The 72,089-nt window shown below is 34.3% G+C and overlaps 1 protein-coding gene across 1 annotated transcript; it reads left to right on the plus strand.

Annotated features, from left to right (window-relative positions):
- Positions 1-1,222: 1,222 nt before the first annotated feature.
- On the plus strand, positions 1,223-16,650 carry LOC126965085 (uncharacterized). The gene is made up of 2 exons (XM_050808549.1): positions 1,223-1,555; positions 16,492-16,650. Exons 1-2 carry the CDS (start codon positions 1,223-1,225, stop codon positions 16,648-16,650), a joined length of 492 nt encoding a protein of 163 aa, XP_050664506.1.
- The last annotated feature ends 55,439 nt before the right edge of the window (positions 16,651-72,089 follow it).

Genomic DNA, 72,089 nt, shown 5'->3' on the forward strand with positions numbered 1-72,089 from the left:
ATTAAAACGATGAAAATGTAAATCTTGATTTAAAAGAGTGGCAATGCGTTTCTTGCTACTTCTTCTCATTAGTATTTACGAAGTAGCAGTAGATTCAATATTTTTTTTTTTTACATTCATACGTGTTATTTGTGATTTGTGGCCTACATGAATAGAGTGATTTTTATTTGGTTAATCGTTAATTATCTCAAAAAACAACTTATTGCCCTCCAGGAATCCCGGCAGAAGTGAAAAGTTGATCATTAACGTTGTGCTTTTTTTATATTATTGGAATGGTTCGGTAATAATTTCGCACGAATTGCTATATTTATCAGCATAAAACCTTGATGTTGGTTAAATACAATATTCATTTATTGCGCTATTGTACACAATAATATTAACAATGACAATTAATATTAAGTATATAAAAAATTTAACACTTCAGAACTATTACAATTATTATACATTAGAAAGTATATCTCTCAGAAAAATTTATATTATCCATAATTTCAACGACTTTCGTTCGAAATTGCGACCAGGTTACGTGTCCTGATGCGCGTTTAACATTTTATACCCATCCTTAGAAAAGTGCTCAAGAAATTTGCACTTCAAAAATGTTTACACAGCAATCTACTATTTTTATAAGGTATTGCTAAAATAAAATCATCATATAACAGAAAGAATATGCCATTGACAAGCTGTGAAAGTTATGATCACTCAATTTTAAATCATTAGCGCCTAATAATAAGTTATGATTGTCTGATTTTATGAGTGTATGAAATAATTTTTTATTTATACAAATTTCGGTATCACTTTATTATTTACAATAGCTAAAGTGATTGTTAACCTAGAAACTCCTCAATAATTTCCCGCGCTTTTTAATTCGTGTGTGAAGTTGCGGAGTTTGTTCTACTCATCACTACTCCAGTACTGGCCGTGTTAGTTCCGTACGAACATCACAGATGGCGTTGATAAGCAAAGTTGTATAGTTGGTATTATTTAATAATAACTGTCCATTGTCAATTTTCCGTAAAGGCAGTGTGATAATAAATGATAAATATATTTTTATTTCTTATAAAATATTACTGTCACGATGTACCTGTTTTCGTCGAGTTGAAATAATTTCTCTAATAGTGAATTTTGTGTTGTAGGTATAACATTAAATTATTATATTTACTGTTAGAATTATAAATAAATCATACTTGAATATATATTCTTTCACTTGACAGATTGGCGTGGCCCGATGTCGGAGGGTGAGGAGGCGGCGCGGCGGGGCCGAGGGCCGCCGGCGCCTCCGCCCCGCCCGAGCGTGCGCCCCGACCCCAAGCCCCGCTGCGCGCCGCCCCGGCTCATCCGGCCGTCGGAGCACCTGGCCATAGTCGAGAAGGCGATGGCTGACCGAACGAGAGCTGCGCAGCAACGGCCTCCGCCCCTGGTGCCGTCGGTGACGGTGCTGCCAGGGCCCAGACCAGTGCCGCCCCCGCCAGTGCCCAGGCCTTTCATGCAGCCGTCTAGGATGCCAGTGCCCACGTCTCATCCTGTCAGGAGATTGCCGCAGCCACCTAGAATGCCTCAGGTAAGCTGCCATGTTAAATACTTACTCCCTTATTCATAGTGGTCCGCTAACTTTAAACAGCCGCTAAGGAGTGTTTTTTCTTATTCTGACTTAGGTCAATAGAAGAAGACTGAGTGAGAATTAGCAATGCTTTAAGTTAGCAGACTATTATAAATAAGGGGGTTATTATTAATAAGATATATGTGGCACCCTCTGGGACCCTAGTTTCCTTTATATAATATACCGATGCTTACAATTGTTTGTTTCTCTACAGATATTGTTTCTTTGTTGTATAAGTTTAAAACTAAAGCCGACATCGTTCGGTTTAGTTTATGTCAAATTGAAATATGGTCAAGTTCCAGTTAATGTACCAGTACTGTTCAAAATATTGCAATTAAAAACAAGCAGTCTTGGTCTATGTACTAAGTGGATATAAGCATTTAAGATTTCGTGTACCTACATAAAAATTTGCTTTTCCCATGTTTCCCATACTAATATTTGCTTAAAGACTACAATAAAACAGCAGGCATATAAGATTTCTTCATATGTTTACTACTCCTGCTAAGTAACTTCCGCTCATACAAAGATCAAAAAACAATCTTCAACCAACATTACTTGTACCGCGAGTATTTGTATATAGAATGTGCAGTACTAATTCCTCTATGTCAAGTATGCTGTTCCCAACATTCCTCAATAAGCTTGCTCATGCATACCTGAAGCAGTACAATTAACAGTGCCACAGCGGGGAGCCGCCGTAGAGGTAGCATCGTAACAGTTTTTCCTGTACTGCATCCTGGGAGCTGGAATTTTCTCATATAAATTGAGGCTTGTTTAAGCCGCAAGTATTATAGAAACTCGAGGTTTTGCACTATGACAATTTCTGATTCTGATCTCGCGTTTAACAAACAAACTATGGGAAACTTTGTTTCTAAACCGGGTGTTGAGTATTAATTTTATTTTCGCTAACGTTAAGATATATAAGATATATCTTCGTAATCTATTTGAAATTAAATGCGATACTTAGTTTTTATTTATTTACTGTGCTTGCTCAAGGTGTAAGATAAACCTTATCTTGCAAAATAATCAGTCACTTTCTTTGCTTGGGCTGATGTCTAAAATGACGGTTATTATTTTTGCGGGACTTTCTGTGGCAGGTGCTTAGTGCTGCAAGAAGTAATTTAAGCTAACTTTCATTTATGTACATAAATGAAATAGAGTTTTGCGTGAAATAGAAATATTCTGATTTAAATCCGATACATTTGATACAGATTTAAGAATTACAAATAAGTATATCTGTAGCGCTAACACGACTGGCACATTAATCAGTGCCAAAAAAACCCGAAGAAAAACCTTACTAATCGAATTTCGTTCTCGACTATTTCCTCTCCTAAAACTTAAATACATAATTGTTAGTTAAGAAATGGAGGGAACTGTAATTTTTCCGCATATTGTTGTTGGATTGTATGCAGAACCTAGTATGCATTTGTATTCTGTTTTGGCCTATTTTTAAGCATTGAAGTAATCTAACACTTTCAAATCAAATTCAAATATGCCAAAGAGAGGAGACACAGATAATTATTATACATATTGGTGTTAGTTGAAAATCGTGGAGAACGTTTGTAAGGAAATATGACCGATTGTGTTTCGTCTTAGCGAAGTTTCCGCGAGCAAAGTTGTGGACGAAAGTTTTTAATATAATTATATAAGGGTTTACATAATTTTGTAAAACAGCTTATATATAAATTATTTTTTCGGTGAAAGGCAATCCAAATTAAGGTTCACAGTCAAACATGTCATTGTTTTTGCCATTTCGGCGGCGCGTGGGCGAACTTTCAACCGAACTTGTTACTGCTAATCGGAACGATGATGCAGCGTTTCGATACGAAAGTGATAGCCTCGTGAGTCATTGCCAATCGTGTATCATATTGTGTCGTGGCGCCAAATCCTTGACAGCACTTACATATTATGTGCGAGTACCGGATTGGCTCATTGGCGCACACTAAAGTATTTAAGAGTTTACGTCAGATCCTTGGGCTATTCAATCATTAGAGAAATGGTAATGCTTAAATTACTCAATATAGTTTAAATTTTAAAACTAGCGTACTGTAGTACGCGATTTCGTCCGCAGATTGACGTTCCATACGCGAAGTGTAATAAACAGGAACTCTATCTACTCTTATCCAAGAGAATTCGCCGATAAATTTTTACTATTAACATAGGTACTGACAATCTTATATCTCTACTCTGGGTTTTCTTCGTGGCATAGGCGTCCTATAACTCCTTCCAATGACTTGTCTCCTGTCACTCTACACCAGTATGGTCCCGCTGTCATCTTTATTTCGTATTCGCACTTACAGAGTTGCCCTCTCTACTTGTTGATATTCTTAGAAAGTATCAAGACTGCTCTGTCCGTGCGTCCGCTTGTCATCATAAATAGCCATCCCTAAAAAAGGTTATGATCAATATCAAATTTTGAAATGACAAAAATTTTACTTCACTTCAGTTCAATTACGATTATTATTGTTTTAATTAATTGTTTATTTAAAATATGATACTTGTATCAATTCAAAATTTGATTTAGGAACAAAAAAGAGACTGTACATTAACGAGATATTGCGAAGGCTGACCTACTCAAGACTGATGTGTATAATATGTAAATAATTGACAACCGTATTATGTCGTTATGTAAACATATGTGTTTAAGAGCGACATCTTAAAAGCTTTTTAAAACGCTGATAGATGGTCAGAGGTGTTGCGTCTGTGATGAGGTCAAGCGTAAAGAATGTGTTTCGTTAATATTATGGGTAAGTTGCAATCGTCTGCACTCTGACCTACATGGGAACCCTAATATCCGTTCGAGCTTGCAAACCAACGCTTTGTCGGAAATGACGGAAGCAGATTCAGATGAGTACAAACAAGTTTTAATTTATGTTTTAAGTTTTGTCGAATATGACATTGTAAAGTTATGGCGAAAGTAATCGCCACAATCATTTGGCGATACTGGTAACAGATCGAAACATGCATTTTCTTCTTCTCAGTTCTAAACGAAGTTATGTATTACTAGCACGATTTTTCGGAAACACTATATCAAATAATAATTTGTTATCACATATGTGCATCAGTTGTATGATTCATTTAATGGTAAATTTGCAGTTGTATTTTCTTTACCAAAATATTATAGGCAGGCATATGCTTTTCTTGACTATTTAGAAGCGAACAATATTGACAAGAGTTCGAATAACGATTTTATGGGGTACGTCTGAACGACATCAACTACGACGCGTTTCCATTGACAATCATTAAAAATCCCAAGCACCCTTTCAGGTCGACTAAATCATCTGCTATGTGAGTTACTGACCAGCGATCTTGATTTTGAAAGTGATTTAGAAAAGCTGCAGTAGGTAAAAGAATTTAATCTAGTTGCCGTCAACTTCTTTTAAAGCAGGGAAACTGATAACAATAGAAAAGTGCATGAACGCGTTTTGTCCGTCCCTGTTTCCCCATAATTTTTCCAAAGAAAAGTATAGGTAAAGTACTTCTGTTAGATGCTACCTTCCCATTCTATAGGCGTTTGTTATCCCTCCAGCATTGAAGCTTATTTATTCACAGTGGTCTACAAGTTATCCTCGTTCACCCCTGGAAGTTAACTTTTAATAGTAGCTATGCAAAATATCCAAAAATAAATGTAAGAAATGGAATAAAAATAGATTATAACGTCAAGTATTTATTATCAACATTTGTTTATATAACGAAACCAATTTTAGTGCCGCAGAGAATGATTAAAAAACAGATGGAGCCTCAATCATGCCATTTTAGTAGTAATTACAAATTCATATGACGTTAAAATCTAAAACTGGCTTTCCCAAGTAGAGAAAGGAACTATTAAAACCTCCTGAGAATGAATCATTGGAAAGTTAAAAATTTGATAGCACATTGGATAGCCCAAATATTTCATGGATCCCTTTCATTACAACTTACGATGTTTTGTTTAGTAGTTCAGTTATTAAAATAGTAAAAAGCTTTTACTAATAAATCAATATTTTTTTAATTTACTTATTACGTGCTTGTAGGTAACTTAAAACATATCTTTAGTATGTATACAACTTAGTTCAAATATAACAACGTAAATATTTATAATTATACACGCCAATACAATTTTCATTCCAAAAAGATTGTGTGAATATTGGTATGTGCCTATAGTGTTAAATGAATCTATACATATAATAAAGTCGGAACAGAGTCAAAACTAGCTGAGTTACACAGCCGAGTGTGACAGCTCTGTATCAATCCATATCATCAAGATAAAGTGCTTAGCGCGCTTCGAGAAGTTTTCACTCAAAATTAAAAAAAAATCTTGGACAGCAGATTCATGATCAGTATCCACACGGCTTACCGGCTGTGATCGATGAGCCATCAACATATAAACTCGCCGTATCAATCCTCCGCAGTGTTCGCGAAGCCCTGTCTATAATTGCCTAGAATCTTAGTCCACCCACTTGTGTTCACAGTTTGATCGAGCACCGTTTACCGGTACGTTCGACAAGCAATCAAGTACGTATTGAAAGAGGTCGTTTGTCTTTCATTTATTGGTGTACAATGGTTGTACGACGCTAAATGGCCGGCTGGCACGAGACAACAGTAGTGCATGTGGATTTTATCGGAAACGCTATTGCTACTTGCGCAATTGTGATTCGAAATCGGACTCGTGTTTGTTGCTCGCTGGAGGAATTGGCTTGTTGTATATGTTTACTATGTTAGTTTCTTTTATTATTAATGTTTAACAACAAATACAAATGATTTTAAATATTTCCACATTGTATCAATTTTCCCCATTTTTATACGCTTTATATTAGCTTCACCTGTATGTTTGTAACCGACTTCTTTGGGCGCGATTTTGACCCACTTTAAACGGCTAGATTTCGTTCAAACTTTGTAGATTTATCGAGGACCGATGACATTACACTAATTTGATAAAATTATACTAAAAAATAAAAAATAAATAATAGTTAAAAATTACTAAAAAGCACGCTTTATATAAAATTCAACTAAAAATAGAAAATAAATTTAAATTGAAAATAGGGTAAAAAAATATATTTTATTGTAAAAAAAGCGTGGGGTGCTTTTTAAGATATTATTAAAATAATAATTCTTCTACACCCCACGCTTTTCTTTACAATAAAATATATTTTTTTACACTATTTACAATTTAAATTTATTTTCTATTTTTTAGTTGAATTTTATATAAAGCGTGCTTTTTAGTTATTTTAACTATTATTTTTTAGACTAACTTTTTGTTGTCTACTCGTTTTTAAAACTAATCCATTTTATGTTGTGCTGACTAGATGCACCAGTGAAAGCAGGAATTTGTATATATATGTTATATGACATATTCCCCGATGTTTGCTAAACATATCAACTTCATGTACATATTTCATACTAGCCGTTCCCGCCCGCTTCGCTGGGAAATTAATTAAATTTTATTCATCTCATTACAAATACAATAAAAAAATAAGTAGCCATAAACCATCTAGGATAAATTTTGCATCGAATGGTGCAGGTCATATATATATATGACCTGATCGTATATAATATATTATGACACTCATACATAGGAAATCAAAGGATTAATTTAAGTTTACATAAATGCTACTAAGCACTAATATACTATAAAATGTATAGGATATAATATGTACACGAGTATCGGCTCTCATTGTTTTATCATTTTAAAATATGATGTATTTTTATATATATTATTTAAAGATTTATGAGTATTTTCTTTTAAATATATTATTGGAACAACAATAATAATAAACTTACTGACCCGACAGACGTTGTTCTGTTCATAATGAAAAAAAACTCTTGCGGGTGGAATTTCGTAAAATCCGTTCTTAGCTGACTTCTACTGTGAAAAGAATATTCCTACCAAATTTCAAGTCTTTAGCTGTAATGTTTCCAGAGATATCGTGATGACTGACTTTATACGTGGAAATCTCTTATATATATATAGATGACAATTAGTCATTAAGAATATCTTTTAAGACCAAACTCACTTTACAGGACATGACACAGATAAACATACAGTAATGATACAGTTTTAACCAACTAGCTGTAGCTATTGTACTGCCACATTTACAAATCGTAAGAATTAATGCGCGTACATTCACTCGCATGTCAATTCAATGATTGATGGAGCCAGGGCGGGTTCATAGTTAAATCGACTGCTAGATATTCAATGCAAGATCAATATTTATTGATAGTTTTATTGTATTTGTGAGTGCATTAGCCTTTTAATGGCTGTCGTAGGAGAACTGTTCCGCCTACACTGCACCATGTTAAATGTTAATATGTTTTATGATGCTCGCTGTAATACATATTAGCGTAGGTCAAGACTTGTGTAATGGTGGTTTATACGGGATTACAGGGAATCGAACTCTTTGGATTTGTGGTTGAACATCTACACTAGGGCTGTCACACAGTCAAGTAACCGCTAGGGCTCTCAATTAAATTAAATAATTTTTAAATTAGTTGTTTTATGAACGTACAGTATATTTGTTTTGTAGAAATTGTGCTTATAATTTAACAACGTCCTCAACGCTCTTGTGATTTCTTTTATTTAACAAGAGAGTATGAGCTGCGGTGACACGTTTGTTCTCGTGTCTAGTCACAAGAAAAAAAAATAAGTTGACGTGTAACCAACACGTAACGTGTAATAAGAACATGAATTTAATATGGCACCAGTAATCTATAGACAGACATAGCTATCATTCAATTGGGTCAAAAAATGAAAATTATCATTTATTATTTCAATTACAATGTATGGGAAGCGATGCAACAGAAATACTCAAACCTCATGACTATACGAGTAAGTAAGTCAACCGCAAGAGCTATTGAGTAGAGCAGATGCACCAATCCACATACACTGTACATAAATAAAGGCATTATGAGGGCATGTTATCAACATTATGATCATAACTATAAATATATTTGTAAACAACATGAAGCAGAGTTCCTGATGTCACCATCATCCGGCCACTACAAGTAGCATGACGCGTGGACCAGCCATCACCTGCCTCGACAATATTTTAGGGAAGAAACGACCCGGTCTACAAAAAGAAATGTTTGTGGAACCCTATTAATTATATAGTATCTAAGCAAGATAAAAGACCTTAAATGATCTCATATTATCCAGAAAATAAACGTAAAGTCAGCTAGGTATAGCAAGAGACTGGCGCGGGCGTCCGCGTTCGACGTATTATTGCGCACAGAATTACTAAGATCTTGATGCACTTTCTACAGTACACTGTGAGCTCGTTTATCGGCTAACAGTAATAAGCTATTTTTCAATTGCGCCGCCATTCGGTTCCGCTGATCACTTTAGCGAATTCGTGTCGATATTCTGAGTTATTGGACTTCCTGCTTCGATTGTTTTATGGGCCATGTTTAGAGGTCTGTAGTTTAGCTAGCTGGTATTTCGCATATTGGAGGATGTTAGTAATTCTGTTTTTTTTTATTCTATTACTTTCTGGTCATAAATTCAAAATAGATTGAAATGGGTTTTCACCTCTCACTTCAGTACTTCGTAAAACAGATAGGAAGTAAATTTATTGAATTAGGCGTTCATTTGCGGAAATCCATAATAATTTAAATGTCATGACTTAATATTTTATGTGCTAAATCCGCAAAGTTTTGTGGGTCTACATGCAGAATACAAGCACTCCCGCTGGACCCCGAAGACCGGGTTGTCGGTCACGTAAAACTCTGCTGAAACCAATTGAACACCAGTTTCGCCCCTACACGAGGTAATTACTCTCAAGAGCTGTTTATTGTCAATCCCAAGTTCAGCGAGTGAAGACATGTTATTTTAATTGTGATTCAGCCCTTTTATTATTTTGAATCAAATGTTCGAAAAAAATCCTCTATACAAGTAATACCACATGAAATCTGGATCAGACATATTATTGTCTTAAACAGGTTAGCAAATTTTAATATCTATGTTGTAGTAGTCGTTATACCATCCAGCCATATGGAAGTAAAAAAATTTCAAATGAAAAAGTCATTAAAATAAATGTGCTAGCAGATATTTATAAGTACATGTAGGGATGACTGGATAATATACTTCATGTCACTTTCCCTTATCGCGAAGGCGTTGTGGCCGCTGCCCACGTTTCAGCCAGATTAACACAATCAACTGTATTATAGTATCAGATTCATATCTTGAGCACGTAAGCTGGTTACAATGGTGATGCTGTAATTGTTACGACCTCCTTTAAATTTGTAGCTCTGTTTCGAACACAAACGTAGAGGCAGTGATCCGATTTTGTTTTAAATACACCACTTATAAGAAAAATTATGTAGAAGTTTCATAGGTTATATGTATATAATTTTCAAAAGAAATAAGAGGGGAGACAATGTTAAATAGATTTTAATTAAAATTATTAACACTATTAAAAAATATTGTTTTTACTCAATAAACGAATATTATCAAGCGAAGTGGTAGTGGCACCAATACTATTCTTAATATTATAAATTTTTGTGATTATTTTTACTACGTAGATAATATTTCTTTTTTTTTAATGACAATAAGTGACGAGACGAGCAGGTCGTTCAGCGGATGGTAATTGATGCGCCCTGCCCATTACAATGCTGTGCCGCTCAGGTTTCTTGAAATACCCAAAAATGCTGAGCGGCACTACAACAGCGCTCGTCACCTTGAGTCATAAGGTTTTAAATCTCATTTGGCCAGTAATTTCACTAGCTACGGCGCACTTCAGACCGAAACACAGTAATGCTTACACATTACTGCTTCACGACGGAAATACATATATACTTAACATTTCACACCTTTTACAATACCTATTGTTCGTATTTTATATTTGTTCTGGTCTGGCTTTTATATTGGTATCATCATAAATCACTACATCAATTCAGTAAACATTTTTAATGTAATTCAGGAAAAAATACAAACATTATTTTTTAATATTATGTTAAGTAGAATAAGCTTTAGTGTGTGGGGCGTTAATTGTCTGTTATTGCGCTGAGCTTGGATGTAAAGTGCATAAACAACATACTTAGAAACTTGATATCAAATCACGAAGTTGTAAGGAAATATTAAACTTTAACATCGTAACTGGATCTGGTTGTAGTTAAGTGTGTGAAGTAGCTAATTATATTCCTTCGTGTCCCATTACAAGCGCAGCAAATAGACGCTCCGTGAAAGCTCTTGTTGTGTATTTTTGTAAGCTTTTATTGTTTAAAAATAATTGCATCTTAAGAAATGTTTCTATGGAACCTGCAGTAAAAAATCACCGGAACCATGCACTCTTAAAACAGCAGACGAATAACAAGAGCCTTTCATTTTTAAGCTCTAAGAAACATCTTTTACTGATCAATGTGTAATTTCATGAATCAATGAATCTAATTGTAAATCTGAAACGTATCTATGACTAGCTATTCTATGCTGTTCAAATTGTTTAACGTAACGAACGTTATTCACTCGAATGATAGTTAAATCAGTCTTAAAATTTGATTATTATTTAGAAAACATAAAATCTGTCTCCACAATCGCGACAGTTTAATTTATTATTGATGCTATGTATTCAAGGTTACTACTAGGTAATTACAACTAACTAATTGTCTCATATTCAAAATGTACTTGTCACTATGTATTTTGTACTTAAATTGCGTTCTTGCGTATGGCTTCATATCTATATTATATGCTCTGGAAAACTCTCGTTGGGATTAAGTGCCTAACTAACAGATAAAATTTTCATCATATGCTACTCAATGCGAAAGTCAGCCTCAATCTTACCTTGTCGTCAAATATACAAACCTCGTAGTCTTTTGTCCTACTTTTCCATAAGAACCTCTCAACTCCGTCTCCCTCCTTCTGTTTCCGTCCGATTAGGAAATAGCATTATGTGATACCGTTAAACGCTGTTCTATTATTTCCGATTAAATTATCTCTATGAAAAATGTAAAGCTACTTTCAATTGTTGGCACGCGATCCGCCCACAGAGCAGCCCGTCATTAATAGTCTGATTGACATAAGACAGTTGTGCGCGTGTCTCCACTGTACCACGACTTATTTAATTTTCTCCATTATTTTGTTAGTAGTTTAGTAACTACAATAAAAAATTGTCCCGAAACTGTGAGAATATCAGTAACAGTAATGAAAGAAAGATGTGTAAGTAAGTAGCAAGTTTTATTCTTATGAATTTGGTGTAATAATATAGATTACTGGTTCTGTTTTGTTTTCAAATAAAATTAAAACATAATTAAATGCTCGTGCTTAAATAAAAGCCCGATTGAAATACATTTAATTGCGAATGAGGATAACGCACTTAAAAATACGCAACTGGGTATTTAATGCTAAAATACAAATATTCCAGCTTTGTTATAACGGTATCAAGGTTAAGTTACCACTAGACAGCGTAGAGTTATTTGCCCGTACACTATCCTGTGTACCTAACTATAAACACGTTCAGAATTCTCTTTCGTTAGCCTACTAACTGACTTATTTCATTTATTAGGAAAACTTTGCTAAATAATATGCCCGTGTCACGATTGGAGCCACAAGTTGCGCGCAGGTCGTGCACTACCTACAACAGATTTATTTACAGTTAAATATCTGTGACGGCTCGTAATAGACCTGTCTCAGCTCATTACGCTTTCAGACGGCACACATTCTCATCTCATTTCTGGCTCTGTAATATTTACCTTTCATCCTCGTACGGCTAAAAGTGACTCGTTAATACAGATATGAATGCGGGTAATTTTGCGCTAGTTGAAAATATTATTTTTGCCGTCAATTCAACTAATGCAAAACCGGCACTGTTAGTTGATTGAAGTTTCTGCTTTCCTAGAAAAATGATGCGAGGTTTTGGGCTCTAATTAATTGTCATTCACCAAATTTAAAGATTAATTCTGTTAATATTTATTTAAAAACCGCATTAAAAAAATGTAATCTGTGTGAATGTGTAGAATTAATCTGTGCGATATAAATTCAGATAGAAAAGCTTTTTAAAAATTTGAGTAAAGCTCTTAGCGGTGAATGTTCTATCATGTTTATTTGATTTAAGAAAACATGAAGAGTAGTTTCAGCAGTCCTCACATGATGTCAACTTGATCGCTGCCTAAAGAATTCTAAAAAGAACTAAACAGGTGAAAATGGGATTATGCTCGGGCTATATGGCGAATGCATAAACACCTCCCAGCCAAACTATCTTAACTTTAGCAGTAGCTTGATGAAAAAACCCTTTCTATTTATCAATTCAAGCTGCTTTCTCTCAACTTCAGTTCTTAATAATCTCAATTGTTGGCAGTAGTAGAAGCCGATGATTCTGCCTGGTAAAGGCTCCAAGTAAACAACTTCCAATCCCGCCCAAACCGGGTTTTGCCAGAGTCTATGAAGCCTGACCTTTGACTACAACTTTGTCGGACATTCTAGTAATTTTACGCACGTTGTATGTCACTTCAATCTTCGAAAACGGGCTCGTTTGCATTGCGTCGCAATAAAGGATAGCAAATTAATAAATTTAAATTAACGAGTTAACGCTTCTTCAGTTTTTTTTTCAGTGTGCTCGTGTGGCACCCAAAAATCGAGCTTTCTTGTGTACCTACGTGGGTGAAAACTGGTTTGTAGTCTATTCCCAGTTCTTCAGCAATGTGGTAAATACTACTCCACGTCGTGACGTCCAATAGCAGGGCGATCAGAGCGAGGTGCATGTTTCGCATCAAATTTTATATCATAAATCATTATTATACTTGTTTTGAAAACGATTAAAACAACTTTGTGCTATTTTTATTGAAATTCAACCTTTTTTAATGTCATCCAACCCAGCTAGGTCAAAATATAATCCAACCAAAAGATTTTATTATAAGTTTATACAAACTATATGCGAATACTTTTAGTTAAATTTATTATTAAAACAATCAAAGAATTAACGTTATAAAATGGCTTGATGTTTGATGAATATTGTACACTTTAACGTATCGTACAAGACAATGGCCACGCGACAAGATAATGAATTCGTTCTGTTTGCTGTTATGGAAATTCAGTTTTGGAATCCATACTATGTCTTCTGAAGGTGCAGTCTAGTCTAAATTAACTACTTATATACAGTCCAATCTAATAAGTTTCGTATTTAAAAAATATGCGCGTACCTTCACAATCAAGAATCCTTAAAAGGCTGCAACGCTCCTGTGATTCCTCTGGTGTTGCAAGAGAATGTAGGGGCGGTGATCATCAGGTGACCCGTACCTACGCTCGTTTGTCCTTCGTTTCCATAAAAAAATTAAAAAATTTATTTTTTGTTTGGAAAAAAAACCGCAATAACAGACATTTAGAAAAGGTGGCGAGACTGCAAAGACGTTTGCCTGATGGTAACTGATCCGCCCTGTCCGTTAAAGGGCTTTACAGCTCAGGATTCTTGATTGAACCCAAAATTTTGAGCATAAACCACGGCGCCCATGAAACCGAAACACAATAATACAATCTTAACAAATCACCAAGATGACGCGCATATAGGAGTATTACACATTAAAAACCGGACAAAATTATTTTATATTTTATTTTACTATTTTATGAAATAAAAGTCAATAATTCATCATAAATAAGCATTTATTTAAAAGGAAAAACAATTAAAAAAGAATTACAAATGTAAGGGAGTATTTACTCTTAAAACAGGATTTGTTTTCAAGATGATAATTATGAGGAGACCGAATCAATCAGAATCACTGTCTCCGAGTTCACAGGTGATTTGGTCCTCATAATCTTCGTCGTCAGAACTGTCACAATTCAGTGTTTTCGTGAGAAGCATACTAATAGCTTCCTGGGAAAAAGACTTGCTTTTCTTCTTCCATTTTATTCTGTTGCAGCTGATGAAGGGATCAGATGTCAGCAACAACCTATTTAAAATATCTGTGTTGCAGTCCCCTCTAGAAAATTTTCTTGCAAAGTCTACGTCAAACATAACTATTTTCAATTTTGCCCGGTTTTTTATGTGTAATACTCCTATGTGCGAGCGACGTTGGAAATTTTATTCCTCAGCAACCACAATAGGTACCCGATAATATATCTTTGGAAAGGTCTTGTTGAGGAAAGCTTTATAATCGAGTTTGGGTTGTTAGGGGGTCGGGATCAAAAGCTATTCAGGTTCAAACATTTCCCATAGAGTTGCATTACAGGCATGCAAACATGGGCAGGAGACGCGTGGGACGCCAGTAGTAGTAAACAATATTTATTGAACAGTTCTGCTTTGCGACAGGAAAAAAGCGCCGCTGTGGTACCAGTTCGAACTGGTTACAATAGAATTGAGAACGGAATCCTTAAAATTAATTACTAATAGGCCCGATGCAGAAACGTTTTACTGCATTATAATCGTTGTCGATACAAATGATTTACTAAGGCAATATTCACACGTTTTCTATGCAAATTTCTGAATCGAAGTTTTCAATTAGCTTCACTTTCACGTTTCACCTATTGGGAGTAAAATGTTGTGGGTAGGTAATGGAAAATGTTATATTCATCGTTCAATAACTTAATGATTATCGAGTTAAAGTAACTTTCGAATGAACTGCAGTTTGCGGCACTCGCCCATCGCACAGCGCTCACCTAGCACGTTACAAACTCTAATAACTTACAGGAGTATTGTGTAGATACTGATTCTCAGCTGTCCAGAAGACAGCATTAGCACAGTCTTATCCCGAATCCAAAATAAAACTTCAATTTAAATGTCGAATACTTAAATTTCGACGATTTTGGTTGTTGTGAGCCACAGATTTGCCCGTACGGATGGATGTGTCCATATTCGAATTTATGCCGCTTATATAAAGTCTGACTGAGCAATGAACCAAGGCCGAGAAATGCGGATTCTTCGTTTCAGTCTCGTTGTGCACTCAGATACCTAAAGCTACACATTGTTAAGAACATAGTGGTCGATGGAAGGCCATAAAAAGATAACATAACAGATAACTTCTCGTTCGTAGACCTACTAATACCTGAGACTCTGCTGTCGATCTGTCTGTCAGCATAAACCCCATTTATAGTAAGAAAACTTATATTGACGCGCTCAGCATTGTATCTTTTGGACATTGAATTTGTTTGGGTTATGTCGGCAGCTCGGCACGAGACGACTAAGGGAGACTTGTTTTGTGAGCACCAGTGCAATTTCGTATTATAAACCCTAGTTAATAACGTTCTCAAAATATCCTTTAAGTGGGAATTATACATTCACGTCTTTTTTTATGAATCGTGCGTTGCGCTAATATAGTTATATGAGTGTGATTTACCAATCATATATAGAATCTTTTTTTTTGTACAATATTAAAATAAATTAAAGATAAAGATGCAATCAAACTAAAGTTTAGAAGTAATATTATAATTCGAAAATATTATTTCCCTATAATTAATATTTAAGCCTTGCAAGCAATAAAAGATATAGAACTCATTTCCACTGTCATAAAATCGAGCCTTAACACTACATACAATGAAATATAGAGCTTTAAGAAGATTAGAATGAGTGGGAGCTACTTTCATTGTGGTTTATCTACGCCTTTAAAACTCTTTGTCCTTCGTTAGTCCTACACTTTACAGCCGCTGTATAAAACAGTCGTAGCTATAAAGATATCTTTGTATCAATACGGACAATAGTCGGCTTCATTACAATGTTACTTTATTGGGTCTTACAGTGTACCTTAAAACCACAGCGATTATATTATAAGAATTACTAGTAAAAATATTTAATGTAGCTTTTTAACTAGGTACCTTACCTGACAGACTGTGGTGCTCAAATAGTTAATCAATTGTGAAGATTTTATGGAGTTGTCGCAAGTGAATAGCAATGTATTAACAAATTGTTCGATGTGTTGGGAAAATATAACATAATAGTAGCATTTAATCGGCATATGAAATATTTTATAGAAATAGTATAACTTTTGATCTTATCTAATCAAAAAAGCGCAAAGATTTCGAAGACTGGATTGACCACATGCGGCGACTACCACGTATGGTCCATGGACCAGCCATCGATTCCCTCGCACAAATACGACCCGTCCTCACGCCGCTGCTAAGCCAAAATGAAGACATTATTCAGTTGGAGTTTCTTGGAAATCAGTAAGGACTGCCTGACAGTTACGGATTAATTGAAAGTTTAATAAAGGTACTTCCATTATCAATAAACTAATGTCTAAACATTATATTTTATTATGAGGCTAACTTTTTGCAAAGGCTGCAAAAATATCTCGCAAGATTATCTTACGAAGAGTCACACTTTATTATGTTTTTACTTAATTAAAGAGTTAGGGTTCCGGACTTGTAAAAGATAACCGGAACGCTTTTAGAATCACTTCGTAAGCATCTAACGAAACCTGTTTGACTTGTACTTCATGAAACGGTAGCAAACTTAAACTTCTAATTGAATCCAATCATAAGATACAGACAGCTCTTAAAGACATATTTTTCTTAGCTATCAAAACCACAAGGGGGACCTGTCATTATAAATTTAGCGAATAATTACAGCGCTGATCACAACTAACGATGAAAATCCAAGTTTGTTGGAGTGTAAAGGCATTTTTTTTAAGAATTATAACATTATTATTGTTGGTATATAATTTAATTTAAAGACTTTGTGATTGAATCGATACGAACTCACAGAGCGCGCGTCATTCTTGCACTTTCTCGCTTTTCAATATATTAGTTTATTCGTCTGTCGTTACTTCGCTTAGGCTGAATTCGATTTGAAGATTAAAACATTATGCCTTAGATAGATTTATACGTATAGATAGAGCCTCTTGCTGTTAGGCAACGCATGACAATAGGCCGAGTTGTTTATTTTTGTGTGCATGACAGCTACATTACTTACACTCACGATGCTTCAGTCACTTTGTTTTAGTGTGTGTGCGTTGCTGAAAATGGAGGCTAATAGTTCACTGCTACTTTTTTCAACGTTTTAAAGTTGTCACTGTCTATCTAGCTATATAAAATATATAAGTATTAATAGTAGTGTTGCAAAACAACATTGGCGACGATGCTTTCCTATTTATCATAGAGTAGAGCAAGCTCAGGTGCAACATTAAACTTACTTAAATATTTGACATGACGTTATTATATTATATTATATACAAGGCGATATAAAGCAGCAATAATACAATGCCTACATCTACCGTGATAAGATGTAGCCTTTATGTTGTCCCGAACTCTTGTTTAATATTCATGCAAAATTAGAAATTAATCCATTACGTAGTTTTTTGCGTTAATGTACGTTACATTACAGACAAACTGACAAACAGACAAAATTGTATTAAGTTCTTTTATTTTTGTTTCGACATTGCTAAAAGAAAACACAGTTTTATTAAAATAATCAATGTACAGTTTTTGTTGTGTTGCGATTTTATTATTGAATATATAGAGGTTATACGTATGTCTATGTATGTACATACAGTTACAGTTAAAAGGTGAGCTACCCGATACCTTCTGTAACATTTATTGTCAGCTGCCTATTTTGGACTCTATGACATTTTTCACACCGTTGATCTTTAACACGTAATTAAATCGAAAATCGATTACGACATAAAACATTACGTCGTGTATCATAAGGAATATACGTTTATTCAGTGCATACTTATTGAAAAGTTTGATTAATGATATCTTGCTGAACTTTGCGGTTTCATTCCGACCGAATCTAATACAACTCAAATGTAATAAATAATACGTAACAGTTTCTGCTTTCATCTAACGATTAAGCGTTTCTAAACGCGAAGTATAGTTATTCCACATTTAGAACTTTTTGTCTTTATCTTACCTTTGTCACTACAGAATTACATGACAGGGAGAAGTAATTTTCAACTTGGAGTAACTTTACATCGCGTTTATTAATAACACAGTTTGATTTACTCCATAACGCTTATTCAGGGCGGCTGCTACTTTGCGCGTGGAGATTTTGTTTACATGTCAAACTGACAGTTAAATTGGCTGTCTTCACATTTTATTACCTAGCCTGCATCCTGTGCAAAGAAGCCTCTCAGTGGTATATCGACGAATCGAAAAAAAATAGTATGGGGGGCTCGGCGTAATTCATCAGTGATAACCGCAATAAAATCGGAGATTTACGAGTACAAATGAAAAATTAATATTTTACGTTAAAATTGCTTGTTTGTTAAAGTTATTATATTATAAACTATGACCTATTTTAGCAGTGTAAATATGTTGCCAATAAAGTTTATTATTATTATTATATTATAAAAAGAGAAACCGACAAAAAAATGTTACATTTTCAAAATGTTTCTCGTACCTTGTTAGGTATTAGTTTAGATAATATGTCCTTCTGACATTGTGATTTTATGTAAATGTGTTAACATAATTGGGTGCCTTTTGGGTTCTGAACAATGCTGTCCAAGTCTGGTATTTTAAATATTCATGGGCAGTGCCTTAAATTCTAAATCTAGTTTGAAGAGGATAAATTTATACCCATATAGCCCGGTGGTTAGTGACCCAGGCTACTGAGCTAGAGGTCCCAGGTTCTAATCCCGATAGGTGCAAACATTTATATGAGAAATAATGGATGTTATTTATAATATGTATTTTTAAGTAAGTATATTGTATTGAATATATCGTTGTCTTGTACCCGTAGTACCGTTTATGCCTAGTTTGGAGCAAGATAATTTGAGTAAAAGTGTGTCAATATTATTATTTTGTTTATAATAACAAAACATAATAATGAGCACAAGCACCACTCATGTAATAGCGTGTCAACTGTCAACAAATTTAATTTTAATTGATAATTTAATGAATTTTAACTTGATTTATACTTAGAGAGATAGTATCATAGTAGATACCAGTCACACCGGAAGACATTACCCCTTTTATCGGAACCGGTCTAGAAAATAGACTCATAGAATTAAGACCAATGAATATTTAATTCAGGCGAAAACTTTATTATTGCAAACTGCGTTATTGTAAAATTTATTTGTTGACATCGTTGTCCTTATTCCAGTTTTATTTGTTTTGGTCCAAACTTTAAACTAACACGGACTCCATGCTGTTTGAAACTTCATAATGTGTAGAATAAAAATACCCATTTGTTATCGTTGTTTTGTGGGTTTTTGTTGTTGTTTAATGTCTTTTGCGAATTAGATACGCATAACTTGTATATTTACTTTAACAATACCTTTCAAATTGTATGTTTTTTTATGGAAAAGGAGGGCAAACGAGCGTACGGGTCACCTGGTGTTAAGTGATCACCGCCGCCCACATTTTCTTGCAACACCAGCAATCTCAGGAGCGCAGCCGGCCTTGAAGGAAGGTGTACGCGCTTTTTTTGAAGGTCGTATCGTCCCGGAAACACCGCACAAGAAAGTTTATTCCACAGCTTTGTAGTACGTGGAAGAAAGCTCCTGAAAACCGCACTATGCAGGACCGCATCCAGATGGTGGAGATGATATCCTAACTTGTGGCATGTCGTGCGAAGGTGAAATTCGGCGGCAGGAATCAGGTGAAACAGCTCTTCGGAACACTCCCCATGATAAATGCGGTAAGGTTGAGGACACACAATGAAGCGATGACTACGCAACGCCAAGTGATCCATCCATTCACAGAGCACCTTGTCCCCGACAATTCGAGCTGCTCTGCGTTGCACGCGGTCAAATGGATCGAGCTAATACTGCGCCAGTCCAGAGATGACAGCAAAACTCCATATGTGGCCGGACCTGCGCTTTGTACAGCGCTAGAATGTGGCCCGGCTTGAAGTATTGCCGTGCTCTATTTATGGCGCCCAGTTTCTTCGAAGCCAATTTGGCTTTGCTCTCCAGATGGCCGCGAAATTGGCAATCGCTCGAAATATCGAGACCCAGAATTCCGATACTAGTCGAGGCTGTACGGGAAGTGTTGTCGAAGAGCGGTGATACGACAAATGGGGTTTTTTTAGTGGTAAACGTGCAAACTTGAGTCTTCTGGGGGTTAAATTGGACTAGGTTCAACTTACCCCATTCCGCAACCTTCTCAAGAGAGGACTCGATAGAAGACTCAAGTTTCTCCCGGCACTGGTCGAAGATTTCCCGAGGGAGACTTGCATGGCCCGTGTATATGGCATCGCCCTTGCTGTCGTCTGCATAGCAATGTTTGTTGGAGGTGTCCAACATGTCATTGATATGCAGAAGAAACAGTGTGGGAGATAGCACACAGCCTTGGGGCACTCCAGCGTTCACGGGCTTGGGATTTGAGCAATGACCGTCGATAACGACCTGAATGCTGCGCCCAGTGAGGAAGCTGGATGTCCACATAAGCTCTCGGGAAGCCCAAATGATGGAAGTTTTGCGAGAAGCGCCTTGTGCCATACACGATCAAAGGCCTTCGCTATATCCAGGCTAACTGCCAGGCCTTCCCCCTTGCTAGCCAACTTACGGTACATTACTGTGTTCCGGTCTGAAGGGCGTCGTAGCTAGTGAAATAATTGGGCAAATGAGACTTAACATCTAATGTGTCAGGGTGACGAGCGCAATTGTAGTGCCGCTCAGATGCTTTTTGGGTTTTTCAAGAATCCTGAGCGGCACTGCATTGTAATTGGTATGGCGTATCAATTACCATCAGCTGAATGTCCTGCTCTCCTCGTTCCTTATTTTCATTAAAAAAAAACCTACTTGGTACAAAAGTGTATCATTAAATCGTATAAAATACCAATTGTTATCCTTAAGCAGTTCGTTAGCGTCAAATAAATAACGCGGCTAGAAGTAATTCATCGGTTCGATCCGCGGTCTACTCGTGCGGTTTCCGATGTTCCCTATTGATTTATACGTGGCCGACTATTAATAAGTCTATCTGTCGTTATGAATCATCTGATACACCACTTTCTATCTGCGGATCGTGATGTCGAATGTTCGTTAGCTGTCGACTTTGTCGAGATATATAAAAGCTTAAGGTTTCGCTGTTTTAAATCGGCGGGAGGGTTGTGTGGGACGAAAATTGCGGGCTTATATCAAGCCAAGTATTTATGTGATCACAGATAATCTAGAAGTACATAATATAATAAAATTGTACCTACAATGAATTTTTTTTAAAGAATACTTAGTGTGTGTACTTTAAACAAAACCGAATTGAAAGAAGTACTTTTTTTGTTTAACTACTGAATTATAATAACTAGATTTTGTTCAAATTATAATAATAATAAATTTAGTTTATTTCAAAGATTGCATATACATTTTAATGGTGAGACTTCCCAGAAGGGACACTTGTATTGGAAATATCTTGCAACTTCCTTAGCATTTACTTAATACTTGATAAACAATATAGAAATAAATAAAGGGAAAGATTCAGATATTTTAGAGAGTCCAGTAGATGGAATTGCGTGTTTATATTTGTTTCGAGTATTGACATTATGTGCATCGCTATTCTTTTAAAATTGGCCTATATTTTTAATAGCGTAGGTACAAGAGGTTCTCGTGTATGTACTTGCAGTTTACTGTCATAATTTTGATTTCAACAAACTTTCCTCTCAATGAATTCGTTGAACGCATTTTATAGACTACTGAATTGCCTTTTTCAGCAGCACAAATATGTCGCCAATATCTGTGGCCCTACATAACAATCTGTCAACTGCTATTTTTTTTATTGCAAACACAACAGAGCTTAGTCTGTTCGATAAATTTTAATATAACATTGTGTAAAAGATATAGATATAAGTTTTTTATTGTATAAAATGTATATAAGGTCACTAGATAGTACCTATAATATTGCAGCTAGATTGCATTAATATTTAGTAGGTACAGTAATTATTAGATATTTGAACGTCAAAACACCTTGTTTTTATTAAAATCCGGGGAACAAACGGTCACATGTGCACTACCAAAATATTATATTATATAACCATTGTACAGAAATTGTATGTTGGCTTTAACTTATATTCATTGTCACAATTCTTTAAATGTCCAGGAACCACTATTCTGATTCAAGAAGTTAATAGAAGTGTTCTCTTTGATTATTATTGAATAATGTATAAATATAGGTAGACTTAATCGAAAGTTATACTACGCCGCACTAAGTTTGTTAATATTAATATTTAGTTTCAATACACAAGAGATGATTGACTGTGTAGATCAGCTCTCAGGCGGGTATTGTTCGTCGCCATAAACATTTGATTAGTTTACAGCAACAGTTATAATATGAAAGCTAATTTATAGCCAATACACAACGACGACGAGTAAATTATTTTGAAACATGTCTAACGCATCTCTGGTACCGTATTAATAAATTATTATTATGAAAGCGGACGTCACTCATGATTATAAGCGTGGAAATAGTCGGAGAGCCGACAGTTATATTATCCAGTTATTGTGTACCTACCCTTAATATTTATAATTTTTAAAGATATTTTTAACAGCAATTATAGAACGATATTTAGTTCATATAAAACCTTTATAGTATAATAGAAAATTTTAATTGATAAAGACATATTTATATGTATAGATATATTTCTTTGGATAATATGGCACCTATAAAAGGTGAACATTATAAAAAAGGGCATGAAAACCAGTTCCCTACTTGCTATATTTGTATTTACAGTTAAGCTAAATGATTTTAAAATCTATACTATTGCAAGCGAAAGTGAAGACTTTGGCCTAAAATATAATTGATAATAAAATTTTAAACATTCTTACTATATATTTTTTCTTTAATCAAGACCACCATAATATTATCATAGTAGAGAACTTGAATATAATCGGTTAATGTTAATTATTGATGCGGAAACGATTACTACGCTGCGTCGTGGTTCTGTCGTTACTGTAGCAATATTTCAAACTTTACAACTGATCTCACACTTACACAACAGAAACACCTACATCAACCGCCTCCTGGGCTATAATAAGTCGTATAGAAATGTCGGCGCTCGCAGCGAGGCTGAAAATAAGCGTAATAACAACGAATAAACACAAATTAACGATCATTACAGTCTTAATAGATTTACTTGTAGTAGAAAACGTGCAATTAACATCTAACTCAAGCATTTGCGTACGTACTATGTGTGGTATAAATAAATTGAGTGATAATTTCTGCAAATTTCCGGTGATTTTCTGCAACCTTTAAACTTTAAAAAAAATACACAATAAACAACTAAAGAAGAGGCTTATTATATTGGTGCAGTACATTTTTTGCTAAATAAAATAATATTATGTTCGTGAAAACGTGTTGTTATCGAAATTATGTAGTGGTAGTTCCGACTTCGGGTACATGAAAAAAGATAGACAAAATACGTACGTAAAAAATACTGTCGAATTTTTCACTTCTGAGTTACGTGTTTTTTTATGCTGATTATTTATTATTACTTATTACTTTTTTTTTCCGTTTCCGGTTGTCTAATTAGTAACATCATAGTTGTGCAGCTCCTGTTTATATAGTATTCAAAAAAATAGTTACAGTCACTTTTTATATTACGAGACTACAAAATATAAATTAAGGTGCAGTGAGTGTTGTGGAAATATATATTTCATATATAAAGGCCCTGGATATTGAAATTTGTTCAAACGCAGCTCCAAAAAGAGGTTAGAAATAATTGTTATTGTACATACCAGATTCGCAGTTCACACATCTGATTCTATCAAATTGACATCTGACGTCTGCGTAAATTTTATAGTCCTTCAAAAGGGTAAAAGGCAAAGGCAAGTCATCCATACAGCCTTGTCAAAGAAACCATAGAGTTTTTGTCTATTAGACTATTAACTATCTTTAGACTATCCTTTGTTTGCGACTTAAAATTATTTAAATTATTTAAAAAAAAATAAAATAACTTAATACGTTGGGAGTAAATGCACTAATTATATATTTAAAATAGATATCTCTACGTATATATAAAAGATGGACAGTCAATTTCAACTTTTATTTGAAAAAATGAAAAATGAAATGCAAAAACAAACAACAGAACTGACAGACTCCATAACTAAAACAATAATGGAAAGAATGGATGAAAGCCTACAACCTATCATAGCAGAAAATAAAATCTTAAAAATTAAGTTAGAAAATCTTGAGAAAGAGATAGAAACACTGAAAAGGGGAAACAAACAAAACAATTTAATTATTTCCGGATTGAAGGAAGATGAAAAATCTACTCAAGATCTAATACATAAAGTGAAAAATATGTTCAAATCAGAACTAAATATAAATTTCGAGGAAAGTGAGGTAAATAAAATTTTTCGTATTGGAAAGGAAAAGTTAAATAACAAACCAAGGCCAATTCTATTTTCTTTTGTGAATGAATGGAAGAAAAAAGAAGTAATGAAAATGAAGAAAAACCTCAAAGATATATATATTGCGAAAGATTATACTAAAGAAGTTCTGGAAAAAAGGAGAATGCTGCAACCACAATTTTGCTTGACAAACTAATAATAAAAGGAAAACATATTAACACAACCAACGATAAAAGAAAAAGAGATAATATTTCAGTATCACCACAAAATAGTACACATATAAAGAAACATCAAATTTTAAAGCCCACAAACACCAACTCAGTAAATGCGTATAATATGATGAAGATTAGATCTAATTCTCTTCCCTCCACAATAAAAACTAACAAACTATAACAATTAACTATCGGTAAACGGAAAACCCAACAACCTAGTTATATAAAGGACAACATAAGAACAAAACATCAGCCTCCCCCAAGCCGAATGGTCCTCGTGGGGGAAAATGACCACGACCCTCCAAAGATTAAAAATAAAATTCACACGAAGAAGAAAACAAATGATTTTCATATAGCAACTATAAACTGTCGATCGCTTAGAACCCCTGAAAAACTTCAAGACTGGAAATGGCGCTCGCACAAATTAAATGGGATATTATCGGACTTAGTGAAACGAGAAAATTGGGAGAAAGTATAGAAGATCATGGAACATACATATTACACTATATAGGAGAAACGCCGGGGTTGTACGGTGTCGGATTCATGGTGAAAAGAAAAATGGTAAACAATATAGAAGAACTCAGAGGAATCTCAGAACGTATTGCTATTCTTAATATAAAATTAAATGTGAATGGAGAAAAGGAAGAGAAATGGTCCATTATACAGGCCTACTCACCAACAGAATTAGACAAAACCGGAGATATAGTAAAAATTGAAAAATTCTATCATGACCTCCAAAATACTATTGCAACAGCATATAAGAATATCATAGTAATGGGAGATTCTAATGGCCAAATCGGAACACCTAATAACGGAGAAGAATATATTATAGGCAGATATGGTTTTGGTAATAGAAGTAAAAATGGCACAAGATTAATAAATTTTGCTTTAGAAAACAGACTTACCATACTAAATAGCTTTTATAAGAAGAAACCCTCAAATAAATGGACATAGATATCACCTAATGGGCTCTATAAGAATGAAATCGACTACATTATGCCAAACAATAAAAAAGTTTTTAAAGATGTATCCATTATAAAAAAATTAAACTTTAACACAGACCATAGGATGATTCGGACAACGTTGTCAGGAACACGTATCAAGAAAACTAGACCATTTATCAATAAATATACAGCTTTTCGAATCACAGGAAACACGGAACTACTGCTTAACAATCTTCAGACATCACTAGATAAAGAGGAACATGATAACAGAGAATCGACATCTATACAAGAAAAATACAATAAATTAATTAACAATATAAAAACTATCACAAGCAGAACAAAGACAAGAAACAAAAACGAAGCATCACCTAAAGTTAAAAAAATTACTACAGGAACGGAAGGTACTTTTACAAAAAAAGAAAAATAAAGATAACCGTATATAAAAATAAAAATAACAGAAATTAGCAAACAGATTAGTGAACAACTTAGGAAAGAAAGAAAAACTAAACATTCAAATACGATGAAAGTTTATATAGAAAAAACAGGTGGAATTAAAAAGGCACTAAAGGAAATTAACCACAAAAAAAGACTGGATACCAAATATTAAAAACAAAGACGGTAAAACTAGTAGCAATAGACACGATATATTAAAAATTGCTACCGAATATAATAAAAATTTATACAAAAGTGATAAAATTCGAAAAACTACAAAAGAATGCATTGCGCTGACGGACGAAGAGCAAATACCTGAAATATTAAAGGATGAAACTATAAAAGCTATTAGGACACAAAAGTTCGATAAGGCACCAGGACCAGATCTCGTTACAAATGAACTACTAAAAACCACATTACCAGTGATCGCTCCAAAACTAACAGATATATTTAACGAGATTCTTAGAACGGAAATTATTCCAGAGGAGTGGACCAAATCGACTATAATACTACTACATAAAAAAGGAGACAAGACAAATATATCAAATTATAGACCAATAAGCTCAATGTCCAATGTTTACTAAGTGTTTTCCAAAATAATATTATCTAGAATAGCCGATACCCTTGACGAAAATCAGCCTAAGGAGCAAGCTGGATTTCGTAGAAATTTTTCAACTATAGACCACATCCACACCCTTCGACAAATACTACAAAAATTTAAAGAATTTAAGAAAACCTACTTTATCGGATTTGTTGATTTTAACAAAGCATTCGATACCTTAGAACATGAATTTATCTGGGATGCATTACATTTTCAAGGAATACAAACAAAATACATTCGAATCCTGAAAAACGTTTACAAAAAGAGTACTGCACAAATAAAGTTTGAATCTACAGGTGAAGAGTTTGACATTGAAAGAGGTGTTCGCCAGGGAGACCCTATCTCACCTTAACTGTTTTCAGCCGTCCTAGAAATGAGGAATCTGAATTGGTCAAAGAAAGGACTGAATATAAATGGCGAAAATCTGAATCATCTACGTTTTGCTGATGACTTAATCGTATTTTCTGATAGCCCAGAAACTTTAAATGGAATGTTACAGGAGTTAGCGGATGAGAGTATTAAGGCAGGCCTTTCAATGAATTTAACAAAAACAAAAATAATGACAAATTCTGCACAACCAGTGCAAATAACAGTTAATAACGAGCAAATAGAATACGTTCAGGAATATATATACTTAGGGCAGTTAATATCTAATGAAGAATGTATGCAAAAAGAAATAGAAAGAAGAATAGTTAATACGTAGAAACGATACTGGTCACTTAATTCAGTTATGAAGAATAAAGAAATGCCTATGAAAGACAAAAGGAAAGTATTTAATACGTGCATACTACCATGCTTATTGTACGGTTGTCAGACATGGGCATTGACAGAGCAAAATTAAAATTTGTCAGAATGGAATAGAAAGAAGCACAATAGGAGTAAAAAGAAAGGATCGTGTGAAATTAAAAGCAATTAAAATGAAGAATTTTAAGAATGCATACAAAACATTCAAACAATTAAAATGGAAATGGACAGGTCATATGATAAGAGAAAAGACAGAGAAATGGGCAAGACTAATAACTGAATGGCAACCACTAGATAGCAAAAGAAATAGAGGTAGACAGCCTATGAGATGGGAAGACGACATCAAGAAAATAGCGAGGCAACTATGGACTCGTATAGCAAAAGATAGGACAGAATGGAAATCTTTGGACGAGGCCTAAGTCGGAAGACAAGCTGTACCGCAGTAAAAACCGTTTGCCGATAGCATTTAGAGGCACTTTTTTACTATTTTAGTACCTAGTATGTAAAATTTGTACAGTAATAAAGGCTTTTTTTATTTTTATTTTATTATTATTTTATTATTACTTTTTTTTAAAAGCGGTATTAGCAATACACCGATATTCAAAGTTTTGCCTTTGTAACTATTGCGGTCGTAGACTTAGAATATACTAGCGCTTAGATGATATGACAGCCCGAAAACGTGAGACCAATTATATGTTATGTCAATGTGTGCGTTAGCTAGTGGTTTACGCGATACAGTCTACTGACACGACAACGGAGTCTTAGTAGGAGGGTTGCCTTGGGTACTGAACTCTAAAATAGTGAGGTATCCTATAATAATATAAAGCATAACGTAGTAAATAAGTAATGAATAAATCAGTGAAGAACAGCGCGGCGTGTTGACAGTCGCCATTTTGCATCTGGTACGATCATAGTGCGATCCTATCATTCATTTTTGAGCCGCACGCGATTATTAGTTTCTTTGGATACTAGTAAGGACTTTATGCGCTTTATACGCTTATTTATATAAATTAATTATAATAACTCACAAATTTACTTGACATATTTTGGATTAATGAATATTAAACAGAAGTAATTATTTATGCTATTATTTCATTAATGTACCAAAATGAGGGTCTTCAGGAATAATTCCTAAAAATGTAAAAAAAAAAAATATTAGGGAATTTGAAGTGGACTGTATTGAATAAAAGCTTCTCCAAGATCCAGGAGTTCTTCTATATTGGCCTGAGTGTCACCACATTATATATTCGCGGGACAGTTAATGAAGAAATCGCTGCAATCTCACGGCAGCACATTAGCAGGCATTCGTGGATTTCCTAGATTTTTGTTAGTAAGATGCCGTGGTCAACCTTAAGGTGCGGTTGACAGAAATGTAGCGGTGACGGCTCGTGGGTTATTCTTAAGTTCTTCCACGCTAGATCTACTAAGGCTAGGTTACTAGAAAATTGGTGTTAGGGGATAGTTAGTGAAATTGCAGGATACATATTGTCATACTAATTACTAAATAGTCTTCATGTCAAAATTTTTCATTGTTAAATTAGTGTCTTTCGTTTCGTGACTACTTATTAGCTATATGTACTCTTCAATTATTTATTAACGAGAGTAAATTTAATAGCAATGGTAGGTAATATATTTTTAAATTGTGATTAACATTTACGAAAACTGTCAAATAAATAAATGATATCACTGTTCAGAAGTAGTTTTGACAGCTAATTATTAAAATATGTGTTCAGCAATTTTACGCCGCGCATGATTTTAATTTAAACGTCCACCGCAATCACAATCTCTCAACATAAATGATGACTTGTATAAAACTGCCAATAGCTGTCATTCGTCTTTTAAAGCTTTCCAAGGGCAGGCGCAGGTCTTTCATTTATTTACATAAGTAATTGATCGGAGATGAGACTGATATGTCATTATTGAGATGGGAGAGGTCTTGTAAGATGAAGCCCTGTTTAATAGCAAAAAAGATGACTCATTCATAGTTTATGTTGAACAACATAATAAATAAGGCTTTATATTTTGATTTAATTGGCGTGAACATTATTCTTTCATCTTTAAAGTTACGAACACAAACAAAAATTATAACTGCAACTGAGCAATAATAGCATATTATATATAAAATCAGGTTTGTGGTGAAAATATTAGATGTAATTAACGAAATTATTTATATTAAAATGAATATAGATAATTTCTTAAAAACATTACTTAACTTATATTTTAAAAGTACGCTACTTCGAAATGTTGCATTAATAAGCTATGGAAGAGCGGAGTCTTCTAACATAGGCGCTCCAATCATCAAATCGAAGGAGGCTCCAATCATGGCAATTTAGATTTATTAGTAAAAAAAAATATTTTTTATTTGTATTTCAAACACCGGAGAGAGAAACTTGCGTCCGTGCTTCCAAGTCGATTTAATCTACATGTGTACCAAGTACTAAAAAATGACAAGTAATTAAAAAAAAAACTTCGCATAGTGGTCAATAGTGCACCAGCTTGATGCACTTGTTTATATACAATACAGATGATAAAGTAAAATAACGGAATAAATTATCGAAATTGTGATGTTAACTTACAAATCGATTTGTTAGTGTCTCCTCCGGAAAATCAAATGAAACACATCCCAACAGTGAAGATCCCCGAGACTATACATCTGACACACGAACGAAGATCAAGGCGAATGGTCGTTCGGGCGCAGTGGCATCTACGTTGGGTTAATTTGCCTCAGATAGCGCTCATGATGGATCGTTTGACGCGGCGTATGCGCCTAGCAGTACGCCCTCAGCCAAAGGTTAAACGCCCACTCTGAACACGATTCCTTCGCCCTATTGATTTTACCGTCGATCACGATCGCTATCTCATATCTCTGTATCATTCATAGACGAGTAGTATTCGCGAAGTAGAAAACTAGTTTTTTGGTTGTCTTACTTCTTTATTGAATACTGATGATATTTGCCCTTTCTGCCATCGCCCACCCTGACTTCCTACGCAGAATCCGAAGGAACTATAAGAGTAAGACCTGGCCTTCTATTTTAAGTTTTTGCTAACCGGAGTTCTGCCTCCGAATTTTATCATTCCCCACGTTACTATCTAAAAAACCATCCATACATGTGTGTGATTGATCCACAGTAAATATATAAGAATGAATTTCTCTTCTCTTTTGTTATTTAATAATTAATGTGTTTGATCTATATGACACGGATAAATTATAAAAAGTTGTCATCTTAAGGGCTGGTAGCGCTCCTGTGACTTCTCTGCTGTTGCAAGAGAGAATTCATCGTTCATCACGATGTTCATCACTAACAGGCCAGCCATCTATAGCCATACACATTAGGTGACCCGATGCTTGTTTTTCCTATCCGTAAATAAAAGTTTCTTCAGTGAGAATACCTGTACATTATTTGCTGAGTAACTGGTGTAATAAATGTTTATTCAAATTAAACTATTATGGCTGCCCACAACTCGATAGATGAGCCGTTGTTCAGCGAGTCAGACCAATTGAATACAAGCGTGTGGACTATGGTCTCTGTCCATATAATTGAATGAAGTCGTAATTATAGCACGCAGAAAACTGTCTCTTTGTCTTCATATTTTTACAGTTGTTTCCGTGCAGTAATAAATATCGTCTCCGTTGGTTTTAGTGCAACCTTTCTCCATAGTTGCGATTAAAGGACGCGTGTCGTATCTTATTGACCTGTTCGCTCGAGATTTGACTTTATTTGTGACTGCCAACGGTACTTCGCTCCACTTGCACGCTATTGTCTCTGTGGCGCCTGCGCAACCGTTTTGTTGGCGGATAATATGTAACCATAAATTTACGTGTCTTTGCTACTGATTATATGTGGGCTAGTCGAATTTATTGCGGTGATAACTGTTGGAATGTATCATATTGTTGAGTCGAATACTGGTTCGCTATATTCATATCAAATATGAAAATGGAATTGGGTATTAGGTATTTAACTTGCGCACCAATTAGATACGTTAGAAACGATTGCCGAAAATTGTCATTGTGCCATTGTCAGCATCTGAACGGATGTGAATAAGGTCACAATTTATGTAAAATTATTCCTCTGAATGATAATTATTTGTCGTGTGTTAATTGTCGCGAGGACGAAGGTACTATAGATGTTAGCGGGCAGCGGGTTACGGCAGTATAACGCTTTGCTTTTCCCCGCTACGTCTGTCACCCTGTAGGACGGTCGCGCACGAAGTATTGGGCATGGCGTAATACTTGCCACCAGGTGTACTTTTTACTAGTGTCGGCACTTCTCCAAAAAAAAAATATTTCACAGTAATCACGCCTATGTTGAAGTACATAGAAATTTGTGTTAATAGGTTTGCGAATGATGAGGTTATTATACAATTTTAGGACTAATTATTGTAAGAATAGATTTCTTATCAGAACTTGCAGAACACACAATGACTGTTATAACCACATAGACATATTTCGATGTAATAAGTACGATTTTGTATCTTTTGTTAAAAAATTGTTATCTAAAGGTTATATTTATTTTGTATCAGTGAATTTATTGGCTCTTTAAATTTTTGTATTTTTTTTTTGTAATAATTTTTATAAGTCTTAAAACTTCACTATGTAATAAGCATCGTTAGGAACTATTTTGGCTAGTGTAATATTTATAGATTATCATACTTTTATGTAATATAAATAGCTTTAAGTTTCTTTATACAAATAAATAAATAAATAAATAAATACACAAATCCAATCTCACATATAAAATACTGTTGTAAAGATTAGCCTTTTGTATGGTCAGGTATTCTACGTTCTTCAAACTATTGTAACTCAGTAATATTTGCCCGCTGCACTTAACAAATTACGGCCCGCAATATATTCACGTAGATTTATGCCCTAATTGCTACAATAGTAAACATTATCTGCGAAGTTATCTCAAATCGTAATTAGTTTGTTGCATAATGATTGCGTGGTTACACTTTCCATTTTAGATTTTAACTATAGGGAGATTCTAACGATAGTCTCGTTGCGAAATTTGCTATGAAAGTTGATGAAAACAAGATGGAGCTGTGGTTTGATAACTTTGACTTGGTTGTTTAGTAGAATAATAAGTATATATCAAATATACTAACGCGATAAATTGATCTTTGTACATTTACACGTATATATGTATGGTTAACGCAAATTTCAAATATTTCATGAGAAACTTTTTTAAATAATAAAGTGATTTAATACTATTGTTATATTATAGCTTAGAGTTAAGCAAACTGCTTCTATTAACACAAAAGCAATTAAAGAAATATTTTCCAAAATATTCAGAGTTCTTATTAAAAGATTACCAAAGGAACGCTTCATGACATACAAACAAAACGTCATAAACTTTAAATTTAGTGAAATGTGTGTGAGTGCTCACGAAGCCTTACGCTCTCTGGACCGCCGTGGGGTACACTACATTGTCGGCCTGCTGGTTCCCGTGGGTGAAGCAGGAAGCGCGCAGAGCCCACGCCTTTCTACAGCTATGATTCACACCCCGCCATATATAAGTCGCGCTCTTCCTGCCTACTATTGTTTACAGACTTCAACACTTATCAGAGTTAGAGAAATGTAAATTAAAACCTCTGTTTATTGTCCGATGCAATAGTTAATTAACAGTACTCACTTTTAACATTTTAATAGGTTTCTATATCAAATCATAAATAATTATTCACTTTTTTAATTCACTTTTCTATACGTGTGTTCGATGCTGTAAAAGGTCTACAACGCTTTTGTGATTCACAAACCATCAAATGACCCGTATTTATGCTCGTTTGTCCTCCTATTTCATTAAAAAAAAACTCCATCTATGATCAATATATTTTTAGCGTATAGAATATCGATTTACTCGTCATATTTTCAATAACGTATCTAACTAAGGCTCTATATAATTCTATTAACATAAATCTATCTTGCAGCGTAATTGACGTTCGTTTGTTTAATTAAGGATCTAGCGTACACAAGAAAATTTCAATCACCATTAAAGGATTGCGTCTTACACAACTCCTTCGCAGCAAAAGGAAATGTCCTATCAACAGCTGATATTAAAGCACCTGTTGAACACAGATAGCATCGGTACGACTTATCTCCTCGCCATTCCAACATTATTGACTATCGGCCGGTAAATGCGATGGAAGCTTTTGTACGTTACTTGTTGCCACTATAGAAAGTATTATTAAGCTCGTTAATCTTCTACACGGTGAACGGTCTTCTTAAGTAATAGAATTAATTAATAAACTTTGTATACCCTTTTATAAATAATAGAAATTGTAGTTGTAGTCTTTTAATTTTTAATATCTTTCCTATACGTTCATCATCATTTTGTCAATTAATGTCATAGAATGCAATCGAAGCAATAAAAAATCGAGCACTACCGTCAAAATACGCTTTACTTGGTTTCCTGCCTCAACCTAACATGGGTTAAATTGTGGTGGCCGTGTCACAAAAGCCATAATAAAAAGAAAAATATATAAACTTTTTTTTTATGAGTTGACGGTATTTTATACGCTTCTCTATATTCGCTTCGCGTGTATGTATCAATGTCTTTGAACGTGATTTGCACCCTTTAAAGAGGTCCGATTCAGATGAGAAAAATATTCTAAATAAATTATATGTTTTACTTTCTCTTTTCTTAGCAATTAATACAGTATTGATAATTATTCAAATAAAATTAATTATTAAATTTGAGCATCAACATTAATGCATACTTATGACTAAAATATTAGATTCATTCTTCTATCCTATATGTCGTTTTTTATTATCTACAAGGATATTATACTATGCTGTGGAGCTTGTTATCATGTAACTTTATCTCACTCAAACAATAGCCATGACACGTTATAATGTCATCGAGAACGCTTACGATAAACCGAATCTCAAATCAGTCTATCGTACACATTATGCTAGTAATAAAAACATGAATGGGGATATTATCGCCTACGGACATTTTCCACCTTGCTCGGTCCGTGGCGTCGGGAAATTATAGGGTTTTTACAAGTTAATGTAGCATTGAACAACAGATAAACATCGACTTTGTAGCCTATGCCGCGAGGTGTGTCGTCTGATATAAGCGGAAGCGTATTGAGTTTTTTTCTTTATTTTTTAAATCTCTTTAATAATTATTATTACAACGAAATTAAATACTTGAATTAATAAAAATTATAATTATTTTGTATATCAATAATAAATGTGTGTTAATTTAATTAATTCTGTATCCAAATTACTTCACCTAAACAACGGCCACGCTCTTCTCTATTATTTTTAACCAAAGTCTTAGGAAAGAAAAACATAATATATTAGTTTTTCACCGCTTCAGGTGAAACTGAGTATTGCTACAATGTGGGCACTTCTGGTATTCTGAAGTTTTATAATATTTCGTTACAATTAAACTATGAGGATTAATTAATATATTCTTAAATAGTGCTACTTTAGAAAAATTATGTTGATAAATATATAAATTCCATATATATAATGAATCATTAGTTCGTTGCTTAGCCATATGCCACGTATACTTGGCAGGCTATATTATCTTTTTAGAGGTTTTTGAGGAACAACCTGACCGAAGATATTAAAGAAATGTTTGGAACTAGTTTGTATATCATAACTATAAAAAGCAGCGTGTGGTCTTACCACATTTGCAGTGCATTCAGATCATCCAATTTGATATTCTATAGAACTACCTTAACTCACGTCGATAAATTTAAAATAATATTTAGGTCCGTTACGTTAATTGCCATTACCACATTCATCATACAAGCAAGTGGTTTGCATAGTTTTTTTTTACGAATAATCAAAATTTTCTTAAGTCCCGTGAATTGTGGATTAGACACGATTACAATGTCTACCTCAGCTCATCTCAGTGTCGTTATCGTTATCACTTATTGTATCTTAAAAATTCCACGTTAATATAATTAATACAACTAAACTGTTAATTATTTACTTAACTAATTTACATTCAAATGATTAAATCAAATAATGTTTTAAAACGCTTCTGCAATTGAATCAGACTCGACACCGATGTAGAGCGGAGTGAAGACTGGTAGCAACTTTCTCTTTACCACTGAAACACGAAATTCGACTAATAGCTCGAATTATGTTCTCCACTCCTAATTTATATCAAAGTCCTCGGTCTTATTTATTACAGTCATTGGATGTGTTTCTAAGCGTTCAACATTTGAATGTGATATAGACTGCAAGTGGATGTGGCAAAATTAATATGAAATGCATATTTTATAAGTAGTGTTGTTCGAATTTAAAGTGAAGATTCATAATTCAATTAATCAAATCATCGGCACCTAAATCATGCTCCAATGACTCATAAAATAAATAAATTATAAATACAAGATCTGTTTTTACAAATTTGACAACTACTAAAGGTAGTAAGGATGAAATGAGCGGTTTGTTAATCAGTAAATTCAAGTGTTGGAAGTAAGTAATTTATTAAAAAAATAAGCGTAAAATTATTACTCGTGAATTTGGCGTTGCATATTGTTCGCCCGGCTAACCCTTTTAAATACAAAATTCTTGAAAGCCGCGCAACCTTTCCGGGTCTCGTTTTTTATCATAATATTTCCCTCACAATGGCTTGGTGAGCCTTAAATGCGTAAGGGCTACCCTTTATGGTGTAGTGAATTGAACAAGTCGATTTTTTTTGCTCGGCTGTGCTCCGAGCTCGCGCGGTCACAATTTGCATCAACCATTGTTTCGTACAATCCGTAATTTCGTCTTGTATGTACTTACTGCCGAATGCTCTTTTTGCATTCCATGTCTTTTATGTAGGTATTTATTTGTCTGTCGTGCTCCGTATAATAATGTACGTACGTAACTGAATCTGAGCTAATTAATGCGTGCGTTCTTGGACTTATTTCACGTGCTAAAAAGAAAAGCATTGCGAAATAATTCGGAAATATAATAAATCCATTTTTTTTAGTTTACTTTTTACTTGTTTTATTGAAATGACTAAAAATATTTGAAATTAGTTGTAATTTTCGTGTGTTGTCAATGCAAGGGATATATATTTTCTTTTGGAGGAGGAGTTTCTTGCCACTTCTTCACATTTGCTCAACCCTTTACGAAGTGTCGGTAAATTTAACGATAAATTTATTTATTTATTTATTTATTTAGTTATGAACTACCAACAGAATTACATGTGATACATTAACATCAAACAAGTCTTAGGTGATAGGGATACACATAGTTATATTTATAGGCAGTTACAGCATGTACACAAATACAAGTCGTACAAGAAGTTAAAATTTATATAATAAGTAAAGGCTAAATAAAGTAATGTAAATGTTATGTTTATACAATGAAAGGTATATAAAAATAAGAATACAATAATAATGAAAAAATATTCACAATTTTAATATCTACGAATCGAGTGTCTTAATTAATTTATCTTTAAATTTTGTTATATTATCGCTGAACAGATCAATGTACTTGTCTCTACTAATAAATTCATTATATAGTCTACTTAATCGGGGTATTAGGGAATGATGACCGAGATTGGTCCTGTGGGTTGGGTACGTAAAAAGTGAAATAGGATGCCGTGGAGTACGGGGGGGAACCTTGATGCATATTTGACTCAAAAGATCAGTGTTATTTGTGATGCCGTTGAGGAGCTTAAATAAAAATATCATATCATGTATTTTTCGTCTATCTATCAGTGAGTTTAATTTGAAACTTTGTTGCCGCATGACATATGGTAGTTGCTTGTCTTTTCCAATGGAATAAAATTTTGTCAATTTCCTTTGAATGCTTTCGATCCGATCCTTATGAACTTGGTATCCAGGGTTCCAAATTACCGTTGCATATTCAAGTTTGCTTCTAACTAGTGAAGAAAACAATTTTTTTTTCGTTTTAAGCTTTTTGAAAGGCTTCGCGTGTCTCAACAAGAATCCTAGCATCTTGCGCGCTGATCTGCAAGTGTTTTCGATATGAACATTAAATCGTAGTTTTGCGTCTAGTGTAATTCCTAGATCACGTACAGTTTCAAGTTTCTGCAGTGGGCAGTTGCTAATTGTATATTTGTGATCGATTGGAGAGCGTGTACGAGTGAAGCTAATAATGGAACATTTTGCAGATTTAGATCCATGCCATTTAAATTACACCAGTCAGCAATTCTATCGATATCTTCTTGCAAGGATAGAGCGTCATCATGAGTAAGGATTCCTTTTGCAAGCTTTAGATCGTCTGCAAAGATCAAGCATTTTGAATTTATTATACATTTGGTGATGTCGTTTATAAAAATATTGAATAAGAGTGGTCCCAAAATTGATCCCTGGGGAACACCCGATGTAACTTTGAATGGTTGAGAACAATGGCCCTTTAAAGCAACACATGAACGTCTTTCCACAAGATATGATGAGAGCCATGATAAAATTGATCCACCAAAGCCAAGGAGGAAAGCTTTGCAACTAGCAATCTATGATTAACTTTGTCGAAAGCCTTCGAGAAATCTGTATAGATAGCGTCGACTTGTCTACGAGATTCAACAGAAGCTACAACAGAATTAATAAAATTCGACAGGTTTGTCATGGTTGATCTGGCAGCGACGAATCCATGCTGGGCTTCCGAGAGCTCGTGAAGAACATGGCCTGATAATATTGGGTGCAACAGAGACTCGAATATTTTTGACAAAGTTGACAGAATCGAGATCGGCCTGTAATTGGTAATATTCTCACGACCACCCTTTTTATAGATTGGGACAATTCTAGATTGTTTCCATAAGTCTGGGAAAATACCAGTATGCAATGATTTGTTGTAGATCATGCAGATTGGTACTGAAAGGGGGACGGCGCATTTATTGATCAGTAACGGAGGTATTGCATCAGGGCCAGCTCCCTTCTTCGTGTCAAGTCTTTTTAATTTCAGGATGACTTCGTCGACCGTGACAAAAACATGGCACAGAAAGTTATTAGAGTTGGGTTGAACATAAATATTGACGTTTGGGGGATCTATAGTATCGTAAGCTGATGCAAAAAAAGTTGCAAACAAATTGCATACACTTGGACCATCAGTAGCTACCCTGTCATTATAGACCATTTAAGATGGATATGTGTTTGGTGATTGTCTTAAATTTTTTAGATGAGTCCAAAAATATTTTGGATTATTTGCCAAATTATGTTAAGTATAAATGTATCTTTTTGATATTCATAAGTGTAATTTCCGTGATTTTCAATTGATTGATTTGATACTTATTTATTAAATTGGTTTTATTATTAAATATTCAATATTTTTGTTCCATATAAGCCAGATTTCCATTTGAGTAAAACCTGTCCAATTAATCATCCCATACTTAATCGTTTCGACCGTTTCAATAACACATTAATTCACTATTTGTAACTACATAACAATGGCAGGATTCTCACACAGCTTTTGTCCTTTTCTGGAATGTACACTTTTATTCGCAAAAATCATTGTAGTATTGTGTTCGCAAATTTATTTATTTCCAAAAATATCAACCGCTATTTACACAGAATATAAAGCAATAAACAACTTATTTATTTACCTACTTATTACAAGCTTATTACAGATTTTTACTTAAAGAGATATTTACAAATTCCTTGTATCCCATGTCAAATTTGATTTAAAATGATCACTAAGTTAAAGGTTTAGGCACAGATAATTTAAGAGATATTAAGCATAATATTATTGCAGAAGTAGGGACTGCATAATATTAATGCAGAAGTAGGGACCAATACACAATACATAAACATATACAATTTAGATGTTGTATTTCTTAGAATGATCGGGAGCTCTTGATTTCGTCCTTATTGTGTCGGATACGTGGAACTCTTCACTGTGTGTTGCCAAAGATGCCCTTGTTCATTTTTATTTTGGCACATACAAATTAAAATAAATAAATACTTTAACCATTTAAAAACATAGAAGTCAATCTTCTTCGGATCTCAACGGTCAGTGTTTGATTCCACCATGTTTTCCTAAAAAATAATGGCGCCGACAGAGAGATTCGAGCTACGCGACCCTATAAAGGTATAATTTTTTAACAACAAGCCACAGACAGACCCGCACAAAAGCATCGATTGATTTGCGAGCTGTGGAGACTACCAACCGACGGGCAGAGCAATATATCTCGAGAGCAATCAATTAATATTATAAAGTACCGTGTGATTATCAGTTAGCAATGACGGAAGGTGTATTCTTGTTGTTAAGCTCGATATTTGTATATGAGTAATGGAACCGTCACGGCCAAGCTGTCGGTAAACTTTATTTATTATGCTTGCCCTTCCTGCGATTCTTTCGCTTATTTTTGCTTGTTCAATAAATTTGCATAACTACTATATTTAATGAAGTATCTCACTGGGACCTGAGAATTTCAGCCGAAGATGAAAACATTGGGTACCTTCAAAAAAAGCGCGTTATCCTTCCTTAATGACCGGCAACGCTCTTTTGATTCTTCTGGTGTTGCAAGAGAATGCGGTAACTTAAAACAGGTGATCGTTCGTTCGTTTGTCCTCTTTTTCCATAAAAAAAAACTTTTTCTTATAAAAATTGAATATAGTATAAATACAGTAACTTTGGTGGACTTTACAATTTATTTTCTACTTTTTAGTTACATGTAGCTTAGTATAATTTCTGCTTTTAAACAGTCTACAGTTAATCTTGAGGCCTGTAAAAATTAAAATGATTATTATGAAACTCAACTTTTGGTAGCATTTTGGTTTGGTTCTTACTAAATGATTACTTAGATACCTATTTATCTGAATTATAATAATGATAGAAAATAATATTGTAAATCGATTTATTTGGGTTAATTATTTATTTTATTTTTGAAACTTTTTTATATGATTACAATGAAGTAATTCTTTGTTTATTTAATGTCGCCATTGTAGCACCACGCTGTATATAAAATGGGACTATTATTTGGGATGAAAAATTCTCTCTTCGAAATAAGGGGTCCCTTGATAAGAGCAACTTAACGCAATAAGTAACTACTCTTGTGCGGAAAACGGTCCCAGATTGCAAATAACAGCACTTTATAAGGTAAAACGCGTACAATGTTTACCAGGGAATATCGTTGACCCACTTTATTGTGACTTTGGCTATCCCTGCTGGAATCCTTTCGTTTCATCCTTGACCTTACCCATTAGAAAAATGTAGGTTCCATACATATTTAGCGTGATCGGCTTTTATGGCTACGATTTGCAAAAACGGCACATCCTTCTTTTACTAATAAAAAGTTTTGTGTTACTTTTTCGTTCAGTGAGTTATTATTCTGTGAATGTTTTTTTTTAATTCTGAAGCTCTTAATATTGACTTATAAGCGTTTGTTGCCACTAAAGTTAACTTTTTCCAAGGTTGTGGTAAAAGGGTTACTGCATAGATGGTATTTAATTTGATTTAAATGCCTTCTTAGTTAAGTTAGTTAGTTTAGTTACTAACTAATGTGATAGTAAACCCAATAGTAAGTTTTAATGACGTTACAATAAAATGTACGATGTGATCAGGGTCATATTGTCGTGGTACGCTACGCCCGTTGTCGGTTCGTGCTTTGCGTGCAAGTTCGATCATATTGTCACTTATGAGCCGTTGTTGCTGCTTAACATTAGGTTGTCCCTTAGCGCCAAATAATAAATATTAAAAAATAACTAAGTTTTTTATGGACGAAAGTGTTCAAATAACCGTACTGGTCACCTGATGGGAAGCAAACACCGCGCCCCACACTCTTACAACACCAGAACAAAAACTATGACAATAATAAGGATAATTCATATTGTCTTTGCACTATTTAATTTGACAGTAAAATATTTCTTTTTTTTTACAGGTATGTACGCAGATATTAATTATCACGCCAAAAAAGATGTCATGAAGTGCGTTATATTTAAACTGAACTACAATGAGTAAGTAAATATGAAATAATATTTTAAAAAACGTTTAAAAGGATTACGTGATTCTCCTTTACAATTATTATATATCATTAATTATCGCCTTTTTCATCACATCTTCCGAAGAAACGTACTTAGACTGTGCTTACTACTAGTACTAAGTTACTGCTTAGTACTAAGTCTAAGTACGCACTATAGATCTCAGCCTTAGCTGGCGAAATCTTAGAATAATTTTGTGTGTTGTAATCTCCTATTTGAGACTTCTGCTACATAAATGTTGGCTAAATTCGAGTCATTTTTGTAACTAATCCAAAAACTATATTGAAATAATGATTATTTTGCGGATATCCATAATCATCAAAATGGTACGTGTTATCTTTCGGCTCAGATTTTTAGTCTACATGCATACGCGTCCTCCAGCGAAGAATCGGCCTACGCCGTTGAACGAACTTTAAACAACTAAAACGAACGAATACTATGTGGAGGCGAAACACGTATCGAAACGCTTTAAGTTGCCAAATGCCTATTAACACGATAATTCGGTCGAGGGTTCAGTGTTAGCCGATTCTTCGGTGGCAGAGTGTGAGTGCGGTATGGGCTTAGGTGCATTCTGCATGTGGAATAACAAACCTTAGCGGAAGTAACACTAAGATAACATTAAGATAACTAATTAAATGGTATAGAGAAAAGAAGAGGAGTTAGGTAACGAGCTTGGTTCGGATGACGACGGTACAATCAATAACGAATTACGGCCAGCGCGATTCCCACAATGTTTATTGCGATCGGCTTCTAATCGAGACAATGCTTTCACCGGCGCATGTAAACATTTCTGCTAATTAATGATCATGTTTGGGAAACTCGGCGATCGTACATTCGTAGCTCTTCTTAAATGTATTGGTGTATGCGAGAATCGTACTAAGAGAATATTCATTTTGATATTTTTATGTCCTATTTATACTTTTCGACAAAAAAGTTCTTCTGATGGTGAGCATCCATCAGTTAAAATTTTTCTACTTTTATTCTACCATTAATATAACTGAGTTAAATCCACGTTTTTAACTCGTTCGATCTAAATAATATCGTTGATTATAGGCAGATTCTGTTACTCTTAAATTATTAGAACCTTCGTGAGACCGGTGCACCTCGGCGTCCCCCACTTTGTCACACCGCGCACTAGGAGCGAAATCCTGTAGTGTGAGACGGGGCGTGACCGCGTACTCACAACACTCAGGTTCTACCTAGTTTGAGTTCCTGTCTCCCAACTGTAGTTTAACATTTTAAAAATAAGTATTGCTATACTATTGTGACTATACTAGATATGGGGAGAAATATACGTATTTGATATTTGACTCTGGTGAAGGACTTCCAAATGGACCGAAACTAGTCGGTACCAACACTGATGAATCGTTAGTTAAGCCGATTTAAATTAATTAATCTTACTTGTTTCTAGGTAGTAACTTTTCTAATTCGAAACGTTTTGCAACGTAGATTTGGCTTAAACTGTCTGTTACCAACCGTTGGAATACATGCAACGGTTTTTTGCAAGCTTCGGGTAAATATTTTAGAATAGAGGAAATACATCCTCGTTTCCGATGAAATTTTCACATTAAAATCTAGCTACAGAAACACATATTATACACATTTAAGTTATACACATTTAAGTAAGCGAAAAAATTAATAAATTAATGTTTGAGTTAAATTTCTTGACAGTAAAACAGTTTAATTGGTGCGATGATTTCTTGAAGTGCAGGAAGATGTTGTTGCATTCCTCGGATTTCATCATCCAAGTGGCGAAAGTAGAATTAGCATATTGGTCACGGCGATCTACAAGCTACTGGGACGTACACAGGACGTTGGTATATAACCCTGTTTGTGAGAATGTGAGCAGCGCTCGCTAGTCGCTACGTAATTAACCGTATGATTTAAACTTATACTTTGACATCTGACCTTTCATAATCTCAGGACATACTTTAATCTTAACAACACTATTAAACAGGTTGGTCACGTTTGTGGTATGGGGCCTGTTGAGGTGCATTGGTGATGCTTTTATTTATTTTGATAACGTAATATACAATAATATTTTATACATTTAATAGGAGGAAGATTATGGTTGGGCCACCTAATATATATAAGACTAATCATCACGATTTTGAAACTGTAGGTAACATAAGTGCTACAGTTACATTTTTTAAGCGATAACACTGCAGGAGGTTCCCAATTCAACTAAATATTTTTCTATGTTTGTTTTATCATAAATATCCGCCGTTTATGATCCGAGTTTGAAATTTATTTTTCGTGTGCAAGGGTATACTCCCGAATAAGTGCAATTGTAATCAGATCCGATGGCGGAATCTATATGAAATTGAGCGAACTCTTCAAAATGAAAGCTTTTTTTATTTCTTCATTCACAATACATTATTACAAAACAAGCATTTGAAGTTTTAACGATTTAATGATACCTTATTTTTTATTATATGAATGTTTGTGGTCAGTATTATTTTTAAACTTCTTTGTTTATCTTAGTGAAATCGGTATAACTTTGCAGGGAATATGACCTCGTTTCACAGAATTACGTTGGTTAGGAATCCTTTATATTTTTTATTCTTATCGAATTATTTTGCATCCCGTCCAGGCTTAATCCCGTCGGCACACAAACAGCTCAAGTCTCAACAGATTGAATAAAAGCAGCTTTCTCGACTATCAAGTTTTAATTGTTATTTACTTGATTCAATTTGCGAGGTCCCAGTTTCTCGGCACGAATGAGGTTATTTAATTGAAGTGATTCGCACCCACGCTTAGATTCCGTACCTTCACTATTTCTACTTACTATTTATGTAATAACGACGTGTACTCTGCGAGTAAATGATATTCCCATTTTCACTTTGTAATTTAAAAGTACCTATCCATTGCAAAATACTTGAAAAATTTTAAGATTCCATTTTCGTTTTGGTTAAGTGATGCCCATATTATATGATATATGACGACCTGTACAGCCGAGTGGTTAGCGATCCTACCTACTAAGCTAGAGGTCCCGGGTTCGAATCCCGGTAGGTGCAAGCATTTCTATGATGAATGTTAAAATGTATTTATGTATGTTTATATGAATTTATGTATGTTTAAGTAAGTATATTGTATTAAATATATCATTGTCTTGTAACCCATAACACAGGCTATATATTATGCTTAACTTGGGGCAAGATAATTTGTGTAAAAAGTGTGTCAATATTATATTATATTATATTATCTTGTCCTACATGATTTGAAAAATGAATTATTAAAATTTTAAATTACCCGAACAATATAGATATTATTATAGCTAAGAACCATAACCATAACAACAGTTTATAAACACATAAAAATCTACGTAACTAACAACTTTTAGAGGGTCTGGTCTTGATTCTAGACACATTCAGAGAGACGAGACAGAAAAACGGACGGATGTTAGAAGGGGGGTGGGTGATTTTGCATAGTTAGCACAACCAGACTGGATTAGAGAAAACCGGGATAGATCATAGATAGTAGAATTTCTCAAGGGTGGCTATTTTATTGCTATTTATTTAACTCCATAACTTGGAGTGAATGATTCAACTGACTCATAAAAACGAATAAAAGTTCTTTGTTAGCGGCGGGTTTTAGAAACTACCTTCCTGGTATGAAACGGGTAATTGTGCTTTTGTTTTAGATAACCCAATGTCATATCAGTCTGGGAACATCCCTTATTAAAAGTTTAGTTTTCAATTACTTGTTCATCGGAGAGGATTGTCATCATTAGCTTTGTTTTTTTTTTTTTATGGAATAGGAGGACAAACGAGCGTACGGGTCACCTGGTGTTAAGTGATCACCGCCGCCCACACTCTCCTGCAACACCAGAGGAATCACAAGAGCGTTGCCGGCCTTTAAGGAAGGTGTACACGCTTTTCTTGAAGGTACCCATGTCGTATCGTCCCGGATACACCGCACAAGGAAGCTCATTTCACAGCTTTGTGGTACGAGGAAGAAAGCTCCTTGAAAACCGCACTGTGGAGGACCGCCACACATCCAGACGGTGGGGATGATATCGTAACTTGTGGCGTGTCGTGCGAAGGTGAAATTCGGCGGCAGGAATCAGGTTGAACAGCTCTTCGGAACACTCCCCGTGATAAATGCGGTAGAAGACACACAATGAAGCGACGTCTCTACGCAACGCCAAGTGATCCAGCCGTTCACAGAGTACTGGGTCCCCGACAATTCGAGCTGCTCTGCGTTGCACGTGGTCAAATGGATCGAGCTGATACTGGGGTGCGCCAGACCAGAGATGACAGCAATACTCCATGTGAGGCCGGACCTGCGCTTTGTAGAGCGCTAGAATGTGGGCCGGCTTGAAGTATTGCCGTGCTCTATTTATGACGCCCAGTTTCTTTGAAGCCAGTTTGGCTTTGCCCTCCAGATGGCCACGGAATTGGCAATTGCTCGAGATTTCGAGACCCAATATTCCGATACTAGGCGAGGCTTTAAGGGAAGTGTTCTCGAAGAGCGGTGATACGGCAAATGGGGTTTTTTTAGTGGTAAACGCGCAAACTTGAGTCTTCTGGGGGTTAAATTGGACAAGGTTCAACTTACCCCATTCCGCGACCTTCTCGAGAGAGGACTCGATAGAAGACACAAGTTTCTCCCGGCACTTTTCGACGTTTTCCCGAGAGAGACCTGCATGGCCCGTGTATACGGCATCACCAGTGCTGTCGTCTGCATAGCAATGCATGTTGGCGGTGTCCAACATATCATTGATATGCAGAAGAAACAGCGTGGGAGATAGCACACAGCCTTGGGGCACTCCAGCGTTCACGGGCTTGGGATTCGAGCAATAACCGTCGATAACGACCTGTATGCTGCGCCCAGTGAGGAAGCTGGAGGTCCACTTGCATAAGCTCTCGGGAAACCCAAATGATGGAAGTTTTGCGAGGAGCGCCTTGTGCCATACACGATCTGTGGTGCTGGAGTGATGATACTTTTCTCTTCACACATTCCGCACCCATCGCAATATAAAGATCTAATTACGTATTTGTTTCTTCCCGTGTTTTAGTAATAGTAAGGCTAAACATGTGTCTTGGAGCGTGTGTTGCGAAATTGACAACCAGAGAGCTTATAGGTATAAAGTTATACGATATCAGATCAAAACAATTTGATCAATTTTATGGTTTTTTGATGTCATCATAATAATGAACGTGGGAACTCCTTTTACAGCTACAATTTAACATTATAGATTGTTGCTTACATACTTTGAAACCTAATCAATCATCAAATAGTTTTTTATTAAAAAAAAATAAAAGTACATTTACTTCACTGTCAAGATAGAATTGTACTTAATGTAATTACAAAAAGCCGAACGTATAATGAACAATGAAGTCAAAGTAATTAATTTCGGAACTTAATTAAGGAACGAACGAAGTTGTATGTATTGAGGTCATAGACTAATACAGTCTTCTCGTCACCGCGATCATGCATCATTGTGTTTCGGATGCAATCTAGCGTGACATTTAATTACTGCTCACTGCTCACGTAATAGGTGACCGATTTTAATTTGTTGCATAAAAGTATTAGAGCCAGTACGCTTTCTACTCTAAGCTTGATTAAGCCATTATGCTAGTTATAAAATAGTGCATTGTAATCGAAATGTTACATTTATCGTAGTGACTCACGGCTATCGATATCGATTTTATCGATAAAAGTGAAAACGATATCAGTGTTGTATTGTTGAGTTGTTACGGTTTATTATCGGTGCCCTTATACGGTCTGTGATTTGATTATATCTATCAATTTTGCGCTACCGTTGTCTTGAACGCCTTTATCGATATAATCTGCATATATAAATGGTTTACTTTGAAACTGAAAATTCACGTATCGAAATCCGTTTATTGAGGTGTTGTTATAACACTGTAAAATATTGTTGCGTTTTGTTTGAGATATGAGGAAATACTTTAAAGGTGTCAATTATCACATATAGCTAAAAATATAAATGCCTTAAAATGATTTAATTTTATATCATACAAGATCATTTGATTTTATAAGATTTACATAGATTAATAAGGAAATTATATGATACGAAAGGTGCCAAAAAATTCAAGCCTTGGATATCTATAATTTAGTCTTCCACGCTCAAATTTTTTTTCATAAATGAAGCAATGTTTTGTTTGCCTTCCTGCAAACTGTGGATTCTTCAATGGAAGTATATTTCTTTAAATTTGGTTTATTATAATGTTCAAAATTTGCGCATACTAGTTTATATAGAAATAAAAATTAACTTTAAACCTTTTTTATTCATACAGATACACACGAACTGTTAATATAACATTCTCTGCGATGTTAATAATAGTAAAAATTAATATAATTTGTTATATTAAATTAATTATTAGTTATACTCAGTGTTAGGCGTTCATAAATCTATTCAGCCTATAAATATATTATTGATCGCTACAATCTTGCCGAGTTAAGTTGGAAAGTGTGTTTAACAAACATGTCAAAGTCGGTTGTAAACAAAATTAGTAAAGCGACACAACCAGTTGTATTTGAACTCGACACCGCTTCGTGACTGGACATTTGCATTAACATATTAACGCGGGACAAATGAGCTCGGCATTGATTTCCGCGCGAATTATCGATAACGATCGCTTTTAAGCACATCCTTGGCTCTTATTTGTTTACCCTATATTCGTGTATTAGAGTTTCTATCTAGTTTTGTCTAATTATTAATCGTACACTGTTTAAACTACTTAAATTTTAAGGCGGCGTATTGGAAATTTCTTCAAATGTAAAATCAAGTTTGTCTATAAGTCTCGCGTTAAGTATTTGTCACTTTTAGAGTAGACTTTTGTATTTTATACTTGCTTTGACTAACTATTGCTGCCGCTTAAAATTATAATATAAACAATATGGATATTGTTTTCAAGGTTCTCGGGTGACAGGGAACGAATTTTGGGTATTTTTTTAAATCCAAGATAGCCGTCGCGTTATCATATTGGCGCAGTATCGATATAGTTTGAAAAATATATTTCTTAATGAGTAGACTCCAGCCGTGCGTGAGAGCCGACACGTTCATCTTATTTTTTATATCAACTTGACCAATCTCTTTTTAGGAAATTTGTAAATACGATTACAAAACACTTTTATAAAGATCAGACCAGCACTTCAAAACGTAAGCTTTCTTTTCTGCAATGTTGGCTCGTCGCCTTTTCTGCTTAGTACCCTGGTCTGCTGCTGTACATTTTTCTGGGTTCCTGTTATCTTCGGAATCTTATTTCGGAATATTCGGCTAGCTCTAGTAATAATAATGCCTAGTAAAACAATGATGTAGGAACAGGCCTTTTCTTTTAGACTCCCTCATCTTTCTGATATTCATTGTGGAAATCTAAAGTTCATCATGACATTAGCCTTGACTCGTGTCTCGTCATTTGAACCGTAAAAGTTTATAAAATATACGACAAATAAACTTTCTCTCATTGAGTTGGTACTCACAATCATAAAGTTGTAACACAGACAGTCAATTTCTAAGCCTTAAATCTTATGATTGAACGTTGTGGCGTGGGCGGATACAAATGATTCGACTAGTTTCTAGTGTTTCGTAAATTGTATTGACAAATATTGACATTTAACTGATATTGGCGTGTAATTAATTGTAATAGAAGCTATTGGTCATTGTTTAATGTTATTTGCATGTGATTTTGTTGTATTGTTGAGAGTCTATCTTTTAATGGCATCAATTCGAGTGGGTCCATAATTTATAAGGTTTTGTCGGCACACTAGCACCGCACGAAACCTTTCCAATATTGGTATTTTAAGTATAACTTTTAAATAAGCCTCTTAAATTCTCTTTTTGGTTTGAAAAAAATATCTTCATACATAAATATAATGACAAGGCCTTTTTCCCGTCGAGGTAGGCAGAGACAACATAACGCCACTTGTTTTTATCCTTAATACCTCACGCGCTACCTCTTCGCAAAATTTATTAGAGTTTTTGTAAACGCTAAGTTACGTTGCATCGTACCGTCAAAGCTTTGAATTAAAACGAAAAACGGAAAACGTTCTATGGCCTACCCATACTCTACGAGAAAGAGTACTTGGTAACAGTGGTCTTGACATTGAGTTGTCACGATTTCAGACTTTCACCGACCAACCACGACATGCACGTCACTGAAAGACAAAAGATAATATTAGTTCTTGTCCACATACAGCGAACGAAAGCCATCACTCTCAAAGATCTCTCTTCTCTTTTACTCGCCTCGCCACACTGTTTTTCTTTTGCTTCTTCGCTTTCGTCTACGTTCGTTATATATCTAGACCGGCCTTACAAGAAACGCCAGCCCGAACTTGACTTGCCTATTCCTCAACTACCTTACTTTATATCATATGGTTTTGTCGTGACAAATTTAATATAATTATGGCGATTATCAAGATGGTTGTTGATATAATTAATCAATCTATTCAGTCCTTTCAAAATGCATTTTAGTATGTGTTATTATGTGTGATTAGATTTTTACATCTACTAATGTATTAGTCAGATGCAATAATATGACGACTAGCAGAACTACTTCATAACATGCTAATAGCATTAACTTCTTTAATTTATATAAAAGCTTACAAAATCATGAAGATGCAGAATGATAAATGATCGCCATAGCCCATATACATTTTGTATTAATTGTTTTGACAAGAGCACGTCACGTTCGTCCAACGAACTGACGGGATTCTTGGTTGATACACTTTCCCTTCTTTTGTTCGTGGTTTTTGTGTCGTTAGTACATAATGCAGACAATCGTAGATAGGACCGCTTTCTTATCGACATATCGATACGCTATTGTTCTATCAGCGATTTACATAGTTCGTTGACATGCCTATGAGCCAATAAATGATGGATTATCTCTGTTTCAATCGTGTATATTATTTGGTTGTACAAATATGAAAACTAAAAACAGGCACCATTGTAGTATACAAAGTCTGTAGTTTGAGGAAGTGAACTAAGTATATTATACTCCTTGACTGGATTTAGCAATTGACAGTAGGTTCTTGCTTTTTCTTTTTCAAACACAATTCATGAAGTGAGTTCACTTCTGATGTATTTAAATATATTTATGGTCGTGATTATTTCCGTAGAGTTGCGATATTCTAATCTAGTTCCCATACGGGAAAGATATATGAAAACTTTTATAAAATCATTGATACACCTTATTAAAGTAAGAAGTAGAGAGGAATTGGCCGGAATTGTTCTATAGAAAGGGTGGCCTTTCAACAGGATAGAATAACGCTAGACCACACGCATCTTTAGCCACTGAGCATCTTCTTGAACCTTCAGGCCACCTGCTTCGATGTCTTTTGGCAGTGGCAGGTTAACATCAAGAGACCCCTGCCAAAACTACTTGTGGCGTTTTTTAATCACTAGTCCCAAAATTTCTTCAACAACGGGATGTATTATGTCACTACGTACAAAATGTTTTGAGTTTTCATATAAAATGCAAGGACATTTGATCCCGACACTTTCATGTGCCCTGATTTTAGAAGAGGAAATTGTTATTACAGAACGCGAGTAATGTTTTGTCTATTACTATTAATAGGATCGTTGTAATAATGTCTGTACACCAGTTAGTAGGTACGTCTTTCAATGAACAACCGACCACTAAGTTTATTTCAATAAAACGATAAATTTGCAAATAACAGTTGCCATTTAATGTAAATGCGTGTAACCCATTTGGGCGCGACACGTTCACTTCTGTACACGACTTCCGTGCATTGCCGCCGCTCTCTGTTCTCGCCTTGGATGTGCACGCTGTCCGTTGCCGGCTGCCCGCTGCCCGCTATGTGACATCTCAACTGATACCCGCCTTGTACGGGCATCCATTCAATTCTTACTTAACTGTTATTACCCAATAATAATGCTTTTTACGATAACGGCACACTCGGGCTCACTTTTGGTAAGATTAATATTTGTGCCATTGAATACCGTTCGGTTTATTGAATTTTTATTTTGCGTTTTTGCCCTTTCATTGTGCACGGTTAAATTGTATTTGTTGAAGAAATGGTCTTTTTATCTTCAGGAAAGTTAAGTCAGGTTTCGCTTATGTTACGATCCGAGAATGGTTGAGCTGGAAAATGCTGAATTTAACCCAGCCATTCATTACATCGGTCATGTGAAGGAAACTATTTAAAATCATCACTATATTCATAAATAAAAGCCGTGCCTGCGAAAGGTTCTTTATTGCCCTGTTAGGTTGCTTACTATACTATTACAACTACTAAATTACAATTAAAAATAAAGAGGGCTACCTGTTTTAATTTAAATTTTTTATTTATAATATTTAATATGTATTTATATATTCAGTTCTTCTGTTTATTATTGACTAGTTCACTGAATAGATTTTTTGTTTGTCCAAATAAAAAATAATAATTTCTCAAAAGCCTTAGAAAATGTAGGTAGAATGTAGTTGCTAAGAGATGCCGCATGAAAAAAGTTTTGGGGGACATGTTTTTACCAATATAGCGTGATCCAATACTCTTTTGTATGTTATACTCATATCAACATCTCCAGCTCATGGCAAGCTTACATTGTAGTCTACGATCCCGGAAAGTTCAGAGGTCCATAATTCGTTTTTAGTGGACGATACTGTCGAATAGTAATGATGCCATAAACATCGGACCCGTGTGAAGTTGTAATTATTGTGAAGCTCGTTATGTGAGCGATTTAAACATTGATCAGCGGTAATCAGATGATAATTGCTATGTTCATGTTGGCACCAGTAAGCTTATAGCTGTAAGTCGTATTTTGTGCATTGTGACTTTTTTTAACACAGACCGTCTCATATATTTTGCAAAAGGTGGCTTGAAAGGTCAAAGTCAAATTACTCAGCTCTTTAAACTGATGACACATTATTTGATGAGTTAAACCGGATAATAATAATGAGACAAATAATGTATTGTTTTGTTTGTTTTTAGTTTGCTACTTAAATATATAACAATCTATAGATTGAAGACTTCTCAGGCATTCCCACGTCATGTGAAGTGTGTGTATAGACAAGTGGCCTGTTAGAAAAACTGCTTTGAGTAGTTTGAGTATACGATTTTGTGTGTTTTGTTGTGTTTCTAACGGGTTTTATGGTATGCTAGCGTAGTAATACAGTGGATTTGTTAACTTGTTAGTTTTGCTTATTTTTGAGATTCTTAAAGTTCTTGCAGTCAGAAATATTTCGATTGTGTAGTTGAAGCAGTGCGTGCTGAGTCGCAAACTATTTATTTTAAACTTTGATATTAAGTTAAATTCGAGCAGTAAAGTAAGTTAACATCTATCAAGATTGGGTGATTTTAAATTATGTCGTAACATTAACTTTAAGGATGCTTTCTGCAACTGGCGGTATGTGTAACAAATACAAAAAGTACGCAAGCTAGCGTAACGGTAAGACCTGGGACGTTGCGGACAAAAGGGGGAGGCCGCTCTCCTACATACAGCACCCCATCCCTGCTCCGTCTAGTCGCGGAATGCAATCTCCGTAATAAATATGGTTGTAAAACTGTGGCACTAGGTATTTCACGGCCCTGCATTTTTTAAACAGTAGTTCCTTTCCCTATCCGCATGGCGGAATTCATTACTTAAATATTTCATCCATCTTGGTAAAGGTACTCGAATATTGAGGTGCATTTCTATTTGACCGTTCACGAAATCAACTCTAGGGATAGCTATCCTATAATCGGTAACTACGTAGTTTTTGCAACGCAACTTTGAGAATTTCATGAGGTTATCAATCACCACAAGTTGCAGTGACAGAACAAGAATTGTACTTTAGAACAAATCTTTTAGATCAAATCAAAAAAAAGCAACAACATAACAGCATCGTGCTTATTGACAACAACTGTTCTCCGATATAATATTCAATCCCAGTCGAGCTTTGAAGGGCTGTACTCTAGAAAGTCCTTTTTTGAGTCCTGAGGAAACTCAAAGTTGATCATTATAACATTTTGTTAATTCCTTTTGGGTCCGTTTTATATTCGGCAACAAACACTAGCTGACTTTATTTTAGCAACGGCAGATCATAGCCTACTGCATAATGATGATAGACACATTTTATAAATACTATTGTTCCGTTTTATCAGAGAGGCAGCGGTATGCGCCTATTTCGTGCACTTTCGAAAAGTAAAGAATTCAACCTTGCATTAAGGTCGAATTTGTAGATAATCGCATTTTGTACGATAAACATTTGACAGCTACATTTGTAAGTGACAAGTGAGTGGCTGTATCGTAAATATTAAAAATTGAACTATTCTTTTACTCCGATAAGCTGATGCCTTTCTTCAAATGCAATTTCTTTATACTTATAACATTAAAAAAATAAGAACATTTGTATTGTGTTAGTATTTCAAATTAAACAAGTCTATTAGAGTGGTTTAATGTAGCATTTCTGCATCTCCTTTTAAACCTTGATTACCAAAATAATTTATGTGCCTTGTAAAATGTATCATGTTTTCCCATGAAGTGATCCTCTTTTAATGTCTGTGTAATCATCAAACATAAATAATGGCCATGTTTAATGCAAATTGCAAGTCATTAAATTATGTATTACAGAAGCGATATTAAATTTATCAGGCAAAACCTAGCATGCTAAGTAGTCGAAGTAAGCTTCGACATCGTGAATTTGTCGTCTTGGTTACGATAACAACGTACGACCATGTTAATGTGGAGAGATTTATTTGTACTAGGCTGTATGATTTGTCGTCTATAACGTATAATTGATGTCGAACGATGTCAGAATAAGGTAGAAGCGGTTAAGATTAGTTTTGTACTTAAGTTTTTAGAAATTAATAATACATGTTTTATGTTTTGAATTATTTATATTTCTATTGATTAATTCTAAATCTTTCAATCAAAACTTACCTTACATGTGGGTGATATTAATGTTAACTTTGTAATGCGTAATCGTTATTGGTTTGGTCTCAATATTTATGACTCCTCAGACTCCGATTCCATTTAGTATACTACAAAACTGTGAATAAAAGGACTGTTTTAAAATCAAGTTAAAATTATAATAATATTCACCAATTCTGTGACATTAGGTCTATATAATTTATACACTAATGTGCAATTGACTGGTCGGTCTCTGACCCTGAACACGATCACTTTTCAGTAAACACAGCCACATCCACCGTGAGCTAATCTTGTTTTATCAACAGCGCAACGAAGCTCTAAAACTTTCGCGATCGACTTTTACTTTCCGTTTTTCCGACCCAAGCTCACGCCGCGCGCTCGGCTCGTTGAGACCATTTACCGCGTGCGTTGTTGCGTGTAATGAACAAAAACAATCGCTGTTATTTTGTATGTTCTACGAATGTAAACAATTATTCGTTGTTCCTTTTCGTGCGATTTGTGACTATATATAACTTAGTAACGAGTTCATTTGAGGTTTTTGATCTTTTGCTTTTAGGATCTACGGTTTCCCAATAATAATAGGTATATTTTGTAGCAGTATTAGAAGGGCTATCTTTAAGCGTTGATTTGAAAAGATTTGTTTTTTATTTATTATTATTTACAATTATTTAAAAAAAGCATTTAAAATATATTGATTTCTGTGAGACTTGAAATTCGTATGAAATCTTGTTTTTCATTTCTAAATTTACTCGCACAATAAGCCTTTAAATGTGTGAGTTAATATAATATACATATTTAAAATGCCTATAAGTATATTTCTTTCAAATTATACTTAATCCTATTAATATACCTGTACTTTAAGTACTGATGATTACGTAATATATAATTAAGTAAGATGATTTTTATTTTATGGAAGTAGGTGAAGTAGATAAGATATTGTTATTATTTTTCAATAACTTTATTGGTAAATAGCAGCACCACTAACATCCTCGAACAATAATGAGTGCATTGGTGAAATTAAGAGACGTACGGCTATTACAAGGACTTCAATAGCAAAATTTTGAGAAACAGAGCATCTCTGAATATATATCTGACATAGTGCACCACATACTTTGGACCATTTGACAATCACGACCGCTTTGTGAAGAGCATATATCGAACATACATAATATCTAGGAGTAGTGAACATAGTTGAAATCTATGGGCGTGAAAATACTAGCAAGATTTAATTGTACCTAATTAAATGAGGCTGGCTGAGAATAAGCAATATCGATTGATAATAATTCATTCACCTGACCCGGACTAGCGACCTTTGCAAATCAGCTGTTTCGCAAATACTGCCCGCCTTTGTTCAACAAACGGCATTAATCCTCGCTTGTAAATCTATGATTAATTCGCATTATGGCTAAATGGTTTTAAAATTAAATGAAAAATTATTTGGTATATGATTTAGTTGCATCAGGCGCTGTTTGACGCCTAGACAGAGCATATTCTTTCTTTCATGCACACACTGTACATTCATTTTTTTTAACAACCAGAATCAAGAAACGGAGCAACACAAATATGTTGAGGTTCGTGGGTGATCTGCTAGTCTCAAGGGTAAAATGGACCATCCTGGGACGAATGTGTAAGACCAGTGCTAGTTAAAACAACCTCCAAGACTGGTTCAATGAAAAAGAAGCCGAGGCAAACCCTGATACGTTGGAAATCTGTGCCGGGAAACAATCGAGGTTTAGAAGTGGTCATGGAGAATGTCCAAAGTTATATCGAGAAGATTGATTAAGGAAACGAGGATCTACAAATGGTTGTAGTGTCCACCACACCACCACCACCACCACAAAAATATTCCACCACAGAATTAGCATGCGGCTATTATAACCGTTGACACATGCACTCTTCCAACACTAGATAATCAAAAGCGTTATAGACCTAGGTGTACTAGATTTTTAAGCTTTCGTGTTTATCACAGGTATCCATGCCACATCAACCTGGAAACTCGAGAAGGAAAGTTTTTTTTTCATAATTTTATTGTAAAAAGATTATATTAAAATGTAAACTCTTTCTATGCATGCATAGGACTTTTGTGAGTTAAAATAGCCCCTATAAGGTCTTGTTTAACTTCAAGCACTAAGGTTTCTCACAGATGTAAAATAATTATTATGAACATAATGTTGTAATTGATTTATAAGATGTTTGGAATTCAGCTTTACACGGATTTCTAAAAAGTATTTTATACAACACATAAATGATTTGCAACAAATCAAGTTTACTTGATTTTGCAACCAGATGTTAATTACATTGAATTCATGTAAAATAAAGACAGAATCGATAATAATAATTGTTTTAAGGTACACCCATAAAGGAATGAAATCTTGAACGATAAAATTTTATGATTTACTCTAGCTATGTAAACAATTATTGCATACTTAAGTTATATGATCCTTGAGGTTTGTTGACAATAATCATTATTCCGTTACATTAAATTTATTTCTTGTTATTTATTTTTATTGTCTGGAAAGCGTCTTATGGCGCTGTAAGCGCTTTATTTTATGGGTACTGTATTAGGGTGAGCACGCTCTCGGTTATGCAGTAGTCAGATCAGTCCGAGCAAAATTTACTCGATGAGTATAAACTCAATTATATAACTTATACACATATAATAATGTATGTTAATCAAAGTATGAATTTTGAACAAAAAAATTGATATGATTATTTTATTGGTTTTAATTACAAGCATTATTTTTATTTAAAGCGTCGCGTGTCGATTGTCAATGGGTTCAAATTGGTCAAGTGTTCTGTGTACGACGTGTGCTGACGTCACTTCATTCGTGAATTTTCCTATCTAATGCGACTAGATTACATCCATTATGCGCGAATTGTAGCATAATAAAGTTGTCCTGAACATAGTCATTAGTTTGTAATCTGATCCATTGATGTTTAAACAGGTTTTACAACAGAAAGGGATGTTACAAAACATTATTATTTGATAAAACGACGATCACGACTTGCAATTCGTCATTGAATCTATTTTAGTAATAATAGTCGGATAACACAATATTTGTGGAACACACCCGACATTGACAAAGCTTACTTCATTTATAACGCACTTAGATTTTCGAGAAGCGTAATCCATTAACTAAATGTTGAAATAAATAACTGTTTGAAAGGGCCAATACTTTGGGTCCAACGTGGACAAGGGCCGACTTTCACCACGTATGCGTATGTCGCCATTATTCAATCGGCAAGATTTATTTTATTATGATAGTGACGGTGCGTGTCCCCATATGTCGTATCTTGTACATTCATCGGCTGTTTGCGGCACTAGTAGGGACTTATGACCTGTAAGGAGAAAATATTCAATATCCAATATATTACAAGCTAGCACCTACTCAAGTGATAATTAAGTTTATTACACAAACTATTAACAGTATTCCAAAAATTTTGACGCAAACTACCAACAATTTTACATTCGTCCACAAAATTGTCGAATTTGAAACTAACTGTTTTGTCCATCTTACTAAGGTTGTTTTAATGATTGTTTTTATTGATCGTGCATTTGCAAAACGACATTTCACATGAAATAAAAAAAATTAAAATTAATTTTCCGTGTAAGTAAAACACTTGAATCTTCGATCATTTTTTTACAAAACTCATAACATTTCATTTATTAAGAAACTGTTCTTTGGAAATGGTTATATCTAATAGTTTATTTACTGACGGAATAATAATATACTCTCACTCAGGAGTATCTATTAAAAAACAATTAAGTACATGATTTGGTCCTGATTCATAGTGAATATAACAAGCATAAAACTGTTATAAATATCAATAAAATAATAAATAAAAATAATCAATATCATATCAATTAAATTATATATATATATATATATCTAACTTTATAAAACGGTTATCGTAAACAAGCCTACGTAAATCAGAGTACATTCTGAGTAAGTTTGACGAATTTAGCGCCATATAAGGTTGGGATATATTTTTAAACAGCTTCAGCACAGAGGAGGGATGGATATTTGGTTTAAGTAAGTTTTCTTATGATCTGTTCCGTTGATACCAAAATTTTGTTATAAATATATTTCGTTGATGATATCAGGTAGATACAAAGAACTAAAGCCCTTAATGCAGTAAAAAATGTCATGTTTCGAATGAAATCATTCGCTGGAAATTATTGGTTTAATATTATAATGTTACGTTTAGTTTGTGAAACAATAGCAATTGTTGAAATTGTGTTAAACAAACGCGTGCCGTATTTGGCTGTGATTCGCGCCCAGCACGGGAAATTACATTGTGTATTTAAATGATGCCCTAGTTTGCATACAATCAAGGAGAAAGCGCTCATTGATATTTTAATCATAGCAAAGGCTATTTATTCCTTCGCGAAATCGATATCTTAATCGCAGTAGTTTGTTCTCGCGTAACAGCCGCAGGTCACTTATTAGCAAGTAATATATTTAAGAGAAGAAGTGATTCATGTCGCTACTTATTTAGTATCACAAACTTGAAAATCTATTTTCAAACAAAAATGAGAATCAAATGCAATTGCTTTCAGCAAAAATACCTTGACCTATAAAACTTTACTTTAAGTGTCCCCATACTAATGCTTAACTGTATTATACGAATTGACATAAAATTTCTGGTTGGCATATTATGCTGAGTCGATCAGGGTGGCATTCTCTTAGAATAGCAGAAGGATGAAATAAGCCGCAGTACCGAGGCGTGCCGTACGTCTACCTCTCGAGCTATTTGCTGATATAAGTAACGTACTTTCCATATATTAAGTATAACGATAGTCTTCTTTATGAATTATTAATTATTTTAGCAGCACACGTTTAGCCCATTAGATGGTTCGAGCAGTCATATATTCTACATTTAATTAAAATATTTTGTCATCTCGAAAACGTTCTATAAATTGGTTATGAAATGCCTGAAACAGAAAGTGGGTAAAAATATTTGATTAGGGGATTAGAACAAAACAAATCAAGTTAACCAATTGAAAACTATTATGCCTTTGAGTTTCGTTTCTATGTACAGGATAATCTACTATTAAAGAAGCTCCTGTGAGTCGGCATCGAAATGAAAAATCATAGAGATTATTTAAGAAGTCACACTGAATGAAAGGTTAAGATGGCTGTAATGGATTTAGATGTCGCTTAACGGTACATGAATAATTAATGAGCCGTATGCGTTACCGAACGGAAGTTGGTTACGTAACTCGCGTGGCTCGGTTACGACTACATCGCTCGTGTCTCTCTTGATCGTGTTATTTATCAATGTGTACATTTATCGATGCAGAATAACATTCCTAAGATTATATGAGGAGTAGTTTTTTTTTAATTATTTTGCCTGACTCCTGATACTTTCAGGCGTCCAAACATATCTCCTAGAAGTATAGACAAAGATTTCGTATCTAAATTTGCTTTGGTACTAAAACACTTTTATGGTTTTTTCTTCTTTATTGCATATGTGTATGTGAGGACACAGACTCTTACCTCATCTTTTGTATCCCTTGCCCATCCATGCTACTACATCTACCCTAGACCAACTGCTTTTATGAAGCTAGTTATGTTCTTACTACTTACGATTTAGTACTAAAAACATTCCTTTTGGAGTTCATGTCATCCCAGTTTTGCCGCTTAACATGTGATAAGTTTTATTCTTTATTGCTACCGGTTTTTTTTTTATTTATTTAATTGTAAAAGGGTACACGATTGGTCATTAATTTTTTCTTCTCACCAAACTGCTTTAACAGTTTGTGGGCGAGTTTACGCTTTTAAACTAACGTTCATCTGTAGTCATCTGCCGTTATTGCTTGAGCAGATCAGAGAAAGCTATAGTGAATAACACCATGCTGAGACTACCAAACAGTTACCATTATCTTCTTATTTGTAAGCTTTGCTTTAGGACACTCTTGCGGCTTTTGACCTGGGGTCAACCATTGCATTTTTCGCTTACAATTCCAATATAAGGAACATTGGATTTTGTATCGATTCAACAAGGTAACACAAATTTCAACACTCATTTCTTTCTGCAGATCAGTCAAATCATGAGGCACCCATTTTTTTTTTATTGATTTGACGCAAATTAGTCAATATTGTTGCTAAGGTAACGTTAAACCATGCCGTTAATTCCTGGGTAGTTTGGCTCGGACTGCTTCCATCATCTCTTTCAATGCCCGGTCCACGTTTTTCTTTCTTCAAATCCTAATTACCATCATGAAAGTGTTTAAACCAAAAGCGCACGGTGCGTTCACTAGCAGTCTCCTCTTCTAACGCAACATTGATATTGCGAGCTGTTTCTGCCGCGTTAGATCCGCGTCGGAACTCGTATTTAAAATCACTTGAATTTTCGTCTCCATCTTTCTTGTCTAAGCTGAATTAAAAAAAACAACTGAAAATCGACAATCAAATGCTTGCACATGTTTTAAAAGAACTACATAGGTACAATGTGAAATAAATTTCACTCAAAAATGTCAAACCATAAAGGTTATATGTCAATACTAAGTACATGTTACAATAAAACGGCAAATCAAACTTTAAACCCTATTATTTATAATTTTCTACATATTGTATCTACTACACCTATATTATTGTATTGCACGCTTTTAAATCTAAATTGCTTTGTACGAAACTGTTCTTCTAAGCTTGCTAGCCTATATATATATATATATATATATCTATATGTTTTAAACATCAACATTCAGTTTTCTGACAAAGTAACGATCCACCGATTATACATTGCAAGTGCGTGCAGTATTTTTATTAGCCGTTAATGGCAACGCAAAGACAGCACACCACAACATACATGTGGTTTGCTTCCCTCATACACCCATTTCCCAACCTATAAGGGTCGTCTAATAAAAAATAATTATTCGCTACTATTAGTTTAATAAAACTCAACTCACGCCGGGCAATTTGTTCTACATTTTACTTTATGAACTAGGTACCTATTTGTATATTTCAAGTTTAATTTGTAGGGAATTACTTATTTAGAAACAAATCTGTTGAACAACATATCTAACATACAAAGTAACGCGTAATGAAAATTTTTAAAACAACCAACAATTTAGAATGTTGGCCCAATAAGGGCTACGGCTAGCCGACATGATGTCTGGCCATTCCCACAGATTACCAATAACGAGAACTGATCCGGTCACAGCCTTATACAGCCACATTAGCTCTCTACATGGCTTGCGTATGACAAGGATGTACTATTTATTAGCTGTGGATGAGATTTGTCTATGGGCTGTATAAATATTTCTATGAGCTGTCAACTCTTTGAATTCACTGCAGAATACTTTCTGTATCCATTATTTCTTTTTTCATTGTGAGATTTCATTTAATTCTGAGATAAACTTTAACAACTTCGTATAACATTACCCAAATTAGACATCATCTGAATGTGCAAGAATCTGCTTTCTAAATTTTACCAAAACTCATTTATGGTATGATGAGTGACATTATATCCTGCCTTACATTTATTCCTAGACGGAGCCTAGCTAGCTAAGTATTCACAATTGACACCAATCTATGATACCTAAATATTTATATTCGATTTAAATAAATTATAAGGATTCCCTTAAACGTATATATTTATTGATTGATTGGAGGAACAATTATTACACTTAGAAAAAATATAATTCAATATTATAGCAGCCCACGGCTTCATTGCCACATCAAATATCAAACTTGTTACTAACTAAATGAATCTTAACACAGAAAATTCTTTGTGTGAATGCTTCATTCAACTAAATGAACTATAAATATACAAGTATTAACATACCAGCCTCTTTCGTCAGTTAGTTAATCGCTAATAACTATTTTACATCCATAAATGTATTAAAGAATTACTTTAGTCCTTATTTATGAAACTTTGTATAGTTAACTTAAAATTGCGGCGAAATGAGCTCTGTCTGTAGAGTACTGGATCAAGAAGTAGCGCATTACTTTCACGGTCGCGTTTGTAGTGTTCGCACTAGATGGGCGCTGATTATCGCGTAAGTCATCTCAGGGCATTACTGGAATTGTACATAACCACATTTACTTTTATGCGAGACTGCTTGCCAGTGCTGCGCCTTAATCGTGCCCACTATTGATAGACTCTGTCGCTTTCTGATATGACGATATTGTGTGAATGTGCTTTGCTCATTTCAATTGTCGTTTCAAATTACATATTTTACTCTAAGACTTGAAATACTGTGGGGAATAATAATAAATTAGACTATATAAGATATTGGAGTAGTAGAAACAATTTCGCATTCTCTGAATTCGACTTTAACAGGTTTTGGCTTAGGACGTCTTCCAACTACAATTGTTTCATCAATTTGCTAAAATCAGAAGCATTAGTTCTACTAATCTTCTTAATTGCAATTAATTGTAGTTGGAGACCAATTAAAATTAGTTTTAATTATTTTGTGCAACCTTTGCTTTGTCTTCAGTATGTATTTGATTGTCTATTTTTTAGCTTAACCTTTTGAAAGTGTATTCTATCTGTATATTTTGTTAACTCTCCTGCAATAAACTGGATGCAAAATATTCTCATTTAATAAATTTACTATTTACCATTGAATACAGTAATTCTTCATTCACCAGTCCCATATTTATCTACTCTTACGGCTTAGGATCAAGATAACATTAACAAATTCACGATTGTAATATAATACGCGAATAAATAAGCTGCGCTGAATGGAATAAGTGTTGGTGCTGGTGTTGGTGTTGGAATAAATGCAATCGGAGCTGACCGTTTGAACTCGATCAAATTTGTAAATAGCTTGACAGCTTGACTGGTAACAGCTGTCGATACGTCGTTTATCGCTTACTTATGAAACCGACACAAAATTTATGCTAATTTGGATTCATATTCAGTAGATTTGCCTATTGTTTGTATATTATTAAGTCAGTTGCAATAACCTACAAGTAAATAGTGGAGGTTTGAGACTTGAAATAACAACTGCGGTGGATGACCCTGAAAACGGATCGAAACTGAAATGAACGAAGATGAACTACAGAGATCCTAATGCTCAATTGTTTATTCTGCAATCAATACAATGAAAGTAATTCAAGCCTCAAAGTAATTCAATTTTATTACAATTTCAATGCACATGTTTTTAGTGACATCCCCAGCAGTATATCTATAACAATTGTTGTCTTTGTAATTGCTTTTTTAATTGTCCCGCAATTATTGGATCATTCAAAATATTTTATAGGTTTTATTATAATTGATTATACTTTTCCCTAACATTATTAACATACAACCTTATGATATTTCAACCCACTTAGCCCTTATCAATACTTGTAATTATGTTTAAACCGTTTCCCGTCGATCGATCATGGTGATATTCTGCACACGTGCAATGCAGACGTCGTGATAAAACGTAACGTTCATGATAGTGGAGACAGAAGATGATGATCGAGGGGTTCCTCGGAGACAAGACTGTAGAAACTACAATCTAATTAGACAAGCTGGTCACTTTTACTAGCCAACTACCCACGTAACTAGCTCACATATCTAAATTTAATTATGTTTGCATCAATAGTTTATTTCAATCAGCCCTTACACACTCTGTAATCATCTGGTTTTCGTGCGTAATAAATTATATTTACATAGTTTTATAAAAGCCAGTCGTATATTGTCTATATATTGTCATCAAGTCATATTTAATGAATTTCTTTGAGTCTGGCAGGTTTGGGACTCGCTCAAACACCGCGAGTTCCGAAAAATTACCCAAACCAACTTATTAAAAACAAGTTGGAAAGAGTTTTAAATTCAATTAATTTTGTAGTTCAGAACATTTTTGCTTTAAAGAAGTATGTTCTTTATTAGTAACATACTTATTTGATAAATGACGCTAATTTTCAACCATAGACCTAGAATATACTAGCGTATAGACAAATTTAACGTGCGCGCTAAGATAGAAAAGGAAAACAAATCTATAGTTTTTCATTGACAGGTCGTAAACAGTCAGCCGTGGGACATTAGGTCACACTAGTTAACGCTCACATTCACAAACTGATAATTCAACAACTACAAAAATTCATTTGTTTTATTTATAATCTCAAGTTTTTAAATTTATCTTATATTATGTAATGATTAACATCAATAACACAATGTTTTTAATTCAGTTACATAATCGAGATAATTACAAATCTTGAGCAACAAATGAATTGTTTAATTCAAATGTTTAGCACCCAGTTGTTACTGGGCACGTGCGCTTTGTTATCAGATACGTTAAACTCCAGGCTAAATGCTTTTTAATTGGCATAACGAGAGACAGTAACCGATCGTTGTGAGGTATCACTGTGATAACGGGTTTGGCCGCGTGATATGTCAACTGAAAGCGACTTGCTGCTACTATCACGATATTTCTCTTTTTATATCTGCTATAATTATATATTGTATTGTCAGGACTTGGGTTTTGCAATGGCTCAACTTTGGCTCGCAATTCTGACATAATGATATCGGATTTATGATTTCACAATATATTACAATAAATGGTATCTTTAATTGGTGTTAATGTTATCTTATTAAGTGAAAATGATTTATCTGTATTCTGTTAGGCAAGATTTATTTCAGTAAACGCATCAACATTAGTACATTCGTCCACGTGTATTTTACTTTTTTACCGTTTGTAAGAGTTAATGAGAGTTTTAATAAATTCAATTGAATTAACCATTACAATTAAAGTATTAATCACATAACAACATGATTCAAAATGTCATAGTGACGCTGGTGTTCTATGAGTTAATATTTTCTAGAGCAAGTTATGACAGACAGTGTTGTAGGCATTGTTCGCACAATTAATTAGCATGTAGCACACCCAATATTGAGCCAATTATATAATCACGAAACTGGATTGTTGTTCGGGAAACGGTGCGTTTTGCAACAACAACAATGAGTCACGTTTAGTCTCAAGGGAAACTTGTACAAAAAACGAAACTAGGTACGAGTCTCGGCTAATTGCCGATAAAAATTGTTGCGGACAATAAATCACTGTGAACATTCGACAATTTTCCATAATTGGTATTGTTTCCCAATCGGAGTGATTTCGATCTCGGTTTGTGTGGCCGGAGCTGCCCAACGCCGAAGAGGATTGCCCTGACACTGACCGTTCGTGGAGTAATTAGCCCAGTCGGACCACACGCCGTCACGAGGCGATGTCGGACGCCTACTTTTAACTTTCATGCTCTAGGTTGTATGAATCATGAGGTGCGAAGTGCAAATTACAGGGTGCACGGATTGATGCTGTACCAATTAATTCGCTTGCTTTTATGTGCACAATATTGTGATTACGTGTTCTGCAAGGTTTGTTTTCCAATATTCAAGTTGGATATTAATTTGATACAACAGGTTTTAGTGATATTGGACAACTATGGATTATCGCTGGTTAACGTATTAATACTAGTAAGTTATTCGCAAATCAGACAAAATTATCATACAATCGTTGAGATTGTTCACTTAGAATCGATAATTCATTTTGCGATTCCCTAAAATTTTTTACTCTCGCCTATTTCATCTGCCAGTTAATCGACGATCCTTTTATTCCTTTTGTTTTCTTGTTTGAATAGTGCGTACTTTTTCGATTATTCGAAATAATTTAAACCATACACTACAGTAGAGCTTTTCCTTTTCTGCGATGTAATTTGTTACCCTTTCTCATGATATTGTCCAGATAATACTCTAAGCCCAATGCTTCGATAGTGATAAAACCGGCAGTAAATATGTTCGCATTGCACAAAGACATCGGTTAGTAGGGCGAGTGTTAGTAAGGCGTAAACATGACGGGAACACTGGTACAGGAAACCTTACCGTTAGTACTGTCGCTCCGGCAGTGCTCAGTAGTGACCCGGCGCGTTGGAATTGTTCGCGCCTCTACTTTATTGTTACAGATATTGTTTGTGTCTCAAACTATTGAACAGGCCTCGTTATCTTTGATGTTGGGAGCTTGATTATCTTTATAGAATTGCGGGAGCATATTTATGCTGCCGATTGTATTGGATTCGTAGGAATGGTCACTGGGGAAACTTGCGCCCGTTTGTTTAGTATCTACTAAGATAGCGTCTTTATTTATTGTTTCATTTAAGCTTGTTAGGCGCTTTACCTGGTGATGCAGTGGTTACATTTTAGTTAAAAATATGTTAAGTAAACCCCATCTAAATGGCGCGCAAGTTTTTTTTTTTACGCGCCTAACGTAAGGTGATTGATTACAAATAGCCATACAACCTACATCAAAATTATAACTTTAGTGATAAAATTCATATATTATTATACCAATTTATGTGAATTATAAAAAATGATTTGATTATTATACTTAAATATTTTTTTTCTTAGTATATATTTACTTCTTCCAAAAATGTAAATGGATTTACAGCGGCATAATCCCTCTTTGTTGTTACAAAAAAACTGTAGTATCCGTAAAAACTGTATTACTGTTAAATTGAAAATGCTCTGTTTACACTCATATAATTTGCAGTTAGGTACTATCTTAACTTTGTAGGGATGATTCTATGATGCATATGTGTGTTATAGTTCAGTTTATAGCCCAATGCAATGTACGATGTAATAAGGCTCACTTTACAAGCAAGTGTATTGAAAATTTAATTACATAATATGTACTTACTTGATGTAAGGCTATAAATCATTAATTACCTATAGTTACTAGACGTGTCTGCTAAATACCACAGACACGACTAACGACAAATGTCAGGGATCTAGATATCACTTGAAACACAAAGAGAGGACCGTACATCATTAAGCGGGGTTCACCTAAGCCCTTTTGCTGTTTAAATTAAGGGTCTCACAATTGATCATCAGGCGACACGATTCTTGACGCAATACACTCTTCAAGCAAATTGCATAATTGGAACCGAATTTATCAGAGAAAGCGTACCTAATGATATATGGTCTTAGCGAACTGTGGCCCCGACTGGGATACTGGAAAGTTCAGTTTTATCAACAGATCAAATTTTGTAATTAATTTATTGTTTTAATGATTTCATATGATTATTAATAAGAGTTGGAAATATGTTTCATCATTTCATCATTTCAAATGTTTATAGGCGTATTTGTTTATATAAACAGGACACTAGAAAAAAATTGTTCTTTCTCCTAAATACGCTACTAATGTTGAAGAAAACATTGCCTTTATTTTTAACTTTATAACCCGGCAAATATTATCACTACGGAATTTGTGGATAATAGGAGTACCTATATAACCCTTCCCAAAATATAATGTTGGATTCCAAACCAGGTGAGGAATATAAATACAATTGTGTCACGCCAAAGTTTTTCAATAAGATTAAGTACGCGTACAGTTTCCTAACTTTACAAATTTAAGGCTGAAAACCTGTATAAACCAATTCGCTGCTAGATAGTCAGTTATGTACGGAGACATTCGAGAAAAAAAATAACCGCAACCTGTCAAATTATTAATATGTACATTGTCAAATGCTTAACAATAGAAGAATAAACAGCTCGCCTTGAGCTTGACTGACTCGCCGCGATAAAGGCTTTGTGATAAATGTAGGTACATCAGATAGGTTGTGCGTAGAGCATTCAATAGTACCTAATCGAAAAATTTATTCAAATTATATCTTTACATCACTCTGAAAAATTGACGACAGTAATGACCACTTAGCAGTACATTATAAAATTAGTCTAAAGGGTTAATATGCTAGAGGGAATAGTTAATGAAGTCATAATAGTTTTGTCAGCAATATTCCTTAATTACCTGAACAATTTTTGGATCCATTGCTTATCCATAATTTAGAATATGTATTAACATATATAGTAAATTGTGTGGCGTCTTAGAATATCTACTTGCAGTGATGACCTTTTACATTACCTACTTAACACAATTCAGCCAACGCCATGTTCGTGTGTAACAAATCCCCAATTTACAACCTATTATTAAAATGTGATTAAGCTGATTTGAAGTAGTACAACCGAACTCTGCAAACAATCATATTAAGGTTTAAAGCTAATACATATAAATACGGTTTTCGATTGCCGGAAATCTCAATGTCGTGCCTCGCCACATAAACCATAGACAAACCTATGATTAGAGCAGTTTTAACGCGTTCTCAAAATGATTGTTCGAAGGTTGTTGTGTTATGAAAGGTTGGTCTATCCAACATTTATAATGATCATTAAATATAATCAATTCAAGAGCATTGGGAAGTTCTCCTTGTTGCTTTCACTCTACAATAAGGACGTTTCATGTTCCGTCAATGTTAAAATATATGTTTGGTAAAATCCTTTCACTGATAATATTTACATGATCGATATTTCACTTACACAAGAAGGTCTTATTGTCATTACTTGTTAGCGTTTCCTCTTGCAGAAATATAAATGTAATTTATTAATTACTATGTTTCCTAATTAAGACTACTTAAGAGGAACCCTCAAGATAAAAGCTCTCACACCCCCAACATTAAAACTGTAATGCATCCCTAAAACCAATATCTTTTCAGACATTTTCTCGTTCTAGAATAAAATATTTTATGGTGCCCATTTTGTACTTTAGTATGTATAATGTATATATCATGTATTCTCATCTAAATTGAAAATATACCTTATTAAAAACTGCTTATATTCGAATATAATAAGACGAATATTTTCAATTAAATAATTGTTTTTTTTTTTTAATAATTTGATATTTATAAATAATACTGCTACTAACCTTTTGTTAAACTGATAGTATTGTATCTAATGATTTAGAAATGTATTTTGTAAAATTTGCACGTCATAATTGTGGCAAACATGTACTATATAATATTTATTTATGTAACATCAATCTAACATGTTTATGGAAATAAAAACTTTGACTTTGAAAATGACTGGAGCTTTTCGAGATTCATCGAGATGCCACATAAAGTCCGTAGTATAATTTATAGCTATTCACATTTCAGGCCAGGCCAGTCAAGCCTTTGCTGGAATACTTAATAGAGATTTAGGGATGTGCATATAAAACTAATTTAAAAGAAATTCAAATATCTCAAAACACACTGTTAAAAGTTTTGCTCCAACGCGACTGTCACTTCCAGACTATATAAGAAAACTGGTCGACTATCTATATGTCAGTTATACAAATATAAAGTATGTATGTATTCCGTACATACACAAATCACTTTTAAGACAAAATCACATAAACATGGTATCCGAAACAAACATAAACTACAATTAACTAAAGCTAGGACAAATTATGTTACAAAAACTATACAGTTTGAGGGAGCGCTACTATAAAATGACTTGCCGAAAGATATATTTGAAGAGAAATCTTATCCAAAATTTAAAGCTATGTGAGTGAACTTTGTTCTTTTTGAGAAATAAACTCGTTAAACCTATACGTAGTATTCAATGGTAGCTATTCCCAAATGATCACATTCTTACTTAATTTAAAAATTCACGATTTAAAAATGTTTACTTTAGCACGTTATATTATATCTGTATTATTCATTAATAATGAATGGCATTCCATATTCTGAGTTTTTTGCTCTTTTTCAGTATTCTCATTAATAGTGAAATAATTATGAGGCCGAATTCTTTAGTTATATATATATAGAGAGAGAGCTGAAGTACACACCATTAAATCGTGAACTGATGATTCAGTTTTTAGGGTTAACTTCAAAGGCTTAGATTTTAATTTATAAATTCGAACTAAAAAATTCGGGCTCATAATTATTTCACTTTTAATGAGAATACTGAAAAAGAGCAAAAAACTCAGATATATATTATATTATAGGATATTTACAACTATAGTTTTTTTCTATGTTTGAATGTTGTATTTTTAAACAACAATAATAAAAAACATGGGCCTCCAAATCGTCCACTCACTATAAGAGTTAATATTTGATTTTCACCGTCTTGATGTCAGCGTAACTATGTGTCTTGATCTTTAACTAGTCCCAGTCTTAGACTGGGGTGTCGACTTCTACCAGTTTCCTTCTTAAACGCCTGCCATTTCTCTTAACCCCTCCCACACAGCTTCAACAGAATATAAATGTTACGTTACAGATGCTATAAAACTATAAACTTCAATAGTGTTCTTTCAATAAAAACGAACTAAATTATTACATTACGATAGCAATCATATTTACGGGCGAAAGTTTAGAACGATTTTAATGTACAAGAAATTCAATACTTAATACTCGGTAATATAATAAGTTGGCTATTTACGACAAACTGCTGAGACTTTCCACGTCAGTTCCGATAACAATAAATATAATTACATCACCGATACTGTATTAAGTTTATCAAGAGACTCGCAATTACATCTCCGGTGTTAATAAAATTAATGCAACTGCTTTCGTGAGGTTTCCTTATTGCCACACGCAGCGCTATTTATAAGGAGATTAATTATTATTTTTACTTCTACAGCTTGTTCTTGACTTATTGTATCAATTGTGATTCAGCTAACTATATTGAGGTCAATAGCGCTTTATGCACTTTCAAACATCTTGTTCGATGCTTTTCGGGTGAATATTCATAGTATTATTTAAAAAAGGGCATATAAATATACACACGTAATTAATTTGATCTCTTTGGTATAGCAAAACAAAAATAATCCCCATTTTTTTTACAAAATGTCGAAATACTTGTCCCGGCAGAGAAAAACCTTCGCCTTATCGCCACAATATGGCCACAGCGTAAGAAACTATTTGAAATGTATACAAAACAGTGCCTTTTGATAGATAAAATTTGATTTAAAAGATCACCTCACCTTAGAGGGAGATTTATCGACCAACAATAAATTGTAACCCTGTACGCGAGAATACTAAAAAATTCACTCTCATAATTTTTTCCCTCAATTCTTCAATAAATTAAATGATCTTCAATACATTTTTATTAGAAAGATCAATTTTGTTTATTATTTAAAAATAATCTTTGAATTTATGTAAAATAAATCGTTGATAGTAAATAGTTTTAGCATGGTACCTACCGATGGATATACAACTAAACTAATATTAATGAATAATTTATTTTGATTGACAATCCAAAAAAAAACTTTCAAAGATTTCTCTTCTGTTGGCTTATGTGTTATGTATTTGCTGACTGCTCCTTACTCTTATCTGCTCTTTAGTCGTTCACTTCCATAAAAAAATATATATTTATATATACCACCATGACGTACCATAAATATCGCGGAAAGAGATCAATATCTGCATTATCTATTAAGTAATAATATGTTGTTGCCAAATTTCAAATGACTCAATTTGGTATGATTTTCCGTCTTGGCGCTGTAAACCCTATTTAGCTGCCAAGTTTTTCTGTTTTGCAATTATTTTGACTACAATAAGATGTGCCAAATTGGAGAACTTCCTCGAATTTGTAACTTATGTCTCACACTTCCGACTGCAATATTTTTAATGCAGGTGTATAACTGATTTTAGAATTACCGTGTTACTGGAAATAGGTGCCTTTATTTTATGCGCAATAATAAAATTCATAACTTTTACATATGTAAAATTTTGCTTTGTGAAATTTATATGTAATTTCGAGGATCCAGCGCTCCGAGGGTAAATTAGGATATCATCCCCACCATCTGGATATCTGGCGCAATGCAGAAACTTTACAACCAAGCAGTGGAATGAGGCTTCCTTGTGCGGTGTTTTCAGGACGATACGACATGGGTACCTTCAAAAAATCGAGTACACCTTTCCAAAAGGCCGGCAACGCTCCTGTGATTCCTCCGGCGGCGACCACTTAACAAGTTACATCA

Source organism: Leptidea sinapis, chromosome 1, assembly GCF_905404315.1.
Source record: "Leptidea sinapis chromosome 1, ilLepSina1.1, whole genome shotgun sequence".
Lineage (NCBI taxonomy): Eukaryota > Metazoa > Arthropoda > Insecta > Lepidoptera > Pieridae > Leptidea > Leptidea sinapis.

Bases quoted from the DNA above. Each gene is read 5' to 3' on its own strand.
- LOC126965085 (XM_050808549.1), top strand. From the start codon at position 1,223: ATGTCGGAGGGTGAGGAGGCGGCGCGGCGGGGCCGAGGGCCGCCGGCG. The intron at 1,556-16,491 runs GTAAGCTGCCAT...TAATCAAAAAAG, and splicing joins AGCCACCTAGAATGCCTCAG to CGCAAAGATTTCGAAGACTG.